Source organism: Pleurodeles waltl, chromosome 6 (assembly GCF_031143425.1).
Source record: "Pleurodeles waltl isolate 20211129_DDA chromosome 6, aPleWal1.hap1.20221129, whole genome shotgun sequence".
NCBI classification, from domain to species: Eukaryota; Metazoa; Chordata; class Amphibia; order Caudata; family Salamandridae; genus Pleurodeles; species Pleurodeles waltl.
In genome coordinates, this window is record NC_090445.1 from 235,255,862 (window position 1) to 235,327,950 (window position 72,089).

General features: G+C 46.5%; 1 long non-coding RNA gene across 1 annotated transcript; it reads right to left on the reverse strand.

Annotated features, from left to right (window-relative positions):
- Positions 1-36,585: 36,585 nt before the first annotated feature.
- On the reverse strand, positions 36,586-44,615 carry LOC138299593 (uncharacterized). The gene is made up of 2 exons (XR_011204791.1): positions 44,403-44,615; positions 36,586-37,974 (listed from the first exon to the last, which is right to left on the reverse strand). It is a non-coding gene; the product is annotated as an uncharacterized lncRNA (long non-coding RNA).
- Between the last annotated feature and the right edge of the window lie 27,474 nt (positions 44,616-72,089).

The following is a 72,089-nucleotide window of genomic DNA, read 5'->3' on the forward strand; positions in this document are numbered from 1 at the left end:
CTTACCGGTGACAAGGAATTCCTTCCCTGTCACTGGTAGGTGGCTCACCCACCCCCCTAACACTCCCCAGACACCCCCCTCCATCCACACTCCCCCTTTCCGATCCCCTCACCCCCCATAAATGCACACACCCGCAAACACGCACCGCGAATACACCCACTCGCTCACACTGGCATACACGAATTCATACATGCACACATCCAGTCATGCTTGCACACATTCATACACACATTCACACTGACATGCAGACACGCACTCAGATTACCACCCAAGCAAACAACACTACATACGCATTCACGCCCACACTCACACATTCATGCACACAACCCCCGCCCACACACACACACAACAACCCCCACCCCGTGTCGGAAGCCCAACTTACCTTCTTCCAGGTGGTTTTCTGGCAGGAAACAGGAAGGGGCGCTGCTACCGCCAGCAGCGCCCGCCAGCAGAACACTGACAGGCCATATCACAGGTCATGATACGGCTGGCGGCTGTCTACTGCTGTGGTGGTGCTGGTGGTAGCAGTGCCACCTTACCACCATCCACCACTATGATCACTTCCATATTTCCGCTCTTCTTGTGGCGGAGGTCCGGCAGTGATCATAGAATGGAGGACGGATGGCAGCCGCGGTGATGGTCTTTTGGCAGCTGTCACCATGGCAGTAGGCGGTTTTTACTGCCAATGACATAATTATCTACATTTATGAAGGCCCCCTTTCAATTTTGTATTGAAAAGCAAAACTAAATATCCTATTTCCATGCTCCTTCTGGATTAAGGGCAAACAATTGAAAAGGCTGTTATGGCAGCCAAAAGGGATGCCAACAGACACACAAAAGATAACCTAAAATCTTGACTTCAGGAGGTACAAAATGAATGAGCGAAAACTTTAGGCATGAAATGGAGAACAACATGATATCAGGCTTGAGGTAGGCTGTTGTTTCACAATACCAGGAGGTGGATCACTTAGGAACCAGAATCCTAGAGGAAGAGATGAAAAATATGGGGGGTAAAACCAAAAAAAAGATGGTAAGTTTGCATTGCTCCACCCTCAAGTGGAAACCCTCCACTTAAAAAGGCCGGACCAAGAAAACAGAATAAGAAATTACAACATTAGGATTAGTAATGCTTCTGGAGAGGCTGAACGAAATAATAACCAGGAATATGTGCAGAACCTTTTCAACCTTTTTTTATAAACACATTTTTATTGATAGTAATAATTTTATAGGAACAAAAGAAAAATGGAGCAAATTTTTTGGTTTAATTCCCCATTGTAGTAGGCAAGCTGTAATACTCCTACCACCTGCCCCAAATGTTGTTAAATTTCCTTGAGCATCCCCGCATTGTTCTTGCTTAGCACACCAGTTCATGCCAGATCTCTACAGTCTCAAGCTAGATAGCGTGGGTGATTTCCAATTAAGGTCTCTCTTAACTATCAGAACAACCGCCCCACCAATTTTTTTTCACCCCGCGTTCCCTCAGACTCATCCATAATTCCCAAGAGGGCAACTTTCAAGGTCAGGGTGAACAAGCTAATTAGACTTCTGAAGATGGCTGCACCTATTGCACCTAGGTCCAATATTGGGCAATCTCAGGACGTTGAGAGACCATATGGAAGAAATTGTCTTGGTGGGACTGAGTACTTCTGGGCTCAAGGAGAATACCCGCATGCCAGAGTTGTTGTGGTGTCATGTAGGTCAAGTGCAAGTAATGTAATTGAATTAATCTGAGCCTCACAGATATTGCAGTTTCCTGAGGAGCCATGCAGGCCTCATGCCGTTCCAACTCATCCATCCCCCCACCCACCCTTCTGATCTTCATTGTATTTGGGCCATAGGCTTGGGGGCATTTCAAACAAGGGTTAGATATAGCTAGGAGATACCCTCTCAATCCAATCTGCACATGCAGAACCTTTTCAGCCATGTAATGAAAATTAAGGAAAGAGAGATGGTAGCCATTAAAAAGGACACAGAGTAGGCCCCAGGAAAAGGGAGATGTTAGTTTCCCAAGAGACATCTGGTAAATCCCTTCTCAAACTCCCAAAAGGAGCTATTCTAAAGGAGACCTGGAAGATTTCACATGTGCTTTTGAGAGGATAGACTAATATGCTGCACGATTTTTTGGAGACTACTCTGGTGAAGAGAAAACTCCTTAAGCCAGCCACCAAAATCTTCAACAAGAATCATAACCACTTCAGATGCATATTCCTTGTGGAGTACAATTCCAAGTCAGATACCATTGCAATGGAATGATACAAGTGGGATTCGAAGTGCTGGACATGCTGCCAGGCAATGATGACAATGTCCAGAGATCGAGATCCTGTGAACTTGAACAAGGGTCTCTCACAAAGAACCAATAACATGCCCCAAGGAGGTAAGGCTGATCTAGTGGAAGGTATAAGAAGTAACATAACGAGCTGAGTAGTTGATGAAATGTCTGTTACCTAACAACTTCCACTCATTTAGTTAGACCAATACTTGGTTAAATTAGTTTCAAAGCATCATACCAGAGTGGCTTCTCAGCATGACAGAGTGATAAGTATGGCCTCGAAGAAGGTAGCTCAAAGTATACTTTGACAAGTGTTACACATGCCTCCAGTCTCTAATAGTATCAAACTACAGCAGATGAATAATAACTTGATACCTGGCTAACCAAGTCACTTGACTTAATAACAACCATTTATACCACTATGACAACATTGCGCGTGTTCCCCAGCACTTTGCTTTTCTGCCTAATTACCATAAGTGACATGTCAGAACAAAATATTATTGCGGAATGTGAGAAGTTACTATATGGGAGAAAATAAGTAAATGTAGCCAACTTGCTTTACAAAATTATAAAACACATGTAAAGATTAGAACAACCTTTCTTGAAAAGTACATTTCTTCATCTCTTAATTCACTAAGGATTTTTTTAAATATTCAAATAATTTCTACATTGCAGTTCTCCTGCCATATGTAGCTCGTATGAGCTATGTGAATAATAAGCTAATTTTTTCTCTGGAAGTGACTACAATATGCCCAATTTCTTCAGCTAAACTTTTTGGCTAATATTACTTTTGAATCATACTTGGCCACGTATCTGTTCCACATTACACGTCAAAGGTCCCATGTCTTGTGGAATTTAGCCCCCTCACTCCAGGAACTGTTAAGGAACTAGCTCAATTTATCAAATGAAGCTCTCCTCATGAAATGAAATCTGACCTGTTTGTGTCTTTCATCAAGGGCTGGATAGACTATGGCCCTCATTACAACCCTGGCGTTAAATCCCGCTTACCGGCGTGCTGACGGCCGTCAAGATACCGTGGCCGCGGCGGAAATCCGCTACAGGTATTATAAAACACATCTCATAATCCGGCACAATACAGACACCCACACAAGTCCGCCACACCAAAGGTCAGTGATAAACTGGCGATAGCAAAACCTACACCGTCACGCAAACAGAACTACGCCCACACTATCACAACCCACGAATCAACGCGGCGGTCATTCAACCACGGTAAACCACACCGCCGCGCTCAAAATACACACACATTTACAATACACAACTAACAACATGGGAGGAGCAAGTCTTGGCAATCATGCATTATGAGGGCCTCGCAGGAGTATCAGGAGGACAGCCCACAGATACCCCACTAGCACAATCCACACATCCCAATACCAAGCCCTGCATGTTATACCAATGCATGGACCCCCATCACCAAAGCATGTCCAGTAGAGATACTCACCCATGCCCCAAAATTAACAATCACCCAAGGCCAAAGACAATAAGCCAAGCACAGGAGTAGAGGGTAACTCACACATTGGACAAGATGGCACCCACAGATACAATAACTATGCATTACTCCCCCACAGGACCCCTACCTAATGTCACTGGACAGGAGGTACCAGACACATCCAGTCCCCCCACAGAAGAGGCCCACAGTGACAACAGCAGTTCTGCACACCTGGATCAAGATGACCAGCCCGGCCCGTCAGGGACCTCTGGACAGTCGGTTCCCCTGCCACTGTCACAAACCACCACTGAACCTCCCCCCTCAGGAAACACCACCACAGCACCCACCCAGCGGGCTCATCCGTCTGTCCCCAGGACATGTCAATCAGCAGTATGTCCAACACTACAGGGACCCCAGGCAAACCCACCAACCCAAGACAATCAGGGACCTGGGGTCAGTGGGCACACGGTTCAGGGGACAGAGGCACAGGATAACAGGGAAGCTGGGAGGACTGCTGTGTGACAGGGGGAGGACAGGCCCAGGGAACCCACCCTCCACGAGGCCCTCTCCAACATCATGGGAGCATACCATCATTCCCAGGAGACCATGGGCACTGTACTGGCCAAGTTTCAGGAGACCCAGCGGCTGCAGGAGGAACACTACCTGGGGATCAGGGAGGACTTGAAGTCCATTAACAGCACCCTGGTCACCATTGCAGGGGTGCTTGCAGACATGATCAACACCAAGAGGGACACAGTGGCACACCAACGGGCCCCTGACACTAACCTGAATGATGAACAGCCCTCCACCTCCGACAGCGCTAGTGGACAGGAGGTCCCGCCACGGGACCAATAGGCCACCAGCACCCCACCCCCTATAGAAGGAGAACCACCACGCAAACTGTCCCTGAGATCCAGGAACAAGACAGGGAACATTGCCAAGACCCCCGCCAGGAAATAAGACTCTCCTGATTGTCACCTATCTGTCCCACTCTGTTACCCTATCCACCTTGAACTGCCATTACTCCACTTCCTATGCCCCCTTGGACAATGCACCTGTGATACCAATAGACTGGACTACACCATGGACATCCCTCCACCATCACCCCAGCCCATTGCACAGCCCTTCCACTTATTAGCACAGAAATAAACACCCTTGAATCACAAATCAATCTGGAGTCAGTCTGTACATTCACAAATGTGTAATTGCAACCTATCTGAAAAATAGCAATGTCAATGTTCATTTTCACATACCAATGTAAGACAGTTGTTGAGCAGCAGTAAACATAGCAGAAGACAGAAAGTGGTACACAGATCTGTAAAATGGAAAGTGAACTGTCAGGGTCCATACACAGAGGTAAAAAGCCAGAATCATGCAAAGTCCTACAGTAGTATAATATGAGTGGAGCAGTGCCAGTCTCTTACCTGTGTCTCACTGGAAGTATTGCATGCTGATGTTGTTTCGGTTGTCTATATCTTCTTCTTCTGCCTCCTCTTCTTCGCTGTCCATAGGCTCCACAGCTGCCACAAGACCAACATCAGGCCCATCCTCCTGCAGAAAAGGCACCTGGCGTCGCAAAGCCAGGTTGTGCAATATACAGCATACGACGATTATCTGGCACACCTTCTTCGGTGAGTAGTACATGGAGCCACCTGTCAGATGGAGGCACCGGAACCTGGCCTTCAGGAGGCCGAAAGTTCGCTCAATTATTCTCCTAGTTCACCCATGTGCCTCATTGTAGCGTTCCTCTGCCCTTGTCCTGGGATTCCTCACTGGGGTCAGTAGCCATGACAGGTTGGGGTAACCAGAGTCACCTGCAAATATCGAAGGACAACTGTGAGACATACACCAACCCTTAGATACCTATGTAAAGTGTGTTGGGACCTTGGGCTCACCTTTAAGCCACACACGGTGCCTCTGGAAGTGCCCCATCACATAAGGGATGCTGATATTTCTCAAAATTTAAGCGTCATGCACTGAGCCAGGATACTTGGCATTCACATGGGAGATGTACTGGTCTGTCAAACACAGCATCTGCACATTCATAGAATGGTAGCTTTTGCAGTTTCTGTACACCTGTTCATTCCTGCGGGGGGGACAAATGCCACATGTGTACCATCAATTGCCCCAAAGATGTTGGGGATATGTCCCAGGGCATAGAAGTCACCTTTCTCTGTGGGCAAATCCTCCACCTGGGGGAAAACTATGTAGCTGCACGTGTATTTCAGCAGGGCAGACAAAACTCTGGACAACACGTTAAAGAACATTTGCTGTGACATCCCTGATGCCATGGCCACTGTTGTTTGAAAGAAACCACTGGCCAGGAAATGGAGTACTGACAGGACCTGCACTAGAGGGGGGATTCCTGTGGGATAGCGGATAGCTGACATCAGGTCGGGCTCCAATTGGGCACACAGTTCATGGATTGTGGCACGATCAACAGGTCCAACAGGGGTCTGTATACCGGAGGATGACGCCATCTCATCATCTGCCCCATCGGACAGGCCCTATGGAGGAGAAGGGTTAGCAGAGGGTCATACACCACATAGCTTGCAAAAGGGTATTTTGAACAAATGTGATGTAATCGGTGTTTTGCGCTGTATGTCAGTATTCCTGCTCAAAAGTGCTGTGACGCAGTTAGTTGCCCTGCCATGTGGCCCGCTGAAATGGCGGCTGCCTGACCTGTAAGGAGGGACAAGGGGAAATGAGGTAACTGTGCTGGCGTTGTGCAGCGTTGCGGTAGGTGGACCAAGACCGTGGCACAATAAAGCATTGGTTATCAGTGGGCCCTATGGGTTCCAGGAGCCAATGACAATGTTAGCCGGCGGTGACGATACGCACAGCCGCAGACGTGACTGCCATTTTCTATCTGTTCACTCACTTGATACCTAACCTTCAACAGGAGAGGACCTACACTGCAAGTGCTGCTGTGATCTGAGTCTGGAAGCGACAATGGCTACAGTGTCTGGGGAAAGGGCCGCTGCCTTCACTGTGGAGGAGTTGAAGAAACTGGTGGATGGGTTCCTCCCCAGTACACGCAACTCTATGGTCCACCAGACAAACAGGTGAGTACACTGTGAGCATGATGGATGGGACATGAATGTATGGAGTGGCGTCGATGGAAGATAGAGGTGGGGGGTGGGCAAAGGCCAGGATGTGAGGATGGTCAGTGTATGTGTCTGTGGGCCAGGGTGGGGGGTTGTGGCCAATGTGTAAGAAGAACCGGACGGGGGAGTTAAATCCATTCTTACTTCACTCTTCCTCTAGGTCAGCGCCCACCAGAAGAAGGGTATTGGGCGTGCCATCGCCAAAGAAGTGCGGACCTGGGGGTCTACCATAGACAGAGCACCCACTGCTGCAAAAGATGGGAGGACCTGCGCCGCTGGAGCAAGAAGACGGAGGAGGCCCAGCTGGGGATGGCCTCCCAACATGGAAGGGGTGCCCGTTGCACCATGACCCCCCTGATGTACCAGATCCTGGCAGTGGCATATCCTGAGTTGGATGGGCACTTGAGGGCATCACAGCAGCCACAAGGGGGTGAGTACAGTCTCATGCAGCTGATTCTGTGCGCTTTATGAAGTTTCTGGGTGGGGGAAGTGGGATGTGGGTTCCCCTAAGCCAGGGCAAACGTGCCAGGGTAGATCCATTGTTAGGCAGGCTCAGTGCCAGTCCAACCCCAAAAGTGGTAGTGGCCCTCTACACCTAGTCAGGCTCCTGTGGGTTCCAGGTGTGCATCAAGCGGGTCTAGGCACAGTCCCCCATGGGCATGTGATTTTCCCCTGAACTGTTAGTGCATGGCCTAGTGGATAGGGCTGCTCCCTGTGTGTTGTGTCCGCCAACGGTGGTGTTGTTGCAGGCATTGACCATGTGTCTCCTCTGTCTTCCCCCCCTTTTTGTTTTGTCACCCTGTCCTTGTGTGCATTAGCATCATCTGGCGGAGGAGCAGTGGCACCGAAGCAGGAGGGAGCTGCAGCCCGAATGGCCCAGGAGGCTGAATGTACGGAGTCTGAAGGCACCACTGTGCCCACCGCAACAACAGGTACAACTGCCAACCCCCCTACCAGCACCGCCCTCCCAGCAGCCCCTCATCGAGTTTCCCATGCCCGCTCACCCAGGAGGGTGGGCATCTCCTTCGCCCCAGGCACCTCAGGACCTGCCCCAGTCAGCCCTGCTGCCCTCAGTGAGAAGGCTATTGACCTCCTGAGATCCCTCACTGTTGGGAAATCAACCATTTTGAATGCCATCCAGGGTGTCGAGAGGCATTTGCAGCAATCAAATGCATACCTGGAGGGCAATCATTCTGGCGTGGCAGCCCAACAGAGAGCATTTCAGGCTCTGGCCTCAGCACTGATGGCAGCCATTGTCCCTGTGTCTAGCCTTCCCCCTCCAACTTCTACTACCCAGACCCAATCCCCTGTACCTCAGCCTATCCCAAGCACACCATCAGACCAGCATGCACACTCATCAACACACAAGAGTGGAAATGGCAAACAAAAGCACCACACATCCCACAGGCATTCACACAAGCACCATCCACATGCAGACACACCAACATCCACTGCCTCCACTGTGTCCCCCTCCTCCATGTCCTCCTCTTCCCTCCCAGTCTCGTCTCCACTCACACCTGCATGCACTACATCCTCAGCCACTACCTCCATCACCATCACGCCCATCACCACAGACCGCTCACATGCAATCACCACCCCGCTACCATGCACACGTCCCCTGTGTCCTCTCCCAGTGTGTCTGTGAGCCCTCCTCCCAAAGTACACAAACACCGGCACACACCCACTCAACAGCCATCCACCTCACAACAGCCTCCAGCCCATGCACCCTCACCCAAACTCAGCAGACATACACCTCCTACAACCACTACCTCTTCCTCCACTCCCAAACCCCCCCCCCATCTTCCCGTCCCAGTGTGTCTAAAAAGCTTTTCCTGGCTAACATTGACCTCTTCTCTACACCTCCCCCCCGTCCTTCTCCTAGGGCCAGGATGTCCAGATCCGAGCCCAGCACCACAGCCACAAAATCATTGTCCAGTTTGGTCCCTGCAAGTCCCGGAACATCGAAGGCTGCACCCATCAGGGCTACCAGTGTGCCACCTAGTGAGGCCAAGGATCACCCTATTCCGCCGCCTGCCAAGGTGAAGAAGGGGACAACAAGCTGTAGGGAAAAGCCACACCAACCACCCAGCAAGGCCTCTTCCAAGACAAAAGAGGACAGTGCCAAGGTCCCAGCAGTGACTTCCAAGGTGGGGAAGGGACACAAGGCTAAAGGGCACGGAGCCACTGGGTGAGGAACTGGTGACACCCCTTCTGCAAGACAGAACAGCAACCTGTACGGCGGTGGCCACCTCCGCAACCACCGCCACCTGTAAGCCCACCTCCATGCCCACCTGCACCGCCACCTGCACGCCCACCTGCACCGCCACCTGCACGCCCACCTGTACGTCTGCTGCCTCTGCTACAGTCCCCAGCATCATCCCCAGTGGGCAGCAGTCCGAGGCTGCAGGAGATGTCCTGATGTCTCCCTCCACAGGTGTTGCTGACACCGCCGCAACCACCGCCACCTGCCCAGCGACGTGCTCAGACAGTGCCACCACAGCCGACATGATCATCATCCCCAGAGCGCAGTCGTCAGAAGCTGCAGGAGATGTCCTGGACCCTGCACAGAGTACATGAAGCACCACAACCAGCACTGGCAGTACCAGCAGTTGGCTGGCTATGTCGCCGCAGGGTGGAGTGTGTCTCTGCCTCCATGGAGAATCATGCTACCTTTTCCCAGGATATCTCGTGGCTCTGACACCCAGGTGCTGGAATGGGAACTGCCACACACCATGTGCAGCAATCTGGGCGCAAAGCCCCCTCCAGAACCAGTGAAGAACAGCATCAACTACCCCAGTCCTTGGCAGGATGAAGCACTCTGGGCACAATGCCCCCTCCAGAACCAGTGGAGAGATACATCCACTACCCCAGTCCTTGGCAGGATGAAGCACTCTGGGCACAAAGCCCCCTCCAGAAGCAGTGGAGAGATACATCCACTACCCCAGTCCTTGGCAGGATGAAGCACTCTGGGCATAATGCCCCCTCCAGAACCAGTAGAGAACAGCATCCACTACCCCAGGCCTTGGCAGGATGAAGGACTCTGGGCACAATGCCCCTCCAGAACCAGTGGAGAACAGCATCCATTACTCCAGTCCTTGTCAGGATGAAGCACTCTGGGCACAAAGCCCCCTCCAGAACCAGTGGAGAGATACATCCACTACCCCAGTCCTTGGCAGGATGAAGCACTCTGGGCACAATGCCCCCTCCAGAACCAGTGGAGAGATACATCCACTGGAGAGACTGTGGCCTTGCACTCCCCAGGACAAATCAGTGGGCAAACCACCCACTTGAGAGACTTGTGAGACTTTGGCTTTGCACTCCCCAGGACCAATCAGTGGGCAAACCACCCACTTGAGAGACTTATGAGACTGTGACTTTGCACTCCCCAGGACCAATCAGTGGGCAAACCACCCACTTGAGAGACTTGTGAGACTGTGGCTTTGCACTCCCTAGGACCAATCCGTGGGCATGGAACCCACTCGTGGAGCAGTGGCCTCGTCCCATCATCCGGCTGAGGTGCCCCCCCTCCCCTTCCCCCTGAGGTGCCTGTGTTTTTTTCGACCTGATGCCCCAGCAGTGTTCTCTGTTTTGAGAAATGTGTGGGCTTCGCCCATGCATTTTGGGACCACTGGTCCACGGACAATGAATGAAACTCTATCCGGACTTGTGTAGTTGCTGCACAGATTTGTATATAATGATCTGTTACATACCTGTTTCCCTATCTGTATGTTCGATGATTACACTCGTTAAACTCATTTCATTTTGTTCTTGCGTTCTTCCAGAGGGTTACGGGGTGTATATGTAATGTTGCTGCATGTATTTGTGTGTATGGTGTTGGGGGTATTGCGTGTTGCATGTGTGTGTCACTCTCTTTTTCTTTCCCCCCTCCCCGTGTACTAGGTGCAGTACTCACCGTGGTCATCGCCGCCATCTTTGATGATCCTGGTAGAAGAGGAGGTAAACCAACATTGGTAGCACCTGTAACTCGGGCTCCATGGCGTCCCGGTTCCTCGTTGGGTGTCGAGAGGTGAGTGGCTTCCCTTCTGTGTACTGTTTCCACCGTGTTTTTGATGGCGTTGGTACCGCCCCGGAAAAGCGGGCAGATTGGTGCCTTGTAATGCAGTGGGTGGTACATTGTCTTCCGCCTGTCTGTTGGTGGTTACCGCAGTGGTGTTTGTTTCTACCGCCGTGCCAGTCGGAGTGTTAAAGTGGCTGTCTGTGTTGGCGGTTTCTACCATAGTACTGATTCCCTTTTTTTTTACCGCCGGCCTGTTGGCAGTATTACCGCTGCTTTAACCGCGACCGCCAGAGTTGTAATGAGGGCCTATGTCTTGCAGTTACCATTCATTGTAACGCCTATCCGTCTATACTGAATATTCTACCAGTCAGGTAGCATTTGTTTCTTCTGTATTGAAAAATCCCTTCACCAATCTTAGCATTCTAACTAGATATCAACCTACTTCACTATTCCCAGTACCCATAAAAATGTTTGATTCAGTTCAAGCAGGCCTTCAGCCACTACACAACACAACATTATAGTAGGCATGAATTAATTGTAGGGTGACTGCTCGCCTAAGTGCTGCATTGATTCTTCATGACCTTTCTGCTGCCTTCAATATACCATCTCGTACAACAACCTATTAATCTGACTTCATGAGGTTGGAATAATAAAGACTGCCCTTATGCGGAGCACCTCTCATTTACAGGAAATACTGCAAACTCTAAAATTTTCCTCTCATTATCCTGCGCCAATGGGAAGAGCTACAAAGAATACCCAAAGGCCCCTCTTTAAGTCCCACTGTGTTTAGCATTTATGTTTTCCCAATTGAGCGCATTATTTACCTCCTTGGCCTATGAAGATTGGAAATAATTCATTTTTTTCTTGGACAACGCGTCAGGTCAGATCAAAGAGAAATGTAAAAAACTATTACTTGGTATTAGCGCTTAGAATGAGAAACAATGCTTTAAACTGTAACACAAGACTGAGATACATATCTGATTTGCCACCGTTCTAATTCCTTCAGGTGAAAGCCTGGGTATTTGTTTTGGTAACTCTTTGACATTTAGAGCCCAAGTTAATAACCTTTCTTCAACATTTTTTCTGAGCTTAAAGATGATGTAGAAATCTGCTCACTATTACCTCATGATTGTTGAAAAATTGAGATTCAAGCAAGGACAATTTCGGGATTGGACTACTGAATGAATTACACATCGACTCTCCATAGGGACAAGGCTGCAGCTGGTTTAGAACGGCGCAGTTAAGATCACTTTTGGACTTGAGAGTGAAGTTCATGGTTCTCCCCAGAGACTACATTTTCACTGATTACCCATAGATAAATGAAGGCACTCTGTCTTACTCACCATGCGCTCCCTCAGATGGGCGGAGCTATCCTCAATCAACAATTCCACTCTGCCATCCCACCCGGCAGTTTTGTGCTGCCACAACTGCTAGATTGATTATCCCTTGCTAAACGAGAGCGCGAGCCAAGGGGCTCACATTTGCCCTACAAGCTGCCATGGAATGGAATTCCCTTCCTCCTCATTTAATACAGAACTCTAATGATCTAAGCTTCAGGAAAGCATTGACGACACTACTAAAGATTAACAAAACAGAACACAACAAAAGAATCACTGTTTGCTGATCAGGATTCTTCCACACTAAAGACACAATACACTGTAGTTGAGGACAGAATCTTCCTCCATAATATTACGTCCATGGACGCTCAACTCGAAATGACATTGAGAAATGCAGCGAGGCCACATCTCATATAGGTCTCTATGAATTCACTTACAAGCACCATTGGGGTACTTCTTCCTTTTTGCCGGTATAGGAGGATTCAAAGGACTTGGGGGTATTGATCCTGGAGACTAAGGGCCTAATTTAAAGTTTGGCAGGAAGACCACTCATTCACAGATGTCACGGATATCCTGTCCACCTAATAACAAGTGAAATCACGTATAATGCACTTGTAATGGGATGTACAGGATTTTGTCACGTTTCTGACAGAATAACCTGCCCGCCAAACTCTAAATCAGGCCCTACGTTATCCATGACTATATTAGTGGAACTTGTGTCCTTCTTGGGCTTTGCTGTGTAATATTTTACAGACACCTGTGTTTGCATTTGGATTTTACAATGTTTGACATTTTTGGAGGGAATGAGAGAACGTTCTAAGGAGGAAGTAGTGGAGAACAAAGATGCGACAGGCACCAGTAATCTGACCAGTACTTAGTACAGTCAGGCAATGTACTAGACAGCATTCTGTGTCATTTTTTTTAATGTGGAGGGGCTTCATTCCTGTTCTAAGAGAACTGAGGCCACATAAATAACTGCCATCTGAAAAGATGGGCATAATGGTCCTACAAGAAATCAGCTTAGGTGAGGGCGACACTGGGTGACTCAAATCACAAATAAATGGTGTTCAGATCCATGAATCTACACCAAAGAAACATGTGAAGAAGCCATAGGAATCTCTCACTCCCAAAACTTTGCAATAATAGAGACACTCACAGATTGCAAAGGGAGCTACGCCATAGTAAAGAGGAAGATTGGGGAAAAGGTCTTAACAGTGGTCACTTTGTATGTCCCTAATCGGTATCAGAACCTCTTTTTAGTTAAAATGTTATGTCAAATGATTTACTGAAGATGGGTTGATAATTGTAGGAAATGGAAGAGAAATGGGAATTGGAGCAGGTCAAACAAATCGCATAGCAGAAACTATCTCAGATGAAGTTAAGGAAGCTCTAGACGATTTAGGGCTGATTGTAGGGTGCTTGCACGTGATCTATGAAATACTCAGTTGATAGGGATATACTCTGCAGTGCATCCCTTCTTTTCAATGGCCAACATGATATGGCTATTCTAACAAATTATGGGATCAGTCAGCACAACAGAAAGAGGTTGGATTAATATCGCTCATCACGCTTCATTGTGGGCACAAATTAGGGGTTTACCTAAACCCACCTGAGAAAAGAGGTACAGGCTGTAAAGGTACCTGCCACAGGATGCTGTGAATGAGGCTAAGATGTCTAAAATGACAGACATGTATCTAGAATTCACCAACACAGCAGATAGCCCTAACAAAGTCATGTAAGCACACATAAGGGTAGTAATTCGAGAAAAAGTGATGGAATTGGAAGCTACACCAAAAAGGTCTCTATCCCAGACCCATCATGATACGGACTACAATATGAGGCCAACAAAGAGAGTAATTGATCACAACGCTGAAATGGCCCTTTTGGTTCTCAAGAAGAAAACTTGCAAGGCTCGAGATAAGACACAGTATATACGGTGAATAACCTTAACACTAAACTAACCTGCACTAAGCTGCATTGAGCATTAGGAATGGCAGGGGTGATCTGGTGTTTGAAGGGAAGGCAAAAGCAGACATGGTTAGGGCCTACATGGCACCATCTCCACAAAGAACAAGACATCACAAAAACATATTTTTAGATGGCCTAGAGTTCACGCATGAGATTCATACATAAGTGAAGGAGTTGGATTTAAGCTCCTTGAAAGAGGAAAGCAAAATTGTTACCACCATTAAGGGACTGTAACCAAACAAATCCTTAGGCCCAGACAGCTTTAGAAGAGAGTTTAATATTGCCTTTTCCGGTAAACTACCCCTAATAATGATAGAAATATTTCACTCTTTTTCAGACAAACAGCGGATAACTCCCTTAATGGAGGAAATTATCATAGTGGCCATCCTCAAACCTGGAAAAGATCACATGAAGTGTGCACTATATGAATATCTTAGTAAGGAGAGACTGTTGCAACGATTGCCCTCACTAATTCAGGAAGACAAATTGGGATTCATCCTGTGGAGATGGTCCATTGACATTATCAGCAGACTTGCTATTTTATTTTTTAAATTATATTTTGAAAAAATCCTGTTTGGTGTCAAATATTCAAAAACCGGTACTAGTGCCATTATCTAGTGCATTAGTTAAAGCAACACAATACAGTTTTTTAAATAATTTTAAAAAGCCCCGTTTGGTTTCATACCATGCCATGCAGTCTTGGTGTTAGAAAATCAAATACGATTGAAAAACAGGGTGTAGTATGAATATTCTAATACCCGGCCTGAGTCCATGCTCTTGCTTATATGACTACACTTCTGCAGTACTGTGGGATAACCTTTATCACATGTTTTCCAGGTACAGATTTTGCACTTAGTAATAAATATAACCATTATTTTTCCACAGGAAGAAGGTCTTATAGAAAACTAGGAATGCATTATTGTTCCTGAAAATAAACTCCTTATGACCCATGCATACATTACCAATTTGTGCATTTTGGGTTAGACCCGTTAACACTTGGTCCTTCCTCTCTTTCTTTCATGTGTGTTCCAATTACTACAATTGATGAAGTATGTGACTAGAGAGGATACCTTCTCCACCCAGACCTTGCAGCTTGGTACTCCCATAACTAGGGTGAGAACTAGTCAGGAACTGTTTGATCATGTAGGGCCTGATTTCGAGTGTGGCGGTCCTTGTACCGCCACACTCGCGGTGGCTGTCGGACTCCGCAGTTGTGGCGGTCCAATCGCCACATTCAGAAGTTGTCGGGCAGCCCCACCAACCTACTGCCGCCTCCGCTAAGATCTTTGATCCCGATTAGCTGACGGTGGGGGAGGTCATAATCAGCTGACCTCAGCTCTGCCCTGCTGATTTAGACCTGGTTCTCCACCAGCCTTTTCAAGACGGTTTTATCGCCATGAAAAGGCTGGAAGGAGAACAGGTGCAGGGGGCCACACGGGGCCCCTTCATTTCCCATGGACTTGGCATGGGTAGTTCATGGGTCCCCCTGCCCAGCACCATCGCAATGTTCACTACAGACAGTGAGCACTGCGAGGGTGCTGGGGCCCCCTGCGGGCGGCAGCATTGCCAAAGGCTCGGTTATGAGCTGGCAACAATGCTGAAGCCACTTTCCTGCTGGGCTGACGGGCGGAAACCTTGGTTTCCACCGGTCAGCCCAGCGGGACAGTCGCATGGGCTAAAGCGGGGAGGCAACCACGGTCGGGTCATCCCATCCACCGAACTCGTAATCAGACACTTAGTGCCACATAAGTATCCTTTTACTTGACCTGAGGTGAATGATTCCCACAGAGCAAGTTAAAAACATCTTCATGCCAGTTTGACTGTTGTGGATGAATTAATAAACAATGCCTGTTTTTCTTCTACCAGTATTTTATTGTAAAAACCCCTTTTTTCATGTGCCTCTTATCAAGATAGGAATCCCCCTTTATGACAATTGTGCGCTGTGCCTTTTGTAATTAGAATAAGAGATTGGGATCTGTTTTGCCCTGAAAAATGCCCCTGACTGACAATGGCACTAGAGTGGGCATAAACCTGTCAGTTTAATACAGGTACATGGACTATTAAAACCCAAGAAACATCCACCCCTAACCTGTATGGATGTTTAGTGCACCTGCGGTACCACTAATAAAAAGGGTATATTTGGGGCCTACCATAGTGCATTTTAAACTCTTACTGAATCCCTTGGTTATCTAGCTTTTATTACAACAAGAAATCCCTCCTATTGGGGTTGAGTCCATCCTTGTAGTACCATCTTATCAGGGTGGGATGATGTCGCCAAGGATGAAGCATGCCACGAAATGTGGATGAACTTTCCTCAACCAATATAACTAGTATGTTCAGACACTTTAACACTTGTGGGGGAGCCTGGCAAGGCACACATAGTCAGTAAGTTTAGAATAGGCTTTGGCCTAAATTAGGCATCCTGAGAACGATCATTGCATTGTTTTGTGATATGTGGTCTTTGTTGGAGTATATGCAATGCCATCACCTCTTCCCTCTCCATGTGTGATTGATGATCACTTCAACTAAGTAATTCAACCAATGAAATCCAAAATCTGGATACATTCAAATATTTTATTTTGCTTTTTTGTGTTTAATGCCCTGCAAGTGCTAGTTTACACTGAGACTCTTACTGGTTGCTATATGTTGTATCTCCTGTCTTCCGCACAAGCTCTGTGCTTTTCCCCTTTGGTATACGAGATTCATTAGGGCTGGGGTTAGCCAAGACTTATTGATTTCACTGAAATTATGTATCTAATATACTTACTAGTAAGCAAGCCCTCTATGGTGTCATTCATATTTTAATTCTGCCCACTAGAATAAAAAGCATGGAGCACTGACTTCAGCCCACTTTTACCTTTTGCTAACTTCACAGTGGGTGACGGAACTCTGCACTTTCCCAAGGAGCAAACCCAGTGTCAGGGACAATTATAGCTACTATACTGAGACCAAACTAAGGCCCTCATTATGAACTTTGCGATCGAAACCTCCATGCCGGTGGTGGCGGAATTTACCATCACCGGCATGGCGGTCTCGACCGCCACCTAATGAAGGCAGTGGGGACTGCCACAGGCGGCCTTCCACCACTGCCAGGCTACCGCCGACAGGCAGCCTGACGATGGCGGAATTCTTCATCCGACAGGGCAGAGCTGCAAGCAGCACTGCCCTACGGATAAAGAACCCTTTGCTGCATGGCCATGCACTTGGCATGGGCAGTGCAGGGGCCCCTTGTGCAGTGCCCCATTGCGCAGGTCACGGCCCGATTTATGGGCAGTGATCTGCGCGACAGGTGCTGGTGCACCCGCCTCACATTGGCATTGACGACAGCTCCATGTGGAGCCGTCGGCTATGTCCCGGCCCAGCAGAATATTTATTATTATGCCGGCAGCGTCTCAAGGGGAATGACGGTCTCTGATAAGACCGCCAGCACGAACCCCTAAGTTTGCATTTAGCCAATTTTATTTATTGATGAGGGCCAACAGTTTTTCCAAGAAAAGGTTTTGTAGAAACCACAACAAAACAAATAATGCATTGACAAAGCCAAAAGGCTGGCAGGCAATGCATGATTTTTCTGGCCCTTAAGTTTTGTTGCGAGTTTGTTGAACATTTTTACTTTACATGTTTCCTATATATAATTATTGGTTGGTTATTATTAACTTTTTCCTTAGTTAAGTTTGTTTTCTGTTTGTTCTTGTCAACTGATCCGTTGTAGTTGAGCTGTTAACCTGTTTGACTACTGATTATAATAAACTTAATTACACTACGTGGAGTCCGTCTTTGGTTATTATACCCCAATTTTCTTTTCAACACTGACACTGATGAGGACCACTTGCACCTCATCATTGAAACCAAAGGAAATCTACTTGCCAGCTTTAGCAGTTGGTAAATAGTTATTTTTATGTTAGATTAACGTGATAAATGCTATATTATCGCACAAACTCCTAGTACCAAGCATTCAAAATATGTTAATGCTTAATTCACTGTACCTTTAGCACGAGCAAGGTCCACAGAACCGAAACTATAGTGGGTGCTGCAGTTTCCAGAAAGAACTTTCAGTCCCTCTCAGAGCTGTCTAAGACCTGGCTAAGAAAAAGAGCTGCTCTTCTGCTCCCCTAAGGCAGGGTTAGGGCACCACCTCGTGGTGCGGTCAAAGCACTACAAAAGGCCAGGCACGTACCCTTTTATGTGTATGGGGAGCACTCAAGCATGGAAAAGGCACTGAGCACTGAAAATCTGCAAATGGTTCCTGACTATGTAGTCTTCTCTATACATCTTCCAAGCCACTTGCTACACTCTAAAAAACTAAGCCTCGCGTTTCTGATCCCGAAGCGCATTGCAGAATATTGAGTTATTTGCAAAACCGTAACGAAATGAGAAATAAAGTGGAAACACCCTGGGGAACAATTTATGGCTGTCTCTTTAATGAAATGATAAATGAGCAACCAGCGAGAAGCTTTTTACGGGCTGATGAATTATGGACAATGTTTCCTAATATAGTGCGCACGGAATTAAAATTAAATCAAGCCAATTAGAGGACTGTATGCAGCAATAGTTGCAAAAGAGGGGATACAAACCGCTTCTCGCATGGAATGGGTTCCGGGGCTATGTACAAGTCAAGCAACCAGCCCACATCTCGGAATTAAAGGCAAGAAAACGTCCCTTCCCTCGTACGCAAGCTTGGTCCAGCGCTAAGAAACCCACGCAAGTGGGAATGCGCTGTCGCCCATGCGTCAACAATCATATGGAAACGAGCCCTAATTGGGTGCAAATAAATGACACGCACATCTAATGCCTGCCCACGCACGAGATCGGGAGGCGTAGGTGGCTCGGAAGGACTTGTTGAGATATCTAAGCCAGTTACGCAGCCCAGCGCTTGTCCCCAGGTAGACTTCCAGGAACTCTAAGCCAAAAAAATAGATTCATGGCTGTAACATAATGGCAAACTGATGGAAGTACAAGCAGCTTGATGGGAACAAGTAAAACCAGACTCATTAACAAAAGTGCTCCCATACAGTTAGACCAATAGTTGAAGCAAATTTTCGAGTTTCTCTCAATTCGGAAAAAAATCAAACACTCCAGGGAACACCGGCAGATTCCACAGAATAACTACAAGTGTAAACATTTATACTTCGAGTCCATCTCTCGTTTAGATTCATTATTTGGTTGAGGCCTCCTGACACTCCTGAAAGCATAAAACTCTCTCCCCCTCCTCATTTCCTGTTTATTTTACTGTTAGACACCCTTGTCCAAGTAGAGACCACAATCCAAATCCGGGTAAATCACAAATAATCCAAATTGTCCTGTGCTCATTCTCTGGTAGCTTGGCACAGAGCAGGCAGGCTTAATTTATAAGGCAATGTGTGAAGTATTTTTGCAATAACTCGTAGAGTAACACAGTGAAAACACAACAAAAATACACCACACAGGTTTAGAAAAAAAGATAATATTTATCTGAATGAAATAAGTTTAAAACAACAAAAATCCAATGTGCACAAGTTGAGATATCACTTTTTAAAGATGTAAATGAGTCTCAATCCTTAAGATTCAATGGTTCTATCCTTGTAACATACAGTACCTGGAATGCATAAAAAATAACGACGAATGGGGCCACAGAGGAGGAGATGGGTTGAAAAATAAGTTGCTGCGTTGGATTTTCTGGCGCGGCACAGACGATGCTTCATTTCTTTCCACGCTGCAAGGTGATGCATCAATTTCCAGGAGCACAGCCTTGGCTCCTCACTGCGATGAGGGGATACTTTGAGGCCCAGGGACGATGCTTTGAAAATCCTGGACACGCTGGTAGAAAGGAGCAGGTGCTGCATCGATACGGTTGGTGCTGTGGTGATTTTTCAGCTGCAAGGCAGGCACTACGTCAGATTTCTAGTTGTGGGTCCTGCTTTGCATCGTTCTGATCGGCGGTGTGGCAATTTTCCAGCCGCGATGCAGGTGCTACGTCAATTTCGGCAGGCATTGCTTCGATTTTCCAATGTACAAGGATTTCCTGCATCAGTGAATTCCTTGTTGGCCCTGATACTTCAGAAGCAGGAGGCAAGCTCAATCCAGGCCCTTAGAGAGCACTTTAGTAGGAAGGCAGAGTCCTTCCAGCAGAGCCAGGAGCGCCAGGCAGCAGGTCAACAAACAGGAAAGCAGTCCTTTAGCAAATCAGTCCAGATTAGACCTTTGGGCAGCCAGGCAGTTCCTCTTGACAGGTTGAAGGTTCAGTTCCAGAAGTGTCTAACTTGGTGGGGTCAGAGACCCAGTTTATATACTCAAGAATGCCTTTGAAGTGGGGGAAACTTCAAAGAGTGGTTTTGAAGTGCACACCTTCCCCTTTCAGCCCAGTCCTGTCTGCTAGGATTCCTGTGGAGGGTTATCAGTCCTTTGTGTGAGGGCAGGCCACTGGCCTCTGAAATGTAAGAGAGAGCCCCTCCACCCTTCCTGCCCCAGGAGACCCAGTCAGTACGCAGGTGAATGCAGATGGGAATGTGTTTATGGCTGTCTGGGTGGAATGCACAAGGAGAGCTGTCAACTAGCACTGACCAGATGTGGATTGGAGACAGGCTGTAAGGCACATATGACAGCAAGTGCAGAGAAATGCCCACTTTCTGTAAGTGGCATTTCTAAAATAGTAATATTATATCCAACTTCACCAATAAGCAGGATTTTTTATTACCATTCTGGCCATACTAAACATGATAGGGCTACTCCTTTCAGATCAGAATCTACCATTTAAAAGTATATGAGGGCAGTTCTAATGCTTGTCCATGAGAGGAGCAGGCCTCACAGTACTGGTAAATGAATTTGTGAATTTTCACTACCAGGACATGTAAAATACATTAATACATGTCCTGCCTTTTACTCACATAGCATCCTGCCCTATGGGTTACCCAGGGCTTACCTAAGGGGTGACGTATATGTAGAAAAAGTGGAGTTTAAGGCTTGACAAGTAGTTTTAAATGCCAAATCGAAGTAGCAGTGAACCTGCACACCCAGCCCTTGCAATGGCAGTCCTGAGACATGGGGCTACTTAGGTGGGTGGCACAATCAGTGCTGCAGGCCTACTAGTAGCATTTAATTTACAAACTCTGGGCACATGTAGTGCACTTTACTAGGGACTTGCAGGTACATTAAATATGCCAATTGGGTAAGAACTAATGTTACTATGTTTAGTGGAGAGAGCACATGCACTTTAGCACTGGGCAGCAGTTGTAAAGCGCACAGAGTCCTAAAACCAGCAAAAGCAGGGTCAGAAAAATGAAGGGAGGCAAGGCAAAAAGTTGCGGGATGACCACCCTAAGGCTGTCAAGTTTAATATGTCTCCCATTCAGCTGAAAGTAGCAAGAGCTCCCCAACTCCTTGGGAGCTCTCATCACTATTGCGGAAGAATCTGGAGAGACCATCAGCATTGGCGTGGTCAGTGTTCGGGCGATGCTCCACCTTAAAGTCCATTCCCTGTAAGGAGATAGACCACCTCAAGAATTTAGGATTTTCACCCCTCATCTGCATGAGCCATCCAAGGGGTCTGCGGTCTGTCTGAACCCGAAAATTAGCCCCAAACAGGTATGGTCTCAGCTTCTTAAGTGCTCAGACCACAGCAGATGCTTCTCTTTCTATGACACTCCACTTCTGTTCCCGTAGAAGTAACCTCCTGCTAATGAAGGCTACTGGTTGGTCTAGGCACTCCTCATTTAGCTGTGCTAAGACTGTCCCTATGCCATGCCCTGAAGTGTCTGCCAGCACTATGAATTCCTTTTTAGTAATCAGGGGACCTTAGCACAGGTGTTGTGCATTAGGCTTCCTTGAGGGAGTCAAATGATTTCTGACAAGCCTCTGTCCAGATCACCAACCTGGGTTGCTTCTTAGAAGTCAGCTCAGTTAAGGGGGCCACAATGGTGCCATATGCCTTAGCAAATCTCCTGCAGTAACCGTGAGGCATAGGAAGGATTCACTTCAGTTTGGGTTTTAGGTAGTTGCCACCCATGATTGTTTCAGTCTTGGCCTGTAAGGGCAGCATCTTGGCACCACCTACCATGTTTCCCAAATACCCAGGGAACCTGCACCCAATCTGGCACTTACTGGCCTTGATTGTCAGTCCTGTCTGTTGCAGGACCTGAAGCACCTCTTGGAGGTGAAGCAGGTGTTCCTCCCAGCTGGCACAATAGATGGCAACGTCATCTAAGTAGGCATCACAGAACGCATCTTTACCAGCCAGAACCCTTTTAACCAACTGCTGGAAGGTAGCAGGGGCATTCTTCAAGCCAAAGGGCATCTCCCAGAATTGGTAATGTCCCTCAGGGTTTGTGAATGCTTACCTGGCTTTTTCCCCCTCTGCCAGTACCATGATGTCAAATCAAAAGTAATGAAGAATTTGGCAGTGCCTAGCCTGTTAATGAGCTCATCAGCTCTGGGGATAGGGACCTTGGTAGTCCACACAGAACCGAAGTTATGGTTTGGCGCCCGGTGGGGCAGCCTGTGGTACCAATACCAGTGGGCTGGTCCAGGGACTGTTAGAGATTTCAATCACCCCCTAAAGCCAGCATTTTGGCAATTTCCTCCTTGATGCTGGTCTTCACCCTGTCTGACAACCTGTACATTTTGTTCTTTACAGGGGGACTGTCTCCCCTGTCAATGACATGGACGCACAGATGTATGAGGGAAAACAGGGAGGAAAACTGTCTCAGTAATTGGTAACAGTCACCTTCTTGGTCTATGGTCAGGGAGTCAAAGAATCTGTAGTGTCCAACCTAACTGCATGATGAAACCCAGTTGAATTTGTCCATGGTGTAAAAAGGACATGTCATTCTGAATGATGTCTATCGCAGATGACATTATATTGTTAACAGAGTATATTCTGCTGGACAGCGTATTCATGCCATTATCCACAACAGCTAAAGTCTTTTCCAAATTTTCCTTATCAATCTGCCTTAAACGTGTAGCTGCTTCCATTTGAGAAAGCTTCCAGATCTCATTGATATAGCATAGAGATAATCTTTTAGAGCGTGGCTATCTTGGACCTAACAAGAAGTCTTGCAAGTCTATGTCTTCAGATAGCGTATTAAGATGTTCTTTAACTGCTGTTAAGTTGTTAGTTTGTAACCATTGTTGGCAGAGTTTACCCACACTGTTTCTGGTAACTATACCTGAGTGTTGACCCGAGACAAAGAGAGGGTCCGCCAGCTAATCTTTAAACCGCCTGAAGAATTAACAAACTGCGGCTAATAGCCATTTATGTCTATTGGCCACAATAACCACCCTTCAGTGTGCCTTGTGTTCCTCCAGTGCCTGCTGTGGAATAGGAACTGCTAATGTTCCCAATGAGGGTTCATTCACGGTCGTCTCCCATGAGACTGAGGCTGATTCACGAGGCCACTTATGAGCCATCCTTGGTGAACTATATGGCTCTTCCAGGCACTTTGGATGGTGCTGCTCTCGCGGGTGCTCCTGTGCGGGAGGTTGCTGTGCACTACTGCTCCGTGGATCCGTCTGCCAATCCTGTCATCGATCTGACGATGTGGATTCATTACTGGATGCCCTTCCTACTGATGACTTCCGAGACATTCTTCAATGTCATGACTATTATTAGATTAATTTGACCAATGGCTTTATTCTAAAATTCAAAAATTATGCCAAAATATGCCTTTTTTGACCGAATTGACTTTGCCCTGCTGTGCTTGTCATGGTCGGCATTTTGCCTCTTTGTATGTTTTAGTTATTTTTACTGGTTTTTTATTAGATTTTAATAGAATTTTTATAATATTTTAGTTTGTTTTTAGTTCAGAGAATTTTAGCTTGGATTCGTGCTCCTTCTCTGGCGTCATCTTTATGGCGTCATACTTGTTCTGGCACTGGGGAGGGTGAACTGGATCCTATTTAGTTTTAATGATAATCAGGAGTTTGGCTTAGCTTCCTGGCTTGCAGACCTGTGCCCCTGTCACCTAGCGACTTTTAACGTACTTAGCCTCCTCTGTTTTAGCGTATTTATTTAATTATATGTTCCAAGATGGCTGCTATGTTTATAGTTAGGAAGATGTTTTGATTTCAGGTTATCATTGCCACTCTGTGAAGGCCTCACTATCAGCGTCAAAGGCAATTGATACACGTAGGCATTCACATCATGTCCCTTTCCCACTTACGTGTGACAGGAACATAATGTACTTTGGAGGGAATTATTTATGTGATTGCCACCCAAAGCATGCCTTCTTATCTATTGTTTGGAAACATAACTGTGTCAGGGATCCTATAAGATCTGTATAAATACATCTCACACAGACAAGGTTATCAGAGGGATTCCTAGCAGATGCCATCAATGCTGTCTATGCTACACGCCACTGGGATGCAGACCCAGCCTTCGTGTCCCCATGGAGTCTGATCTAGATACCTCATTTCAAGGTAACAAGGGTTGGGGGCTCTTCTCATGGACATGGTACTGGCAGATTAGGTTTATCACACCTAGCTCTCTTTAGGTTAGAGATTAGGTACTCCATGCTAGGGTATTAGGGCCTATTTCACATCTCATGTTGTTGCAAGATGATGGCGGTCTTTATATTCACAACTCTCGTTTTTACAATTCTGTTTCTTGCATTATTCATCCTAATCATTGCAGCCCACGCATTTTACAGTAGATTGCAGTCTTGTTAATAAACCTATTAAAACCATTACTGCATATACTTCATTGCTTGCATGTAAATTAGACTTATTGCTCATGTGAGAAAAGAGTAATCTCCGTTTAACCACGACTCCCCTGAGATGTCACACTCTTGAGCCCATGCATAAAGGCTGCCAGAAATCACCTTTTACTATTTCGGTTTTTGGTGAGGTACTGCTTGTGAGCCGGGAGGGTTAAGCAGACAGTTGTGACTAGTTGTGGGATTTGTCTAGTCGCCTACAAACAAAAGTGCTTCTATCCCTACACCAGCAGTCTTGCCTAAAGTGTCCAACTACGACAGTTGACACCCTCCACTGACCCATTACTTTCATGTGCAGAGAGGAGGTCAGGGAGAGATTCACTCTCCTCCTCCACACCCTCATCTGTCACCAGGAGCATACTGATTTCAGACCTCTCAAAGTGAGGCTTTAGTCTGTTTATAAGGGGCACCCTTAGGGTGTTTCCAGGGGTCTGGATGTCCACTAAGTGAGTGGCATTCCCCTTACGCTCCTTTATTTCATATGGGCCAGTCCTGCAATCCCAGAGAGCTTGAGGCTCTACCGGTGCCATGACTCATACTGTGTCACCAGGTTGAAACACCATCAAAGTGACCTTCTGGTCATACAATCATTTCATCACCTCTTGACTGGCTTCAAGGTTGCTTTAGGCCTTTTTCCAGAAGTGGTGCATCTGATTGCAGAGGGCTAACATGTAGATTACCACATCCTGGGGGGGGTGGTTCCTGGGAGATTTCTCCCACCCCTCCTTGACAGTGCTTAGAGGCCCCCTAACAGGGTAGCCATGGAAACATTCAATGGGACTGAATCCTACCCCTTTCTGGGGCACCTCTCTGTAAGCAAAGAGAAGGCATGGCAAGAGGATGTCCCACTTATGCCTTATTGCGTCAGGTAGGCCTGCAATCAAGTCCTTCAAGGTCTTGTTGAATCTCTCAACTAGACCATGGGATTGAGGTTGATAGGCTGGGGTGAACTTGTAAGTTACACCACATGCATCCCACATGGACTTCATGCATGCAGACATGAAGTTAGTGCCTCTGTCTACCACTGTCTCACTGTCACACGTGTAAAGATCACCATCAAAGTTCTTGTCACCACGGGTGAAGTCACCTTCCTCAGAGGGATTGCCTCTGGGTAACGTGTGACATGGTCTACCAAGACCAGCATGAACCTGTTGCCTAGTGTTGTCTTGGTGTCCAACAGACCAATGACGTCAATACCCACCCTTTGAAAGGGGATGCCAACGACAGGTATTGGGATCAGGGAAGCCTTCAGCTTTTTCCCTGACTTTCCGCTGGCCAGGCAGATGGGACAGGAACTGCAGAATTTATATTCAGCTGTCTTTGGCCGGGGCCAATAGAAGTGGGCGACAAGCAAAGGTCTTGTCTTGCCCTAAATGCCCCGCCAGGGGTATGTCATGAGCCAAACCCAGTAGGAAGGCCCAGTAACACTGAGGGACCACCAGCACAGTGCTGCCCTAGTACCCAGAGACTTAGGCTCACTATGTAGGAGATCATTTTCCCAGTAAATCAAGTGATCCCTGAGGCTTCACCAGCTGCATGAGCTGAGGCCTGTTGCCTCAAGCCCTCAAGACTGGGACATTCTTTCTGCACTTTGCAGAATTCCTCCCTGGTGGTCTCACCCTCAACTTGCCAGTCAGAAAGCTCAGGTAGGTCACCTAAGGTGGCAATGTCCTCCCCCGTTGGCTCAGGGACCTCCTCCTCAGGGACCCCATCAACCTCTGCCATAGGAACTTCTGGGATGGTTTTGTGTGCCCCTTGCCCTTCTCCTTGGCAGCTGTCTGGGCTATTGGCCAGACACCCTTGACTCCCCTCCCGGGCATCCATGGACCATGTGGTCATGCAGTCCAAGTGAGACATGAGCTATAACTCCCTCCAGGTAGTAAGCTCTAGGTCATTGCCTAACAGACAATCTACAGGCATGACAAGACTCACAGCTACTTTCAGAGTATCAGAGATCCACCCCACCCCTCAAAGGGAACCAGATCCACTGCTGGTGGTTCTCACGATTGTCAGTGACTAGGACTTGGTGGAATGTGTTTGGTAGGACCTGCTCTGCTGACATCAGCTGACCCTTGAAAGTAGCCATGTTGGCTCCTGTGTCACACAGAGCCTCCAGTCGCTGTCCCTTAATGGTGACCCACTGCCTATACTTAGAAGTATTGACAGGTATGTGGCTTTGGCACCATTTCTGCATCCACCAGGGGCACTGGGGTTACCTCTGTCTGCTCCCCAAAGCTATCTGGGACTACCTCTCCCTGAGCTCTACACTAGAGAAACCAGGTGTCTGCCCACCAGTGGGGGGCTGTGTCCTCTTTGGACATTTGGAGTCGCCCTTAGAGTGGCCATACTTGGAGCACTCTGCACTTTGGGATATAAACCTCCCAGTCTTATGATCAAAGAATCCTTGCTTCTTAATCTCTGACTTGGACAGGTTACCACTATTCCCTTGGGAATTATTCTGGGGGCTTTAGAGAACTCCTTATTTTTTTTTTTTTCTCCCCACTCCTTTTTCTGTTGGAACACTGACCACCTTTGTGGTTGTCTCCCCCAGATACTAGTTAGGATACTTTGGTGCTGACCCACAGTTCCACCTCCTCAGCAAGCTTCCTGGGATCAGTCAGCTTACTGTCAACTAGGTGCTGGAGCAACTCTGTAAAACAAATACTGAGCATGTGCTCTCTCAGGATTAAATTGTACAACCCAACGTAATCACTGGCTCTGCTGCCCCCAATGAAGTCTACCCAGGATTGGTTGGGGAGCTTGTTACTGTCCCTGAATATTTGGTGAAACTTCTCAGGGGTCAGTCCAAATTTGGCAATCAAAATGGTTTTCATGGGAGTGTACTTGTTCTGGTCCAAACCTCTTTAAAAAAAAAATAATCTTTATTGCCATTTTATTTGAAATCAGAGGTTAATATACACACAGGAGCAATGTAGAGGCATTGTATATTGGGGAGGGGTAGTCGCACTGGGGGGATACAGGACCACAGTGTATCCAAATAATCACAGGGTAAGCCACTAGATATTAAAATGTGACAGAATTGGTGGCAAGAGCATCGAAAGCGGAGCTCTTCCGTCACCGTTGGTGGTCCCCCTCACTGCAGACTCACACTCTGGTGACTTATTGTCTCTCTCACGGCGGGGCGGACTGGAGTGGGGGGCATCCCATGCAGTAGTTGCCCGTGATACTGCATCCTCACTGGTCATGACGCCCAGGCCAGTGCTGCTCCGGCCAAGCTCATCACCAAAGTATCACCTGGCCAAATTCCCTCTGTGGCGCCTCGGGCCAGGAAAGAGACCCCGATGTCCAGAGGAGGAGATCTCACATGCCCTCAACCATGGCGTGGCGGGTGCCAGCTCCGTGGCCCCGAACAAAGCCAGGCCGAGCAGCGCTGCACTCCAGAGCGTCCACAGCCCAGCTTCTTCACTTGCTGTCACTCCCTGAGCCCCTGCGGAGCGACAGGATTCAGCCTGCTCGGTCTGGCAGAATCTCCGCTGTGCGGAAACGATAAATGCTGGGCACCCAGGAGGTGGATATTACCCTTTTCCACAGGATAATTACAGGCCGCCCTCAGAGCTCCGATATCAGGCATCTAGCGTGGTCGCCATCTTGGCCATGCCACCCTGGTCCCCATCCTTTAATGGCAGAAGTGTGTCCCTCCCAAGTGTAGGCATGTGACTCCACAGATCCATCCCCCAGTGCTCTTCAAGAACTCCATGTGCCCTCAGTGCAACTTCATTAGCAGAAAACCACTTGTCAGTGTTGCTCCAGCACCGAGAAATCCCAGCTATTATCTCAGACCAAAATAGTGGATCTCGCGCCTTAGGCCGATGGACCGACACAACATTGATTATAGAGGTTGTCAATAGTACATGTCATAATCATCCCAATAAACATCAATAAACAAGAAATCGACAATCTGATTACACTGCAATGTCCACACCAGTTTATTAAGAAGGTTTGTAAATGTATTTCCCCATATTAATAATGCTAAAGTAACACAAATAATTCTCAAACACAAATGATACATATAAAAAATCATCAATGGCTGGTTAAAACACCTTGTATATCTAAGTTTGATCAAATCAAGTAAACAAATTAACTCAAGAGTTATAACACAACTTAATAGCACTGAAATCTGTGTCAGTGAGATGATATACATTGAAGCACTAGATCAAAGAACGTCAAAATGAATTATGAGCATGTAAAGACAAACTCCCTCATTAACCACTAATTAGCATTAACATGTTGGGCTTCATGTAAAAGTTTTAGAAACACGAATTTAGAAAAACAAACTAACTTGGGTTATAACAAAAATAATTTTATTATTATGCAGCAATTAATTCACGAGTTGCAGCTGGTACCTGCAAAACAAAAGACACATATAACAATTCGCAATTTATACATTACCCATAAGATCTATGAATAACAACAGGAGTCTCTTCAGCAAGGGGACATCATCAGTAGGAACGATCTGACAATCCCCCCAAGTCTACATAACTGCAAAACTCCATCATTAATCGAAATCTGAAAATATCTCTGGTAAGTCTGACAATACGTCTCTCCCCTAAAATCTCTCAAGACTCACAATGAATAAGTGACAGAACGTTATATTCATTTTCACAAAGCTCATGACTGGTCAGGACGTGGGTGTTGCACATTCAGCCAATAAATCTACTGTTAGATAACTAAAAGTTACACATTCATAGTACACTAAGGCCCTCATTACAACCCTGGCGGTAAATCCCGCTTTCCGCCGTGCTGAAGACCGCCAACATACCGTTGCGGTGGCGGAATTTCGCTACAGGCATTGCGAGCCACAGCTCGGAATCCGCCACAGTACAGACACCCACACAAGTCTGCCACACCAAAGGTCAGTGATAAACTGGCGATACCAAAACCTACACCGTCACGCCAACAAGAATACGCCCACACTATCACGACCCACGAATCAACACAGCGGTTTTACAACCGCGGTAATCCATTGGCGGTACACACCGCCGCGCTCAAAATACCCACACACTTACAAAACAACACCACATTGGAAAAATCAAAATGCACACACCTGATACACATACACACACCACACCCACACACCCAATCCAATATAAAGCACACATCCACATTACCCACAAACCCTCACAACCAAAAATTTGAAAGAAGGCCAGAGAGAGAGATTAGCTAACCCAACACCAGCATCCACAGACACACAACACCATCACTTCTACAACATCCACGCACCTCAAACAACACACACCAACACATCCCCTCACACATCACAACAGACAGCACCTCATACATCAGCCACACCACATCATGGCACCTCTAAGACACCCCAGGTTTTCTGAGGAAGAGCTCATGGTCATGGTGGAGGAAATCATCCGGGTAGAGCCACTGCTATTCGGATCACAGGTGCAGCAGACATTCGTTGCAAGGAAGATGGAGCTATGGTGGAGAATTGTCGACAGGGTCAACGCAGTGGGACAGCATCCAAGAACACGGGAAGACATCAGGAAGAGGTGGAACAACCTACGGGAGAAGGTACGTTCCATGGTATCCAGACACCAGATTGCTGTACAGAGGACTGGCAGTGGACCCCCACTTCCTCCCCCACAACTAACAACATGGGAGGAGCAAGTCTTGGCAATAATGCATCCTGAGGGCCTCGCAGGAGTAGCAGGAGGACTGGACTCTGGTAAGTCCTATCTTTACTACCATATCCCCCCAACCCCACCTGCATGCCATCACATACTCCCACTCTTACCCTCACCCCATCACACCATCAACTCCATGTGTCCCACTATTACAACCCACACATCTCAAATCCGAGGCCCTGCATGCAACACCAAAGCATGTCCAGTACAGAAACCCACACAGACCCCAAACCAACTATCACAAAAGGGCTAACACAATGACCCAATGCACAAGATGGCACACACAGATACTAAAATTATACGTTTACACCCCAACAGGACCCATACCCAACGTCACCGGACAGGAGGTGCCAGACATATCCAGTCCCCCCACAGAAGAGGCCCACAGTGATGACAGCAGCTCTGCACGCCTGGATCAAGATGACCAGCCCGGCCCATCAGGGACCTCGGGACAGTCGGTTTCCCTGACACAGTCCCAAACCACCACATAGCCTCCCCCCCTCAGGAAACACCAGCACAGCACCCACCGAGGGGCCCATCCCTCTGTCACCAGGACACTTCAATCAGCAGTGTGTCCACCACTACAGGGAACCCAGGCAAACCCACCAACCCAAGACAATCAGGGAACAGAGGCACAGGATAACAGGGAAGCTGGAGGACTGCTGTGCGACAAGGGGAGGACAGGCCCAGGGAACCCACTCTCCACGAGGCACTCTCCAACAACATGGGAGCATACCACCATTCTCAGGAGACCATGGGCACGGTACTGGCCAAGTTTCAGGAGACCCAGCGGCTACAGGAGGAACACTACCTTGGGATCAGGGAGGACTTGAAGTCCATTAACACCACCCTGGTCACCATTGCAGGGGTGCTGGCAGACCTTGTCAACACCATGAGGGACACAGTGGCACACAAACGGGCCCCTGACATTAGCCTGGACGATGAACAGCCTTCCAACTCCGCCGGCGCTAGTGGACAGAGGCACTGCCACAGGACCAACAGGCCACTAGCACCCCACCCCCTGCAGAAGGAGAGCCACCCCACAAACGGTCCCTGAGATCCAGGAACAAGACAAAGAACATTGCCAAGACCCCCGCCAGGAAATAAGACCCTCCTGAATGTCACCCTTCTGTCCCACTTTGTCATCCTGTCCACCTTAAACTGCCATTGCTCCACTTCCTATGCCCCATTGGACAATGCACCTGTGAGACCAAGAGAATGGACTCTGCCGGGGACATTCCTCCACCATCACCCCAGCCCATTTCACACCCCCTCCACTTATTTGCACAGAAATAAACACCCTTGAATCACAAAACAATCTGGAGTCAGTTTGTGCTTTCACAAATGTGTAATTGCAAAATCTCTGGAATAAAGCATGTCAATGTACTTGTTCACATACCAATGTTACACAGCTGTATGTCAGGAGTAAACATAGCAGAGGGCACAAATTGGGACCCAGATCTGTGAAATGGAAAGCCAAAGTGACAAGTCAGGGTCCATACACAGAGTGAAAAAGGCAGACTTATGCTACTTCAATACAATAGTATGAGATGTGGGAAGCAGTTCCATCTTCTTACTTGTGTCTCACTGGAAGTATTGCATGATGATGTTGTTTCGGTTGTCTATATCTTCTTCTTCTGCCTCCTCTTCTTTACTGTCCACAGGCTCCACAGCTGCCACAAGATCAACATCAGGCCCATCCTCCTGCAGAAAAGGCACCTGGTGTCGCAAAGCCAGGTTGTGCAGCATACAGCAGGCCACGATGATCTGGCACACCTTCTTCGGTGAGTAGTATAGGGATCCACCGGTAAGATGAAGGCACCGGAATCTGGCCTTCAGGAGGCCGAAGGTGCGCTTGATTATCCTCCTAGTTCACCCATGTGCCTCATTGTAACGTTCCTCTGCCCTTGTCCTGGGATTCCTCACTGGGGTCAGTAGCTATGAAAGGTTGGGGTAACCATAGTCACTTGCAAATATCGAGGGACAACTGTTAGACATCCTCCAAACATTAGAGAATCTCCCATACCCATACACCAAATGAAACTGTGTGGGGACTTTAGGCTCACCTATTAGCCATACACAGTGCCTCTGGAGTTGCCCCATCACATAAGGGATGCTGCTATTTCTCAAAATGTAAGCGTCATGCACTGAGCCAGGATACTTGGCATTCACATGGAAGACGTACTGGTCTGCCAAACACACCATCTGCACATTCGTAGAAAGGTAGCTTTTCCGGTTTCTATACACCTGTTCATTCCTGCGGGGAGGGCAAATGCCACATGTGTACCATCAATGGCACCAATAATGTTGGGGATATGTCCCAGGGCATAAAAGTCACCATTCACTGTGGGCAAATCCTCCACTTGAGGGAAAACAATGTAGCTGCGCATGTGTTTCAGCAGGGCAGACAACACTCTGGACAACACGTTAGAGAACATTGGCTGGGACATCCCTGATGTCATGGCGACTGTTGTTTGAAAAGACCCACTGGCCAGGAAATGGAGTACAGACAGGACCTGCACTAGAGAGGGTATTCCTGTGGGATGGCGGACAGCTGAAATCAGGTCTGGCTTCAACTGGGCACACAGTTCCTGGATTGTTGCACGATCAAGTCTGTAAGTGATAATTATGTGTCTCTCTTCCATTGTCGACGGGTCCACCAGGGGTTTGTACACCGGAGGATGCCGCCATCTCATCACCTGCTCCAGCGGACGTGCCCTATGGAGGAGAACGGTGAGCAGAGGGTCATACAACACTTAGGTATCACAAAGTTTTTTTGCAAAAACTTTACAATTTCTCCATGTGCCTTTGTCTGTCCGTATTCCTGGCCTAAATAGGTGTGATGCAGTTATTTGGCCTGCTATGTTGCCCCCTGAAATGGCGGCTGCCTGACTTGTAAGGTGGGACAAGGGGAAATTAGGTAACTGCGCTGGCGTTCTACACCGTTGCGGTAGGCGGTCAAAGACCGCAGCGCAATTTAGCATTGGTTAACATTGGGCCCTATGGGTTCCAGGAGCCAATGACGATGTACGCCGGTGGTGACGGTACGCACCGCTGCGGATGTGGCCGCCATTTTCTAACTGTTCCCTCACTTGATACCTGACCTTCACCAGGAGAGGACCTACACTGCAAGTGCTGCTGTGACCTGTGTCTGGAAGCGACGATGGCTACAGTGTCTGGGGAAAGGGCCCCTGCCTTCACTTCGGAGGAGTTGGAGAAAGTAGTGGATGGGGTCCTCCCCCAGTACACGCAACTGTACGGTCCTCCAGGCAAACAGATGAGTACACTGTGAGCATGGTGGATGGCACATGATTGTATGGCGTGTCGTGGATAGGAGAGGGAGGGGAGGGGGACAGGCCAGCATGTGAGGATAGTGTGTGTGTGTATGTATGTCTGGCCCAGGGTGGGAGGTTTTTAGGCAATGCGTGAGAAGAACTGTACGGGATAGTAACATCCATTCTTACTTCACTTTTCCTCTAGGTCAGCGCCCACTAGAAGAAGGGTATTTGGTGTGCCATTGCCAAGGAAGTGTGGACCCTGGGGGTCTACCATAGACGGAGCACCCACTGCCGGAAAAGATGGGAGGACCTGCACCGCTGAACCAAGAAGATGGCGGAGGTCCAGCTGGGGATAGCCTCCCAATGTGTAAGGGGTGCCCGTCGCACCATGACCCCCCTGATGTACCAGATCCTGGCGCTGGTGGATGGGCGCTTGAGGGCATCACAGCAGCCACAAGGGGGTGAGTACACTCTCACTCGCGTTTTGCTAGGTGTCTGGGTGGAGTTGGTGGCCTGTGGGTTCCCCTAGGCATGGGCATACGTGCAAAGGTAGATCCATTGTTTTGCAGCCTCATTCCCAGTCCAACCCCAAAGGTGGTATTTGTCCTCTACAACTAGTCAGGCTCCCATGGCTGCCAGCTGTGCATGAAATGGATCTAGACAGAGTCCCCCTTGGGCATGTGCTTTTCCCCTGCACTGGTAGTGCATGGATAAGTGCATAGGGCTGCTCCCTGTGTGTTGTGTCCGCCAACGGTAGTGGTGTTGCATGCACTGACCATGTGTCTCTTCTGTCTTTACCCCCCTTTTTGTTTTGTCACCCTGTTCTTGCATGCATTAGCATCATCTGGCAGAGGAGCAGTGGCACCGGAGCAGGAGGGAGCTGCATCCCACATGGCCTGGAGGGTGAAGTAACGGAGTCTGAAGGCAACAGTGGGATGGAGGGCGAGGGGAGCTCCACGACGGGGACAGGAGCATACACCAGCGACAGTGACTCCTCCTCTGATGGGAGTTCCCTTGCAGTGGCGGGCACCTCTGTGCCCACCGCATCAACAGGTACAGCCACCACCCCCCCTACCAGCACCGCCCTCCCAGCAGCCCCTCAGCGTGTGTCCCGTGCCCGCTCACCCAGGAGGGTGGGCATCTCCTTCGCCCCCGGCACCTCAGCCCCAGCCCCTGTCACCTCTGCTGCCCTCAGTGAGGAGGCCATTGACCTCAGGTTACTCACTGTTGGGAGGTCTACCATTTTGAATGCCATCCAGGGTGTAGAAAGGGAATTGCAACACACAAATGCATTCCTGGAGGGCATTCATTCTGGTCACGCTGCCCTTCATCGAACCCTGCAAATTCTAGCCTCAGCACTGATGGCAGCTATTGTCCCTGTGTCTAGCCTCCCCCCTCCAACTTCCTCCACCCAGACCCAATCCCCTGTACTCCAGCCTATCCCAAGCACACCATCAGACCAGCCTGCATACACCTCACCACAGAAGGTAAGCTCAGGCAAACATAAGCACCACACATCCCACAGCCACTCACGCAAGCATCACACACATACAGACACACCAACATCCACTGCCTCCACAGTGTCCCCCTCCTCCTCGTCTCCCTCCTCCCTCCCAGTCTCGTCTACACTCACACCTGCATGCACTACCACTACAGCCACTATGTCCCTCACCAGCACACCCACCACCACACCCCGCTCATGTGCACTCACCACCCCCACTACCGTTTCCACGTCCCCTGTGTCCTCTCCCAGTGTGTCTGTGACGCCCCCTCCGAAGATACATAAACGCAGGCACACACCCACCCAACAGCCATCCACCTCACGACAGCCTCCAGCCCATGCACCTGCACCCAAATCCACAAAACTTCCACCTCCTACAACCACCACCTCTTCCTCCACTCCCAAACCCCCTCTAGCTACCTGTCCCAGTGTGTCCAAACAACTTTTCCTGCCCCCCCTTAACCTATTTCCCACCACCCCCCCCTCCAACTCATAGGTCCCGTACTAGCACCTCAACCAAGATATCTCCGGGACCAGTGGTGCCTGTTGTTACAGGTATGTGGAGTGCACCGGCCACCAGGCCAGCCAGTGTGGCACGGAGCCAGAGCACAGCCAGTCCCCACCCTGTGAAGCACCAGAAGTTGGACAGTGCCAGGCGGGAGAGGGGGAAGACTCCAGCCAGCAAAGCCACTCACAAGGGTCCCGGGGAGAGTGTCGACTCAGCTGTGACTCCTCCCAAGGTGGGGAAGGGCCAGAAGAAATCTCCAAAGTCTGGGAGGAGCAGCACGGCGGAGAAGACCGCCACCTTCCCCGCTGCCTAGGAGGCTACCGCCAGCCCCATCGCCACTGGCCAGGAGGCCACCGCCAGAGTCACTGCCTAGGAGGGCAGCCCCATTGTCACTGGCCAGGAGGCCACCGCCAGATTCCTGGCCACCACCAGAGTCACTGCCCAGGAGGCCAGCCCCATCGTCACTGGCCAGGAGGCCACCGCCTGAGTCACTGCCCAGGAGGCCAGCCCCATCGTCACCGGCCAGGAGGCCACCGCCAGAGTCACTGCCCAGGAGGGCAGCCCCATCGCCACTGGCCAGGAGGCCACCGCCAGAGTCACTGCCCAGGAGGCCAGCCCCATCGTCACTGGCCAGGAGGCCACCGCAGAGTCACTGCCCAGGAGGCCAGCCCCATCGTCACTGGCCAGGAGGCCACCGCCAGCCACAGCCCAGCTGGCCAGGAGGGCCCCGCAAGCCACAGCCCTGCTTGTTAGGAAACTATTTTTCAACCCTCCCCAGAGTGGCACAAAGAAAACACAAACACCAGGCAAGGCTCCGGAACAGATGAAATGTGTCTTGAGGTACCAAGGTTTATTGGCGTGCCAAGGCAGAAGGCAAACGCACATCCCAGTGTTACGTCTTACAAGCTGGCATCTTCTGCCCTGAAGCATATAAGTCAGGCACTTATATATGTTAATAAGTGCTGTCACAGCACAACCCCAAAAGGGGACACAGTCCAAACATGGGCACGCACATACAAAAGAAATGCTCCATACACAACTTAAAGTCCATAGTGTAAAAATATACATAATGCAGTGTGAGCATGAACACGTGAACAGAAAACAGTTGGTCCCTAAAGGAAAGGGGGCTGGGTTGCTGACTAGCTGAACTAAAAGTGCGAGACCGAGCTAAACTTAACAACGTGGCTTGGAGAGGTTTGTTTGTACAACTGGCATAGGTGTCAGAGAAGTCAGTAGGGAAGTCTTACTGGAATTCAGATAATGATGGAGAGAATTGGAACTAAAGTATCATATCTATAGGTACATACATGTGAATATATATTTTTCCCGACAATCTCTCCTTTTTGATAGTAATATACTTGATTGCAAAAATATATATATACATTGCAGAAGCATAGTAATAACGTATCAATAAAATACATATCTTCGGATGGCATTACACATTTTGTTTAGATGAAACACATATATTGTCATCTAGGTATACACCTATGAGGTATTCATTATTTAAACATAGACAAAATGATATGCTAGTATCCAATGCATTCATGTGTTCTGGGTCTATAGCCATAAAATCAAACATTTCTTTATGTGCTTCCTCTACATCTTGTTGTATTCTAAGATATCTGTGGGCTAGCTCCTGCTCTGTAGGAGGAAGATCTTTAACTGCAGAAATCAAATAGCTGCTTTTAATACAGAATTGCTGGAGCACGGCAAAAGTTCTAGATATAGATATGAAGTCTTTCTGTTACTCCGTTCTAAGCTACTTTCTCTAATTGTCAGTGAAGCAATGGCACGCAGTGTGCTGTCCTCTGCTTCTCCTACTGGTCTGCAGTCATTTTGTTCAGGGGCCACTTCATGAACCTGCGGTGTCTTCTTCAGTCTATTTTTCTGCAAGTGTGACTATCACCTTTCTTTGAGACTACGTTGTGTGCTTCCCTCATCTGCATCAGTTGGTGTCACCTGACACTTGATGAGGAGCTCTCAGTGTGGTTCTTAGGAATGGTCTGGTCTGTCTCCCCCTTTCCTGGTATGTTGCACTGCTGCACAGGTTGCAAGTGCTCATCTGTTGCATGCACGCCGGTCTTGGTTGTTGTTGATGGTGCAGATCTGCACCTAGTGCCGTGAATCCACTCAGGACGTCCCTGTACCTTCACCGCCGTCCGCGTCACCAGGAACACAAGGTGTGGTCCAGTCCACCTAGAACTAAGAGAAACATCTTTTATTTTTCTCACCATGACTATGTCTCCAGCTTTAAAAGGATGTGTGGGCTCTGAGGACGGATGGGGCAAGGCTTCCTTCACCTGGAGATGGTGATGCCTCAAGACTGATGACAATTTTATAGCATAGTCAGAAATGTTTTCATCTGTCCACAGCAGTGCTGCTTGAGATGCTGGGAGAGGCAATCTCAACCCCACAGACATAGGCCGCCCCATCAGTACCTCATGGGGGGACAAAAGGGTTGTCCTAGATGGAGTTGCCCCTATGGCATGCAGCACTAAAGGCAAAGCATCAGGCCATTTTAGGCCTGTTGCATCAGTTGTTTTTGCTAATCTTTTTTTATAGTGGAGTTCATCCTCTCCACCTGTCCTGAACTTTGGGGGTGGTAAGGGGCATGCAGTTTCCACTCTATTCCCAAACATTCACACATCTTTTGCACCACTGCAGCCACAAATTCACCCCCTCTGTCGCTATTAATGCCTTGGGGGACCCCAAATCGGGGTATGATATCTTTCATCAAGCATCGCACCACAGTTGCCGCATCATTCTTCCTTGTGGGAAACGCCTCCACCCATTTTGAAAATCGATCCACACACACCAGTAAATATTTGAATCCATTCATTGGGGGCATATAGGCAAAGTCTATTTGGACATTGGTAAACAGCCCCTGTGGTACCGGTAAGTGTTCATGTGTAGCAGGGGACCGGCCTTTAGCATGTTGGGCACAGACAAGACATTGGGAGCAGAATTGAGCAGTGAAGGCTGTTATCCCTGGTGCAAACCATTCCTGTCTAATTAGCTCATTCATCCCCCCTTGTGCCATGTGAGTGGGGCCATAAGCAAACCTTGTAAGGGGAAGGAACATACTACGTGGAGCCACAGGTCTCCCATCCTGGTGGACCCATAATCCCTCATCATTTTGCAAATACCCAGCATCCGTCCACACTCTTTCATAGGCTAGTGTTGCAGACCATTGTGCTTCCTTTACATCAGCTAGCAACAATTGTCTCTGAATAAGCTGAATTTTTGGAATGCTTTTTGCCATTAGGGGCACCATTTGTACTGGCTGTAACATGCTTTCTCTTGCTGCTGTGTCAGCCTTGGCGTTTCCTCTGGCTATTTTGGTGGTATGTGCCTCACATTTTATGACTGCTATTCTGTTGGGTAGTAGTATTCCTTTTAACAAGTTCTTAACTAAAAGGCCATTTTGGATGGGGCGCCCTGCTGCTGTTATGAAACCACAATACTACCACAGCTGGCCAAAATCGTGGACAACTCCAAAGGCATACCGTGAGTCAGTATAAATGTTAACAGTTTTCCCCTCGGCTTAGGATGCATGCTCTTGTTACAGCATACAGCTCAGCTTGGTGGGCAGATGTGCCAGGGGGCAGAGCTGCACTTTCAATTATGGTGTCTACTGTTGTTATTGCATGCCCTGCTCTGTAATCGGTGTCTGTTAGTCTACTGGAGGAACCATCAGTGTACCACTCATAGTCTGCCTTTTCTAAAGGTGTCTGTTGTAAATCTTGTCTGGGCGTGGTGCATGTTTCTACAACGTCAACACAATCATGGTCATGGGTCTCATCAGAATCACCTACAGCAGATAATAATGTTGCCAAATTAACAGGCTGCATTTTTTAATGGTAATATTAGTGTTAGACAACAACGTGACCTCATAACCTGTGTGCCTGGCTGCCGAAAAATGCTGTGTTGCTGCTGATGACAACAACAACTGTACCGAATGTGGCACATAAACAAAATAAGGGTAGTCCATCACAATGGAAGCCGCCCTCTCTACCATCTCAGCGGCTGCCCCCACTGCTCTCAAACAGGCTGGATGCCCAGTCACTGCCGAAGGCAAAGTCACAGAGTAATACGCCACAGGCCTTTTTCCAGAGCCATGCTGCTGTGTCAGTACACCATTTGCAATGCCGTCTTGCTCTGACACATAGAGATGGAAGGGTAGTTTGTAATCAGGGAGCCCAAATGCTGGCGCAGTACACAATGTCCCTTTCAGTTTCTTGAAACATTCTGCAAGTTCATTAGTCCATACAATGTTGTTGGGTGCATCTTGAAGCGTGCATTTCCTCAAGAATGCATCATAGGATCTGTACTCAGGAATCCACTGGCGCAGTAGTTCATCATCCCCAGGAAGGACATCATTCTGCCATTCATGCTTTGAATCATTTTTTATCCTGTCAGGTGATACGCAGCGTGTACCTTTGGATACCACATAACCAAGGTAAGTCACTTCTTTTTGGCTGCACTGAAATTTTGACAATGAGACTTTGTGTCCTCTCTCCTGGAGGTGGTTCAGCAGAGCTAGTGTCTGTTTCACAAGCCTCAAGTGATGGAGATGCTACAAGGAGATCACCAGGGTACTGCAAGATTACACTGCTGCCTTCCGGGTGTAGGCTGTCCAGGTCTCTCTTTACTGCCTGTGCATAGACTCTCTGTGAAGCCTTGGGCCAGTCTTGTGAAAGCACACTGGGTATCATTTACTGTGAAGGCAAAGAGGTACTCACTCTCTGGATGGACCGTAATACTGAAAAACACACTTGCAAGACTTAACTGAAACGTACTCTGCTTCTGCAAGTATAGAAGATAATAAAGTATTGATGTCAGGCACAACAGTTGCTAAGAGAACCACGATGTTGTTAATCTGGTGTAAATCCTGTATGAATCTATATTGCCCACTGTTGCCCTTGGGCAATGGAATTATTGGACTATTACACGGGCTACGCACATAAGGTAGTTCTGCATTTTCCTTAAGCGTTACTTTATGGGGAGGGTGTGTTTTTAATTATCTTGCCTCATTTTTGTCTTTGCCCAAACCTCTGAGTTCAGTTGTTCTAGGACCTAGTTTTCAGTCAGCTGTAAAGTCATATTCCTTTCAAGCTTGTCAAAAACTACAGCCCTGTCGTTTCTGAGCATACACAACATTCAACACCATCCTTCTCCATCTCCCAACACAGTCACAACTCCCAAAGGAAATGTAAAATTCTTAGTTACCATGGGGCCCAAATTTGTAGGGTAGAATCCTGGTGCTACAGCTATAGACGTGTTGTTCTGAAGTTGGCCCTATAAGAATTTCTCTTCCTGTGGCCCTAGGTCAATGCTCACTGCTGCAGTTTGCGCTATGTTAATCAATTCTAACCTGCGCTCAGGTGCTTGTAAGTAAATCCCATTTCTTGAAAGCATATACTGTTGCAGAAATTGTGGCAGAAGAGGTATACCCCCAGCTAATTGGTGGGGCACATCCATATTGGAATTAAGAAATCAACCATTTTATCTCCTACCTTAGTTGGAAACATTGTATTCTCTTCAGATGGGTCAGATACCTCCATCATAAAGCACCGGGTTCATCGGTTTTCCGCTGCACGGGTCATGTCTCTCTCTGCGTCATCCTATGTTCCTACTTGTTTTCTCTGGAAAGCGTTCCTCATGTAGTGCTTTTTCTTCTGTAAGCCTCTTGGCATGGGCAAGAATAACACTGATCCCTACTCTTGTCTCCTTGCTGGTATCCTTGCCCTCCATCTTATCTATAATGTGCCCCTTGATAATGTTATTCAATAATGTAAGTCCTACCTTGCATATCTCCTACAAAGGTACTATTCCTCAAGAAAACAGCAAAAACTCTGCCCTGTCCTTAATAGAATCTGCAATTCTTCCTTTATCCAGTCTTGCTAGTTGCATAGTGATGGTCCCTTAAGGAAGTTACAATTCAGTGAGACACTGGGTCCTTCTTTTAGTTATGTTTTATTGACACTGAAAAATGCATCATAAGGGGGTCAATCAGTTTCATTCTAGGACCTAGAATGGACCTATGGTGTTCAATTTAGTTTCAAGAGGGCTGAATCAAAGCCAGAAATGTATTGCTACCACTCTGCAAAATTCTTCCATTTATTAAATGTATTTAAATGACTAATGATGATATTCTAAAACAATTTACATGTATTCAGCATCAATTTGACCCTCTTTTTACTAAGCAGAAGGACTTTCTTTCATATATTAGCTCTTTTTACCTAGTGTGTTCTGGTTTGTATATTACTCGAAGTGGGATCTCCTACCATGGAATAGTTAGAAAAAGTAGGAAATTCAGTTATTCTTAACCTACTCTTCAAAATTACAAGCATACATTTTATATTTTTTCTTTGGTCTGTACTACCTATTTAGAACAAGTTGCACTCCAGTGTGGCTTTTTTTTTTTTTTACTTTTAGGAAATTCTGCTCATTCAGTTTGTTGACGTCTAACATGTCACTGCACTGTTTGCACGTGTGTGGAAGAGAGCCGTCTCAAATGAGGACAAAGCTGCAAGCCTCCCTACACAAAGCATCTGTTGCAAACCATAAGAAATAGAAGCAAAACTGCTGAAAATAAGTAGCCAGTCCTCCAAACTAGCTCACCCTTTTCATTTTTTTAAATATTATTACAAGTGGTATATACTAAATGTACAAATTGCATTAGTACAATTAAAAATGTACATGTGTATATATACATATATATCTATCTCATATTTAAAATATGGTGATGACATGCAGTCATGCTTTCACAGTCTAATGTAGACCCTTCATCAGTTTGCCAAGCTACGCGTGTGCATTTGTCCCTTTCAAATCATTTAGATAAAACCAGTTTAATCAGTGTACTGCTAAAAATCTGGTGTAAAATAGGACTGCCACAGTTGCCATTACTTATTTGCATAACTTTGAGGAACTAAAGCTACCCTTGAGTTTTTTTTTGTTTTATTTTGGTAACAGCAGTGCAAGTCAGGGCTAATTACAGAAGCTTAGCATCTGACACTTAAACCTGCTGTCGTAAATTCACACCCCTGTCCCAGCACAGTTAACAACTGCTGTTTAGTGTTTTAGTGTTTGTCCTCTGTGAGAGTCCCATCAGAGCTCTGCACAGCCAGAAGCATGACTGCTTAACATCCACATTTTCAGTCTTTGGAAAGGTAGGATTTAAACTATGCTGTTTTTGTATTTCTGTGCCATGCACTCTCTATCACCAATTAACATCAGTAGGGAAAGGTAACCTTCCAAAGAACTGGCTCAAGAAAATTTACAATGCCAGTATGCGCATAGAAATCCTGTGCAAAAAGCAGGCCAGGAGCTGGGGTACTTGAGAAACAGTGCAGCCATGAGGCCACATTGAAACTAAAGCTCACATTTTAATTTTGTCTCTAAGATACAGAAATATTGGCATTGTTAGAGCTCACAATTATCCTATTTTGTACGCAAGATATTTACATATTTAGACCCAGAAATATGAGTGTATAATGTGAGAAAAATGACACAGAAAAGTAGGAGCACCTTAAAAGTGTGCTTGAAATGCAAAACATTAACTGCTTCTTAATAAGATGTTATAACAGAATACTTATGAAAAAGACTATTTAAAATCATTATGTGGACAGAATAATGCAATTGTAATGATGTGCCTCAACCTTTCTGTTGCGTTACATTGTAGTACACCATGAGAAGAAAGGGGTGCAAAAATGTATGGGAATTAGTTACATAGCTCATATTTACTGTAGTGATATTAGACATAATAAACATTATGAAAATGCAAAAACGATTTTAGTAAAATTAATTTTAAGAATAATTTACATGTGTGTATGTTGAGCAAACATTGTGGTAGTTGGCCATATTCAGCCTTGGTCATTACTGAATAATGTTTTAAGGTCTTCAAGCTGTAGCTTCACACTGTAATAAGTGTTTATTCAGAATTTACATTTTAGGTTGATCTCTTTATTGCTGCGAACATGATCCCATACTGAATCCTAGAAATGTTTATTTTATCCTTTAGAAATAAGTAATTGTTTCCCATCCAACCACAAATATATTTGAAAGGTCTTTTCTTTTTTCTTTTCTTTTTTTTAAAGTAGTTTACCAAGTGCCCAAGGCCAGTAAATTAATTGCTACTAGTGGGTGGTAGTACTGGTTGTGCCACCCACAGATGTAGCCTTTCAAAACCTGTCTCAGGCCTGTCACTGCAGCCTGTGGGCGCAGTTCACTGCTACTTTGACCTAGCATTTAAAACTGTTTGCCAATCCGTAAAAATCCCTTTTTGCTACATATAAGTCTCCCCTAAGGTAGGCGCTAGGTAGGTGGGGCAGGTACCTTTAAGTTTACATGTCCTGGTGGTGTCACGCACAAATTCTTTTTTTTCACTACTGTAAGGTTTACTCCTCTTAAATTGAGTGCGCTTTTACCATTAAAGTTAGTTTTATCATCACTATGTTATAAATGTTACTCCTAAAATGTAGATATTTGTCTGCTGTTACAGTTTTGTGTGCATGCAACCTGTCTTTAATACCCAGGCTTTGTCACAGCTGCACTCTGCTTTCCCTCTCTCTGTCCACATTAGCACGTAAACTAGTTTATATTTGTTACACAGTCTGTGTCCTTCTTACCTTGCTCTATGGGGCTATCTGGTCAAAACATTTCTCTCCTGTCATCTCTTTAAACAACTTTTTAGTCTTTTTCAGCATTCTAGGGCTTACCACTATTACGTTTCCTTTAGACTTGCCGCTGCCCATTGTGCCCTTCCCTCTCAATTTTACAATCTGGAAAAAATAAACACAATGGTTGTATCCTGCAAAAAAAATTGTTAAACAGGGAAAAAATTGTTATGCAGTGGTGGATAGACAGAGAGATAGAGAAAACAGGAGCTGTTGACAATTTAGAGGCACAACATAAAACATTTTTCTTGTCCAATGCAGTGCTGCACTACTTTACATGGAATTCAAAAACATTGCAATGAAACATAGTGGCACATTTACACTTAAACAACACGTAATTCAAATACAGCCATTGATCAATGACAGACTATTTGTTTGTGCACATTTTAAAATCATTTCCTGTGTTCCGGTGCCAGCTGATCAAATGCTTCCCAAGCTACACTCCAGGAGGGTTTTAATTAATTAATTAATTTATTTTCTCTCTGGGATTCCCGTTAAACAAAAACAAAATTCTCTTCTTTCTGTTCAGGATCTCCTGCGTGGAATTACAATTCGCCGTACGAATTTGCCACTATCATTTAACGCAATGATACGGATAACTTTGTTACTCCTCAGTCACCTATTTAAGAAAAAAAATATCTTCCGTCTGGCCAGGTTCTCCTGCGTGGAATTACAATTCGCCGTACGAATTTGCCACTATCATTTCACGTAATGATACGGGTAACTTAGTTACTCCTCAGTCACCTATTAAATAGCCAGCTATAATTTTATTTACATCAATCCCCAGTTTAACTCTTAGCTAAGCGTTGAAAGGCCACAACAACAGGCATTTAATTAACTTACCCGTAGTGGCATTTCACACGTCCCACTTCTGACGCCATTTGTTAGGAAACTATTTTTCAACCCTCCCCAGAGTGGCGCAAAGAAAACACAAACACCAGGCAAGGCTCCGGAACAGATGAAATGTGTCTTGAGGTACCAAGGTTTATTGGCATGCCAAGGCAGACGCACATCCCAGTGTTACGTCTTACAAGCTGGCATCTTCTGCCCTGAAGCATATCAGTCAGGCACTTATATATGTTAATAAGTGCTGTCACAGCACAACCCCAAAAGGGGACGCAGTCCAAACATGGGCACGCACATACAAAAGAAATGCTCCATACACAACTTAAAGTCCATAGTGTAAAAATATACATAATGCAGTGTGAGCATGAACACGTGAACAGAAAACAGGTGGTCCCTAAAGGAAAGGGGGCTGGGTTGCTGACTAGCTGAACTAAAAGTGCGAGACCGAGCTAAACTTAACAACGTGGCTTGGAGAGGTTTGTTTGTAAAACTGGCAGAGGTGTCAGAGAAGTCAGTAGGGAAGACTTACTGGGATTCAGATAATGATGGAGAGAATTGGAACTAAAGTATCATATCTATAGGTACATACATGTGAATATATATTTTTCCCGACACTGCTGACCCATGAAGGACTGCCAGCCACAGTCCTGCTGGGCAATGAAGGACCGCCCTGGCAAGCACTGCTGAACAGGCCAAGGACCGCTGAACAGGGCAAAGACCGCCATGGAATGCACCGCTGAACAGGTCTGACACTGGCAACTCAAGCACCGCTGAACAGGGCAAAGACCGCCATGGAATGCACCGCTGAACAGGTCTGACACTGGCAACTCAAGTACCGCTGAACAGGCCAGGGACCGCTGAACAGGGCAAAGACCGCCATGGAATGCACCGCTGAACAGGTCTGACACTGGCAACTCAAGAACCGCTGAACAGGCCAGGGACCGCTGAACAGGGCAAAGACCGCCATGGAATGCACCGCTAGCCCATTTGCGGCAGGGGCAGTGACGCAACTGGGACTGTCACGGGGTGTGTGCTGCACTCTGGGCACCAGTCCCCCTCCAGAACCAGTGGAGAACAGCATCCACTCCGTCTATCCGTGGCAGGATGAAGCACTCTGGGCACAAAACCCCCTCCAGAACCAGTGGAGACTGTTATCCACTTGAGAGACTGTGGCTTTGCACTCCCCAGGATGGTACAGTGGGCAAGCCACCCACTGGAGAGACTTAAGAGACTGTGGGCCAGATGTAGCAAAATTCTAAATTGCGACTTGCAATTTGCGAGTCCATCCGACTCGGGCAAATTGCAAGTCGCAATTTGCTATGCAGTACGGTGTCTCAGACACCGACTGCGACTCGCAATGGGGTCGCGATGACCCACCTCATCAATATTCATGAGGTGGGTCGCAATTTGCGGCCCCATTGCGAGTATAGGCACTCGCTAACATGGAGGCATGCTGACGTCAGCAGACCTCCATGTTCGTGACCTGCTTTTAAATAAAGCAGTTTTTTTTTTTTAAGTGTAGCCCGTTTTCCTTACTGGAAAACGAGCTGCACTTAAAAAAAATCCGAAACCTTTAGTTTCGGTATTTTTTCAGGGCAGGGAGTGGTCCCTTGGACCACTCCCTGCCCTGAAAAAATATTTTTGGGTCCAGTCACAAACTGGAAGGGGTCCCATGGGGACCCCTTCCAATTTGCGAGTGGGTTACCATCCACTTGAAGTGGATGGTAACTGCGATGCCATTTGCGACCGCGTACGCGGTCGCAAATGGTATTGCATCCCACAGCGACTCGCAAATAGGAAGGGAACACCCCTTCCTATTTGCGAGTCGGAAATGCATATTGCGAGTCGGTAACGACTCGCAATATGCATTTCTGCATGGCAAACCCACGTTTGCGACTCGCAAACGGCGATTTTCGCCGTTTGCGACTCGCAAACGGTTTGCTACATCTGGCCCTGTGACTTTGCACTCCCCAGGATGGTACAGTGGGCAACCCACCCACTAGAGAGACTTGAGAGACTGTGGCTTTGCACTCCCCAGGATGGTACAGTGGGCAACCCATCCACTGCAGAGACTTGAGAGACTGTGGCTTTGCACTCCCCAGGATGGTACAGTGGGCAACCCACCCACTGGAGAGACTTGAGAGACTGTGGCTTTGCCCTCCCCAGGATGGTAGAGTGGTCAACCCACCTACTGCAGAGACTTGAGAAACTGTGGCTTTGCACTCCCCAGGATGGTACAGTGGGCAACCCACCCACTGCAGAGACTTGAGAGACTGTGGCTTTGCACTCCCCAGGATGGTACAGTGGGCAACCCACCCACTGCAGAGACTTGAGAGACTGTGGCTTTGCACTCTCCAGGATGGTACAGTGGGCAACCCACCCACTGCAGAGACTTGAGAGACTGTGGCTTTGCCCTCCTCAGGATGGTACAGTGGGCAACCCACCCACTGCAGAGACTTGAGAGACTGTGGCTTTGCACTCCCCAGGATACATCAATGGGCATGGAGCCCCCTCATGGATCTGGCGTTGTGCACTCATCCGGCTGAGGTGCCCCCCCTTCCCTTCCCCCTGAGGTGCCTGTTGTATTTCTATCTGATGCCCCTGCAGTGTTCTCTCCATTTTGATCAGGTATCTTGTGTGGGCCTCGCCCATGTATTTTGGGCCCAGTGGTCCACGGACTATGAATGGTGCAATACCTGCACAACTAATCGTGGTGTATATTTTGTTTATTGTGTATATATATCTGTATATATTTGCTTAAGGTATTTTGATATATTACAATGGTTCAACTCATTTCCTTTTGTCTTTGCATTCTTCCGGGGGGGTTGGGGGGTGTTACTGTAATGTGCAGATATGCATTGGTGTGTGTGTTGTAGTGGGTGAGGGTCGGGGTGGGGGTTGGGATGTTGGTTGTGTGTGTCCCTGTGTTTTTGCTTCTCCCCTATGTCGTAGGTGCAGTACTCACCGTAGTCTTCGCCGCCGGCGTTGATGATCCTCGTATAGGAGCAGGAAGACTATCGCAGGGAGAATATGGAGTTCCGGCTCCATGGTGCCCTCTTTCCTCGTGGAGTGTGTAGAGGTGAGCGTTTTCCCTTAGAAATTCCTGTTTCCGCCGTGTTTTTATCCGTGGTGAATCCGCCCCGGAAAAGGTGGCGGATTGGTAGGTTGTGATACTCTGGGCGGTACATTGTCCTCCGCCTTTCTGTTGGCGGTGACCGCCGCGCTGTTTGTCTGTACCGCCGTGGTGGTCGGAGTGTTAAAGTGGCAGTCTTTGTTGGCGGTTTCCGCCACGGTCATGATTCCAATTTCTTTACCGCCGGCCTGTTGGCAGTCTTACCGTCGCTTTAACACCGTCCGCCAGGGTTGTAATGACCACCTCAGTCTAAACCTATCTCTTGTTAATGATGTGGTAGTAGTAGTTTCTAAAGAATTGTCAATCTCTACAATATGGTTGGCTCCACTCATCTTATAAAGAATCAAACCTACAAATAACAATAAGCATATTAACACACTTGCTACCGCCAAACCAATACCTACACATTTGCAATGACTCTTTCTATTGTTTTGGTTACTAAAGTTTCTCATGGTCTTTAAAGAATCAGAAAAAAAAAATTAAAAAACGAAATAAATTCAAACATTTTCAAAAATTTAAAATTTTCTGCAAACCCCTCCTATTTTTTATTTCAAATTTTCATTCACACAGGACAGTCTTCTTGTCAAATCCGGTATAGCAGCTTGTCAATATCAGTATATCAAAGTCAAAAATCAGCTATCAATGTTTCTTTTAGGCACCACTTTTCAAGTCTTCTTTCTATTTTAGCTCTTTCCAACCATGTACTGTTGATCTTCACGAGCCAAAATGAAAATTTGAAATGTCTCTATCAAAACAATAACTCAAAAATTCTGCTTGCCATTCATTGGTAGTTACATATGCCCATTCTGGACCAGAATATCTTCTGCTTACAACTCTCTTCCTTTTTGGTCTTTTACTAGTCTCACCTTCTTCTCCACTAGTATTTTCTCTTTCATTCAATTGGTAGAACTACATTTATCTTCTCTCCTTTTAAACTTTTCTCTGGCACATTATCACCTTTCAGTGTCTTTCTTGTTTGCAACTTTTTCAAAATGTAATTTGAATTCGAACTTAAACCCTTTTCTTCCGACATTCCCGCAACTGGTTCAGGAAGAGTCAAATCCACTTGGGCAGGATCTGTCTCAGTTCCTTTTCAGGCAGTCTCTTATTCAGTTTAGTATGTCAAACCACCTGCTGCTGAGGATGCAGATTTTTTCTCATTCGTACTCTCTGATCACTCTCTTCTGAGGACACCCTCCTCTGATCAGAACTTATCTCAACTGGTATTTCTCTTTCCTCTTGTACCGATTTTCCCACTACTCCACTTGTAAAAGATTCACTTTCCTCCTAGCTTCTCTCTTTTTCATCTGTCATAGGAGTTGGCACATCTCAAACATTCTCAGGAATTTTCTCCAGTTCCTCTCTTTCTTGTTTTTGACCTTGAATGCTGTTAGCTGTGATAATCTCAACAGTTCCTCTTCTTGTTCTGTCGGATTATTCACCTTCCTCGCATGGCTGCCATGCACCCAGTTCGTCAAACCTGCACACTTCACAGCTGTCATTGTTAAGAGGATAATCTGATAGGGTCCCTTCCACCGTGGTTCCGAACTCAACTTCCTGAGGTGCTTTTGTATGATGACCCAATCACCAGCTCCCAAGTTATGACCTTGACCTTGAGTTTGTTGAACTGTTGTGGCTTCTACCTGATGAGAAAAAGATTGGACCACATCAGCCAAGCCTTTGCAATAATCTAACACCATGTCATCTGTAATATTTACAAGAACATTTGCAGGTATTGCTGCCAATCTCATTGCTCTGCCCATCAGGATCTTGTGAGGAGACAAGCCAGTCTTCTTGTCAGGAGTATTTCTCATTGACATTAAAACGAAAGGCAAAGCATCTGGCCATTTCAAATACGCTGATGCACACACCTTTGCAAGTCGGGACTTTAGAGTTCCATTCATCTGCTCTACAAGTTCTGAAGCTTCTAGGCGGTAACTACAATGTAGCTTCTGCTGAATGCTTAAAGCTGAAAATAATAACTTTATCACCTTATTGTTGAAAGGACTTCCTCTATCTGATTCTAAAGAGACCGAGAAACCGAAACGTGGAATCAACTCTCTGAGAAGTAACTTAGCTATTGGAGGGCTACCATTTCTCCTTGTATGGTAAGCCTCAATCCAGTGACTAAAAATGCCCACAATTACCAACACATATTTCAAACAAGCACACGCAGGCATCCCAATAAAATCCATTAGCATCCTGCTTAATGGATCTCCGGCCATGCCTATGTGTCCCATGATGACCACTGTTCCTTTACCAACATTCATCTGCTGGCAGACAATGCATCTGTGGCAAACTACTTCGGCAGCTTGTCTAAATTTTGGATTGTACCAAAACTGTTTAAAACTCCTAATCATTGCATCTCTCCCTATGTGTGCATGCCCATGATAGTATCTGGCCATTTGAGTCAGTAAACTGTTTGGCAGAACTGCCTTTCCTTCCACTGTCACCCAAATGTCATCTTCCCTTTGGATACAATTTTGTTCCACCCAATCTCTGTGCTCTTCTTCTGGAACATTGTTTTGTAAAGTTTTCAATTCTTCCAAAGTCTCATCAATTTGCATCATAAAATGTGTATACACTTAATCATTTTCAGGCATCAGTTCCCACTTTCCCTTGAATGACATACCATTTAAGGCACAGAATTGTGCAACCTGGTCTGCATAAGCATTTCCCAAAGTCACATAATCCAGTCCTCTTTGATGTGCACTGCATTTAACCACAGGCATTTTCTCAGGTTTCTGAACAGCTTGTAATAATTCATGTATTCTCTCACCATTTCTTACAGGTGAGCCAGACAAAGTTAAAAAAACATCTGTGACCAAATTTGCCCACAATCATGCACAATGCCGAATCCATATTGGCTAGCTGGGAAAAGTGTTACTTTCATCTGGTCTGAAATTTGGCATGCTCTAGTAAGAACCACCAATTCTGCTATCTGAGCAGAAAACACTCCTCAAAGCCATGAAGCTTCTAGTATGCTAGTAATTGTGCATACCGCATATCCTGCTCTCAGTGTACCCACGTTATCTCTCAAGCAGGAACTATCAACAAGGATAATTCGATCATTGTCTTCTAGGCAGGTGTCTTTAATATCTGCTCTTGGATTTGTGCACAATTCTGTAACCTCCAAACTATCATGTTCAGTATCATCCATTTTATCTGAATCAATTCTTTCAACTGGTATTAAAGTTGCTGGGTTGAGCACTGTGCGTCTCGTAATTGTTACATTAGGTGCTCCCAGTATCACTGTTTCATAATGTGTCAGTCTTGCATTGGTCAAGTATTGCGACTTTGATCATGTCAACAGAATCTCTATTGAATGAGGTACCAGTACTGTCAGAGGATAGCCCATCACAATATTCTTGCTCTGGGTCATACTCTGCTTAACTGCTGCAACTGCTCACAAACATCCCGGCAAGGCTGCTGCGACTGGATCCAAAGAAGCTGAATAATATGCTACTGGTCGATTGACACCACCATGTGTCTGTGTCAAAACAGATAAAGAACATCCATCCCGTTCATGGCAAAACAACAGAAAACATTTTGTGTAATCAGGCATACCTAAAGCTGGAGCTTGGCACAAACTCTCTTTCAACTCAGTAAATGCTTTCATACAGTCTTCATCCATCATTATAGGATCTGAAACATCCTTATGTGTCAGCTTTTGTAAAGGTCTCGAAATAGCTGAAAAATTCGGAATCCATTAACGACAATATCCTACCATTCCCAGAAACATCCTCATTTCTTTCTGAGCACTTGGTATTTTCATTTGAACAATTGTCGCAACTCTTTCCCTTGATATTTTCCTGGTCCCTTTCTCAATCAAATGACCCAAGTATTTCACCTCCTTTTGACAATACTGCAATTTTATAGGGAATACCTTGTGACCATTGTCTCTCAGAAAATTCAACAATGCAATCGTATCCTCCTTGCAACCTTTTTTTGTCTTTGATGCAATCAATAGATCATCAATGTACTGCACTAATGTCGATTGGTAAGGCATTACCAATGACTCTAGGTTCTTTTTCAAAATTTGATTAAAAATCGATGGTAACTCTGAAAAACCATGAGGAATTCTACACCAGCAATGGACTCTGGTCAGAAATTTAAAACAAAAGAGATATCCATTGTCCTTAGGAAGAGGCACAGAGAAAAATGCTTGGCATAAAACTATCACAGTAACCCATTCAGCATCATATGGAATCTGGAACATAATCACAGCTGGATGTGGCACAACTGGGCAACATTTAACCACAATGTCATTTATTTTTCTCTAATCCTGGACAAGATGAATTTTCCCACTTGGCTTTCTCAAACCCAATATTGGTGAATTACACGGACTACTCATCACTTCTTTCAGAACTCCTTGTTCTAAAAACTGATCTATCAAATGTCTTATTCCTTCTATTGCTTCATTTGTCATTGGGTATTGTGCAGTCTGTGGAAATACCACATTCTCTTTCACTGCCACTTTGACTCCTTCAACTCCCTTAATCAAATCAATGTCTTTCCCCGAAAGATCACAAACTTTAGACTCAACCATTTCCTGCAAATCGACTGGAAGATCATTCATTTAAAAAAATGGAAATAAATTAATCAAATCAACCGAATTATTCTCCTCATTTTCTTGTTTATCGAAATTAATCAGAGGAAACTCTTTGGACACTTGTTCATTGTCAGCAGTAAACACTGAGGGGGTCATTCTGACCCCGGCGGTCATGGACCGCCGGGGCCAGGGTTGGCGGGAGCACCGCCAACAGGCTGGCGGTGCCCCGCAGGGCATTCTGACCGCGGCGGTTTGGCCGCAGTCAGAAGTGGAAAACCAGCGGTCTCCCGCCGGTTTTCCGCTGCCCAAAAGAATCCTCCATGGCGGCGCAGCTCACTGCGCCGCCATGGGGATTCTGAAACCCCATACCGCCATCCTGTTCCTGGTGGCTCTGCCCGGTATGGGGTGTCGTGGGGCCCCTGGGGGCCCCTGCAGTGCCCATGCCAATGGCATGGGCACTGCAGGGGCCCCCGTAAGAGGGCCCCACAAAGAATTTCAGTGTCTGCTCAGCATTCGGAGCCGGCGTCCTCGTGGGAAGGTTGTTTTCCACTGGGCTGGCGGGCGGCCTTTTGGCGGTCGGCCGCCAGCCCAGTGGAAAACCCAGAATCACCGCAGCGGTCTGACGACCGCGGTGCGGTGTTCTGGCGGGGGTACTGTGGCGGGCGGCCTCCGCCGCCCGCCAAGGTAAGAATCACCCCCTGAATCTTCCTCATTGCTGTTTGTCTCAATCTCAATTCCCTGAATTGAACAGGTAATTGAAAAATTTATTTTACACCACAGATTTCTTCCCAGAAATGACACTGGACTGGAATCGCAAACAACAAATCTGTGCAAACCTTCAAAATTACGAATTTTAAAAATAACTGGTTCTGTAAGAGCATTAATCAAATGCTTGTTCACAACTCCTACGATCTAAAATGTCCACTCTGATAAAGGTAAATCTGGAACTTCTACAGATCTTACTGTTGAGCGTGTAGCTCCTGTATCAACCAGAAAACATACTTCATGACCATGTACTTCACCCTTTACATAAAAATCTTTCTGATCCACTTCTAATGATGCTGCCATCACATACTCCACCTCATATGAACTATCCAATGGTCATTCATCGTTTATTTCATTCTCACTGTGTAAAGGAAATTGATCAAGTGTTTTTTCACTTTTGTTTGATTTCTGATTTGTGACCACCTGCGAAAGCATCACCTGTTGTTGATCCATAGGGACCTGTGTCATTTGAATTTGTCTTGGCATCATCTGCATTTGCACTTGTGGCTGCAATTGCTGTACCTGTGGCATCTGTACTTGTTGTACCAGTGGTTGTACATTTTGCATCTGCTGCATTGGCTGCAAAGGTTGAAAACCCTGCATAGTATTTCAAATATTCTGGAAATTCTGATTTTGACCTCTCACTCTAGGTCCTATCATGCTCTGATAAGAATTGACACCCTTTTTCTGTTGCACAACATCACCTTGATTTAACAACGAACACTGTCTTTTCCAGTGTCCAATTTCTTAGCAATTATGACAAGGTAACACTCTTCTTTTTTGCTGCTCATCCTTCATCACCACTGAATTCAAATCCACATTTCTTTTGACAACCGGAAGCATCATTCCACCTCGACCTCTACCTCTTACTTGATTCTGAAACATTCCATTTCCTTGCGAGTGCTGCTGAAAATTACCCTGCATTCCTGTCTGTGCAGCCTTGATCTGCATCACCATTGCTTTCTCCTTCACCTTTTTCTGCTTCATTTCAATCTTGTCGCTACAATATTTTGTATACTGCAATACCTCATCAATCGGTTTGGCTTGCCAACAGATCAAATGATACTTAATCATTTGACTGATCTCTGGTCTCAGTCCTTCAACAAGCCTTAACACGAAATGATACATGACCTGTTTCTCGATTGTCTCTGCACCACTGAAATGTTTAAATGTCTTCAACAACCTTTCATAATATGCATGATTCTTTTACCTCCTGTGCTGTTCTATCTATGCGTTGCCAAGCAATATTTTTCAGTGAAACTTTTATTTTCAGGAACTCAACAACTTACAGTAATATTTCATTACTTCTGGAGATGGTGCACCTGTTTTCAAATCTCTCTGCAGCTCACTTGTCAGCCAATCAACACTCCTTTTGCACTCAATCCATAAATCTGCTGGAACAACAATATCAAAGAGTGTATTCAGGTCTTCCCACAGACATTTCACAAGCTTCACAAACCTATCTGTCTACTGATGCCATTCTATATACCTCAGGTAATCATTCGTAAAACTTAAGATATCACACATACTCCAGGGTACATGAACAAAATTCCATCCTGGTGTTTCTCTCATCGGTAACATCTTCACTGATTCTCCTGTCTGGGTCACATCTCCTTTTCGATCTGCCTTCCCATTTGTTTAAGGCTCTTCAAACTTGTACTCTTTTAAGTAATTCCCTAAGATGTGTTTTCATCCCTGCAGACCTCATGTGTGCGAAATCTTCTTCTTCAAGATTGAATCTAAAACTTCTGTTCAAGCTTTTCAATTTTGTGAGGTTGATATCATACTCATCAGCTATTTCTTGTAACTGCAGATGTACCTTTCCTGCTCCCTTTGTAATGATCTTACACAAGTATCTCAATTGCGCTTCAGTATACGTCTCGAGTCTGTTCACAGCCATTGTCCCTTCAAGAAGCATGTTTCCTTCCATCGACAATCTTACTCTGTCTATTAAGTCTTCCTCCCTATTCTGCCTCTCTAAAGTCTTTTAACTACTTAGGTCTTCTAACCATTTAGTTATTTCTTGTCTAGATAGACCCTTCAAAGAAATCTCATTTGATTGTGCACTCGAGCCTTGCTGTTGTACTGTTCTCGCACATTGCTGTGGAGAAAATAATCTCTCTTCCTGATTATTACAGGATCTGATCCCAGAATTCTCAACAGGAGACAAATCCATTAAAGACCTGTCTCATTCAGGTTTCATTCTTGCCTTGGAGTTGTTTTTGCCAAAACTCCATTCTGAAACTGGACTAAAGAACTCACTCCACTATTATTATTACTCTGGACATATAATGGCATAAGCGGACCCATTTTAGTAGGTACTGAAATCACATCTGGACTAGCAAGAGATCCAGCATTCTGAGTCTGCATTGTTTTCATGCTCTGCATTTGAGAAATCTGTATCTGAACAGGATCTTTTTGAATTAAACTCAGCCTTTGTTAACTTGGAGACAACACTAAATTAGTAGTCGTCCTTACAATCCGAACTTTGGATAAGTCTCTAGAATGTTTATCTCTAACTGCTATCCATTGTTCAATTAATCATTAGAACTAGTCTGCATCTGAACTCGTTCAATGTTCAGGATATTCTGTGATACTCACGATGTGGATGGTGCAATAGGACTTATATTACCAATCCCACTTCCACTTATTCCACTCTCACTAGTTCTACTCTCACTCGTTCCCTGACCTCCTTGAGCACCATATGATGGTGGATGATTTCTCAAAATCTCAGAAACTAATTCATCCTCATCCAGTTCATCATCATCATCATTAAACACAACTCTTTTCAGATCTTTTAATTTTCGTTCTTTATTTACTAAAGAACTCTGTTTCTTTTTCTTCTCAACTTTTTACTCGTCCTCATCATCTTTTGTTCTTGCAGAAAATAACCTAATTCCCTGTAGGGTAGCTAATCTCCACTCTTTCTGCTCCTCATCCCATCTAGCTTCTGCTACTGTCTTTTCTACTCTCCTCATCCTCCTCTCGAATTTCAAAGCTTGTTGCTGTTAAGCTACTAGCTCCCAAATCACTAAAGCTTCATACTGAGCTGGTCTCGGAGGAGGTGTCTTAGATACTCCAAAATCCTCAAATTAAAAGTACAATTTTCTGGAAAAGCCAGACAACCTTCTTTCTTTGTGATATTGATCCAATGTTTCAACCAAAGGCATGTTCCCGTACCCTTCTCCTCAATCACAATATATGCTGGAGTATTTTCTGGCGGACAAATTTCTCCCTCTCTTGACGGAATATACTCATCACCTCTAAAGGCACTTCTTAAAGCTTTGAAAAATTTCAATTTCCATAAAATCTGTTAAAAAAAATGTAATCAAAAAGTGATTTTCAAAATGTATTCCAAATAAAACAAAACAACAAAATCTGTTCAAAAATAACCAATCAGAAAGAGTGACTACAATCCCACAATCCTCTTTGACGCTCTTGCCTTCCCATCGCACTACACAAGTGTCGGACTGATGAACGAATCTGTACTTGACCCTTCTCGCTAACCAACCTATCCCAGTGCAGCACAATTTACGTCACACTAATACACACACACACCCCCTCTCAGCGCGATCACTGAGATGCTGACAAAGTATTTCGGCTTGACTTTCACACAACTAACACACCAAACCAATGCAATATTAGTTCACAAGCAAAACCTTAAACCAAAAAAATAAAATAAGAATACAAATTTGTCTATTTACTACAGGGAGGATAACACAATCGCTTCAGGAAGCTTCCAAATTTCGTCTTCCACTTTTCGGATCTACAGTTACTCTTCTTCACAGTTCCCCACGTTCATAAGCAAATATCGGCCTGCAAATTTCACTTCTCAACTGGTCAATTGGATTATTCTCCTAGTGCACTTAGTACTCACCAAACCCCAGTTATAATTTCAACCACACAAATTATCTCACAAACTCGATTTGTCTCACTACACTTGTCAATATACTCAGGAGTCTTAGACCTCTCTTATTAGGTCCGTCTTATCAACAACCACGTGGACAATTTTTCTTGCACTAAGCGCCACACTCAAATGAATAACGCCGCTTCCCTACTCTCATACCTGTTGGAGTACGCCACTCCCTATAAACTCTATTGGTGTAAAGATCCAAACACACACGTTTTGGATAGAATAAAGTGTGTTTATTTTTTGACAGCATAGTACTGCTCTCCCTTCCAAGTCCTCTTCCTCATGACCTTCTCTGTCTTTCTTCTCCAGAATCCTCCCGCATTCTTTCTCCCCATTCTATTTCCTACCACACTGTAAATTCTACATATATTAGAATATAACACATTTCCCCTCCTTAGACAATCAACCCCAACAATAAAAAATACAAGAAAAAACTAAACTATAAAATACATTAACAATCCTAAACAAAGTCCTCAAATTCGGCTGCCAGCCAGCCTCTTGTTCTAGCATTGTATTTCACCTGTGATGCTATAGAACTATTATTTATTGTATTACAATCATCGTTGACAATTTCTATGATTTCCCCTTCATTCTCACCTTCATTCGCCATAATCGTCTGCTCTTGATTCACCATTTCAACATCACGTTCAACCGACGGCAAACCCCTCACACCAACATCAGTTCCTACTTTTTCAACAGAACTACCACCTCTTCCAACACCAAAGTACTCACCACCACTACACTTCGCCAATCTCTTCACATTTCACACTTTCCTATCCTGTGCAACAACACTCTTGTTATATACGTTGATCACCTTCAAAACTCTCCCAAACTTGGACGAACCTTTCTTCACAAACCCTGGCTTACGTACTCTGACCCAATCTTGAACTGCAACTCCAGATTCCTTCACCCTCCATTTGTTATCATACGCTTCCTTGAATTTCTCTTGTTTCCTCTTCACTCTTTCTCTGACCTCTTCCACATAGACATTCTCAAAATCTTTTCCTTGTTTCTTCTTGAATCACCATGGACACAATTTAGACACAGGATGTCTTCCTTTCAATAATTTAAAAGGACTCACTTCAGTTGTACTCTGTGGTGTTATACGGTAATACCATCATTTTTCCCTTAACTTCTCCTTCCACTGTCCACCAAATCCTCGTGCCCAGCAAATAATTTCTTTAAGAACTCAGTTGAATATCTCAACTTGACCATTGCCTTGCGGTTCATAAAGTGGAGTGATAACATGTATTATATTGCTGTACTTAAAAAAACATTGTATCTCTTTTGCCATCAATTGAACACCATTGTCAGATATCAACACCTCAGGATATCCTTCCCTGGCAAACACTTCTTTAAAGAACTCAATAATAGTACACGATGTCACTTGGGAAACTAACTTCACCTCCGGCCATTTAGAGTAATAATCAATCAAAACTAGCGCATAACGAGCCTCAGCAGGAAGAGAATAGTATGGACCAGAAATATCAAACCCTAACTTCTGCCAGTGTGAATCCGGCCAGGATACTGGTAAAAGAGGAGCTGGCACTGTTAACATCTTTTCTGCATTGACACACACATTGCACTCCCTCACCACTCTGTCTGCTATCTTATCTAACCCTGGCCACCAAAATCACGTAAGTATCAACCTTTTCATAGAAGACATTCCCGGATGACCCTCATGTGCAAGATACAAAATAATTTCTTGCATACCTTTAGGAGGAATACATTTCACTTTTTTAAACAGAAGTTAATTTTCTATTTCCAACTCATTCTTAACTTTTTGGATTGGTGCAATCTCAGGCGAAACACTCTTCTCATCAGGCCAACCTCATTGCAAACATTTTTTCACTTCTTGCTAATAAAATCTTCCTCATCACATTTTATCCACTTATCCTCTTCTATACTACTAAATTCACTAGACATGTACCCAGACACTACAGATACCACCTCATTTTCCAATTCATTCTGAAGTACATCCACTTTCTTTGCCTCATCTTGAGGAAGTCACGACAAACAATCTGCCACAGCATTACTCCTTCCAGGTACATACTCGACCTTGAAACAATACTCCTGCAGTCTAGAAACAAGTCTGGCAATACGCGCAGTAGCATTCCATCCACCACCTGGAGAAAGAATTCCTACCAATGGCTTATGATCCATCTACAGAATAAATTTTGAACCCCAAATGTAGTTCCGAAAATGTTTAACAGCCCAAATACATGGCAACAGTTCCTTCTCTATCACAGCATACCTCCTCTCCGCATCCGTTAACGTACGCGAAGCAAAAGAAACATTCCACTTGTCCTTACCATAACTCTGAGCTAATGCTCCTCCTCCTACCGTACATACTTGCATCCACAGTCACAACCCACTGCGCTCCTACGCTAAAAGGTTTCAAGGTAGGAGCTTCTACAATCTCTCTCTTAATTCTTTCAAACGCACACTTCTGTTTTTCTGTCCATACGTACTGGACCCCTTTACGTGTAAGTTCTCTCAGTGGCTCCATTTTAGCCACAAAACTTTCAATAATTTTACTGTAATATTCACAGAGACCTGTAAACGACAACAGCTTATCCCGATTATCAGGAGCTGGAGCATTAACAATAGCCTCCACCAAAGACCGTTTTGGTATTACTCCTTCTCCCGATATAGTATGACCCAAATGTTCCACAGATTTAGAGAAAAACTTACATTTCGTTTCCTTTAAAGTCAACCCACTCTTCCTCAATACTTCACAGACATTTTCAACATGGTTTTGTGTTCACTTTCATCTTTTGAAAATATCAAAACATAGGGGCTCATTCCGACCCCGGCGGTCAAGGACAGCCGGGGCCGGGGATGCGGGAGCACCGCCAACAGGCTGGCGGTGCCCCGCAGGGCATTCTGACCGCGGCGGTTTGGCCGCGGTCAGACCAGGAAAACCGGCGGTCTCCCGCCGGTTTTCCGCTGCCCTGGGAATCCCCCATGGCGGCGCAGCTTGCTGCGCCGCCATGGGGGATTCCGACCCCCTCACCGCCATCCTGTTCCTGCCGGTTCCGACCGCCAGGAACAGGATGACGGTGAGGGGTGTCGTGGGGCCCTGGGGGCCCCTGCAGTGCCCATGCCAATGGCATGGGCACTGCAGGGGCCCCCATAAGAGGGCCCCACTTTGAATTCCAGTGTCTGCTCAGCAGACACTGGAATTCGCGACGGGTGCAACTGCACCCGTCGCACCTTCCCACTCCGCTGGCTCCATTCGGAGCCGGCTTCCTCGTGGGAAGGGGTTTCCCGCTGGGCTGGCGGGCGGCCTGCTGGTGGTCGCCTGCCAGCCCAGCGGGAAAGCCAGAATGGCCTCCGCGGTCTTTTGACCGCGGAGCGGCCATATGGCGGTTCCCTCCAGGCGGGCGGCTACCGCCGCCCGCCGGGGTCTGAATGACCCCCATAGTCATGAAAAAACTTCACATATTTATCTATATCTTTGAACAGATGAAACATTGCCCTTTGAAACACCGATGCTGCAGAGGCTAACCTAAACAGCATTCTTTTAAATTGGTACAATCGCTGTGGTGTGATAAATGCTGTGAGATGCCTTGAGTCTTCAGTCAGTTCAATCTGATGATATGCTGATCTTAAATCTAGAGTGGAGAAAATGTTTGCCCCTTCCAACATACTGATTACCTTATTTATATTGGGCAAAGGAAGACAATTCACAATAATACTAGCATTTACAGCCCTCAGGTCCACACACAATCTCAAAGATTTGTCAGCCTTCCGGGCCAACACAATCGGAGATACCCATTGAAAAAGATTCAATTTCTTTTATTACATTGTCTTTAACCATTTCAAAATCTGTTTCAATTCTTCTCTGACACTAATGAGAACATTCCTAGGTTTCTGTACCACCATTTTGCACTAGCCTTAACTCTGATTTTATGCTTGTAATTTTCCAACTTTCCCACTTTACTAGTAAAAACTTGCAGAAACTTAGATGTAACCCACCCCCTGGTCCTGCAATTCTCCATCATTAGCACAAGTTCACTACTTCTGGGATTCAATATAATTCAATATAATTCCCAATTTGCCTTCGTCTCTCCACCCCAGGACATTGACTCCTTTATCTGCAATATACAACTTAATAGCAGCACATCTTCCCTTAAAAACTATTTCTGTCTCAACAAAACCCATAATGTCAATATTTGTACCATAAAAACTCTCAGCTATTATGTCAGGTGCCTTCAAATCAGACATTTCCCAAACTCCTTCAAATTTCTGTTTGAAGTATTCCTGTGTAACAAATGTCCAAGGTGACCCCGAGTCTGCCACCAGTTCTAAATTTTTTCCTAACACCTGCACTTCACACTTGGGTTGCCTAACACCAATACCCACTACCTCATCACACTTTTTGAGTGACAAGACCGTACCGCTATGTTCTTCCTCCTGTCCGTCACACCTTTGCCACTCTTCCTCATATTTACCACCATTCATATAAGCCACTTTACCTTTCGTACACTGCTATTTTTTTTAACATCTTTACATACTCGAGCAAAATGACCAGTTCTAATACATTTCTGACACTTCTTTCCAACCGCGGGACATTGAGGTGAAGTTGCAAGATGATTCATATTACCACAGTGATAGCATGATAATCTTTCCATCCTATCATGCCTGCCACTTCTTATTGAACATGTTACTTCTAGTACTTAAATTACTACCCGAACTACTACCTCCTACTGCACCCACTACTTCAGATTCCATATTTTTAATTTTGTCAGAATCCTGTACTGACTTTATCCATTTCTCTGACTGTTCTAGTGCTTTAGCTGGAGTAATTACATCTTGTAATTTGGGGTCCCCCATCACCCACAATTGTTCTTGAATCTTCCTGCTTTTAACGTGCACTATAATCTGATCCCTTATCATTTCATCTGTCATATTTCCAAATTACATTGCATAGACAACCCACGTAAAGCTGTTTAAAAACTCATCAAAAGTCTCCTCAGATTGCTGCGTTCTACTATAGAATTTGAACCTATTCAATGCTATGCTTGGTGTAGGTTTGAACCTATTCTCAAGTCTCATTAACACTTCATTGGATTTGTCTATTTCTCCATCAGTTTGTCCTTGTATGACAACTTGAGGTAAAGTTCTGAACACCATTACTCCTTCCGAACCTAAACAATGTTATAAAATATTTTTCTTCCTTTCTTGTGACATCTGATCACCATCAATCACCTTCATATAAGTCAAAAACTCTTCTTTCCACCTAGTCCAAGGTTTGTTCTGCAAAAATTTCACAGGAGCTTCAAATTGCATTCTTTATTTTTTTTTTTATTTTTTATAGAATATTAGTCTGCACGAGGTGTAACTATGCCAATTACTGTAAAATTGTTCTTTCCTCCACTGTCACTATGCCTGTAACATTTTGCTTAATGAAGGTTAAATGCAAAATACAGATCTGCACAGCAGTGTAAATGAGCAAATCATTGTAAATTGTTACTGATTTCCAAATGCTACTGTGAAGATTTTCACTTCCTTGTTCCTTTCACCTCCTCTATTCTTTATTTTTAAAGTCCTTTGTCTGTGTTTACAACAGGAAGGACACAGACTCAATGCCGGAAGAGTTTATTTCCTGTACGATGCAGAGACCAGCAAGCAGAAATCCAATAAGGTATGTGGTCTCCTTTAACTTAAGAATAGAAAGTGATCATAATAAGTGAAGTCCACTATATTTAACACGTCTAGTAAAACAAGTATGAAACAAAAGACGTTGCGTCCTTTGAAATTCAATCACGTGCAACAGCTTCCAGTTCCTTCACACGCGCTTTCTTGAATACACACGCGACTACATAGCACTTAGTCAACAAAGGACATCACGCAACACACCGTTAAAAAAACAATGTTGCGCGACAGCCAAAAGGAAACTGGCGATGCGCAATATAGTTTCTTCAATAAAATTTTACATATCCAGTAAAAATCGGCAAAAACATTACGCGTTATGCGGAGCGTTACGCAAATACATCACCAGAGTGTCCACATCTGAATGTGTTGTATTATTGCTCCAACGAATATAGACAGCCTCCACCAGGTTCGAAGGAGCCGATGCTGTTCCCTAGAATGACACCACTCCTGTGCTGTAAATATAGTAACAGGTGTCGCCCCTCGTCGCCACTTGTAAAGATCCAAACACACACGTTTTGGATAGAATAAAGTGTGTTTATTTTTTGACAGCATAGTACTGCTCTCCCTTCCAAGTCCTCTTCCTCATGACCTTCTCTGTCTTTCCTCTCCAGAATCCTCTCACATTCTTTCTCCCCATTCTATTTCGTACCACACTCTAAATTCAACATGCATTAGAATATAACACCCCAGTTATAATTTCAACTGCACAAATTATATTGCAAACTCGATTTGTCTCACTGCACTTGTCAATATACTCCGGAGTCTTAGACCTCTCTCATTAGGTCCGTCTTATCAACAACCACGAGGACAATTGTTCTTGCACTAAGCGCCACACTCAAATGAAAAAAGCCGCTTCCCTACTCAGACCTGTTGGAGTACGCCCACTCCCTATAAACTCTATTGGTGTACGCCCACTCCTTCTAAACTCATGAACACCTCAGTCATCTGCAAATTAGCTCAAGCTGTGCAAGCGCAAAACAATCTCACCACACTCAATTCAATCAAACACCGCTAAGAACATACCCTTCAACCTAGAGCTTCTCCAAGGACTAGGGAAAGTCACTTAAGGCAACTAGCAACTCATTTTCTCAAATCTGTAAAACATTTCAGAAAAATTAGTAAAAACAACACTTCAAGAAAATTCTTTCACAAATTATGACATCACCATGACATCATGCAATAATGACATAACCGTAGCTCTGCTACCAAAACTGCTTCAGCACAGAGAAATCCTAACTATTAACTCAGACCAAAATAGTGGATCTCGCGCCTTAGGCCGTTAGACAGACACAACATTGATTATAGAGGATGTCAATAGTACATGTCATAATCATACAATAAACATCAATAAACAAGAAATCGACAATCTGATTACACTGCAATGTCCACACAAGTATCTTAAGAAGGTTTGTAAATGTATTTCCCTATATTAACAATGCAAAAGTAATTAAAATAATTCTCAAACACAAATGATACATATAAAAAATCATCAATGGCTGGTTAGAACTCCTTATATATCTAAGTTTAATCAAAGTAAGTAAAAATATTAACTCAATAGTTATAACACAACTCTGCATCACTGAGATAATATACATTGAAGCAATAGATCAAAGAATGTCAATATGAATCATGAACATATAAAGACAAACTCCCTCCCTAACCACTAATTAGCATGAACATGTTGGACTTCATGTAAAAGTTTTAGAAACACAAATTTAGAAAAACATACTAACTCGGCTTATAACAAAAATAATATTATTTTTATGCAGCAATTAATTGACGAGTTGCAGCGGGTACTTGCAAAATAAAAGACACATATAACAATTTGCAATTTATACATTACCCATGAGATCTATGAATAACAACAGGAGTCTCTTCAGCAAGGGAAAATCATCAGTAGGAACAATCTGACACTCCCCCCTAAGTCTACATAACTGCAAAACTCCCTCATTAATTTAAATCTGAAAATATCTCTGGTAAGTCTGACAATAGCTCTCTCCCCTAAACTCTCTCAAGACTCCCAAAGAAAAAGTGACAGAACGTTATATTAATTTTCACAAAGCTCATGATTGGTCAGGACATGGGGTGTTGCACATTCAGCCAACAAAACTACTGTTAGATAATTAAAAGTTACACATTCATAGTACACTAAGGGGGTCATTACAACATTGGCGGTAAAAGCCGCTTACCGCCGTGCAGAAGACCACCAACACACCTCGGCGGCCGCGGAATTCTGCCACAGCTATTATGACCCACATCTCGAAATCCGACAAAATCCAGACACCCACACAAGACCGCCACACCAAAGGTCAGTGATAAACTGGTGAAAACAAAACCTCCACCGTCACGCCAACAGAAATACGCCCACACTATCACGACCCACGAATCCACGCAGCGGTCTTTCAACTGCGGTATTCCATTGGTGGTACACACAGCCACGCTCAAAATACACACACTCTTACAAAACACAGCCACATTGGACAATTCAAAATACACACACCTGATACACATACACACACCACTCCCACCCACACAATACAATATAAAAAACACATCACCGACAAACCCCTCCGACCACCATTACAGAGAGAAGGCCAGAGAGAGACACCACCATCCACAAACTAGCAGCCACAGGCACTCAACACCATCACCCACACTACTTCCACGCACAAAACACCACACACCACTACACATCACCACACTTATCACAACATACACCACCCCACACATCACCTACACCACCCCATGGCACGGCAAAGACACCCCAGGTTCTCGGAGGAGGAGCTCAGGGTCATGGTGGAGGAAATCGTCCGGGTAGAGCCACAGCTATTTGGAGCACAGGTGCAGCACACCTCAATTGCAAGGAAGATGGAGCTATGGAGAAGAATAGTCAACAGGGTCAACGCAGTGGGACAGCACCCAAGAAATCGGGACGACATCAGGAAGAGGTGGAACGACCTACGGGGAAGGTACGTTCCGTGATCTCAAGACACCACATTGCGGTACAGCGAACTGGCAGCGGACCCCCACCTCCTCCCCCACAACTAACAGCATGGGAGGAGCAGGTTTTGGACATTCTGCATCCTGAGGGCCTCGCAGGAGTCGGTGGAGGAATGGACTCTGGTAAGTCAAATCTTAACTTTCATATCCCCCACCCTACCTGCATGCTATCACAGATCCCCACCCTTGCCCACTCCCCTATCACTCCAACTCCTCACAAATGTCCCAACATCACAAACCACACATCCCAACACCAAGTCCTGCATGACACAACAAAGCATGGACACCCATCACTAAAGCATGCCCACTGCACATACCCATAACACCCCCCTCAACCATCATCACACAAGCCCCCACACAGGAATGCTATCACTGGGGTACACAGTCACCCATCCATTGCACACCATGACACACACAGATACAATAATCATGCTTTTACACCCCTGCAGGACCACTACCCAACGTCACAAGACAGGAGGGTCCAGACATCTCCACCTCACCCACTGAAGAGGCCCACAGTGATGACAGCAGCTCTGTCCAACTGGATCCAGATGACCAGCCCGGACCATCGTGGGCCTCGGGACAGTCGGTTCCCCACACCCAGTTACAGGCCACCACAGAGCTTCCACCCTCTGGTAACACCAGCACAGCACCCACCCAGTGGGCCCATACCTCCGCCCCCAGGACACATCAATCAGCTCTGTGTCCACCACTACAGGGAACCCAGGATAACCCACCACCCCAACAACAACAGGGACCTGGGGGCAGTGGTAGTGGGCACACGGTCCAGGGGACGGAGGCCCAGGAACACAGGGGAACTGGGAGGGCTGCTGTGTGACAGGGGGCGGACAGGCCTAGGGAACCCACTCTCCACGAGGCCCTCTCCTCCATCATGGGAGCATACCACCACTCCCAGGAGACGGTACTGGCCAAGTTTCAGGAGACCCAGCGCATGCAGGAGGAACAGTATTTGGGATTCAGGGAAGAATTCAGAACCATCAGCTCCGCCTTGGGCACCATCGTCGGGGTGCTGAAGGAAATACTTAACACCAGGAGGGACACTGTGGCACTACAAGGGGCCCCTGACACTAGCATGGACGATGAACTGCCCACCACCTCCGCCGGCGCTAGTGGACAGGAGGCACCGCCACAGGACCACCACACCAGCACCCCATCCCCTGCAGATGGAGAACCACCCCGCAAACGGTCCCTGAGATCCAGGAACAGGACAGAGCACGATGCCAAGACCCACGCCAAGAAATGAGACCACCCTGATTGTCATCCCACTGTCCCACTTTGTCACCCTGTCCATATTGGAACTGCCCCAGCTCCACTTCCTATGCCCATATGGGCAATGCACCTGTGAGACTAATAGACTGGACTCTGCCATGGACATTCCTCCGCCATCACCCCTTACCATTTAACTTCCCCCTCCAATATTTTGTATTTAAATAAACACCCTTGAATCACAAAACAATCTGGAGTCAGTCTGTGATTTTGAAAATGTGTATTAGCAATTACAGTGTCAAAATGCTCTTTCAAATGTAATGCCAACATACCTATGTCACACATCTAAAGTCCATGAGGAATCTAAGCAGATGGCACACTTTGGAAACCACACCTGTGGAACCGTAAGGGAAATGTACAACTCAGTTACCATATACTGGTAGAAATCGATAGACAGGATAGAGGTAGAAGTGTGAAAGTACTTGTAGTAGGCAGGAATGTGTTCTCACCTGTGTGTCACTGGAAATATTGCTGGATAACTGAGTCCCTGTTGTCAATGTCTTCTTCCTCTGCTTCCTCCTCATCACTGTCCACAGGCTCCACAGCTGCCACAACACCGTCATCTGGACCATCCTCCTGCAGAAAAGGCACCTGTCGTCGCTAAGCCAAGTTGTGAAGCATACAGCAGGCCACGATGATCTGGCACACCTTCTTTGGTGAGTAGAATAGGGAACCACCTGTCATATGGAGGCAACTGAACCTGGCCTTCAGGAGGCCAAAGGTTTGTTCGATCACCCTCCTAGTCCGCCCATATGCCTCATTGTAGCGTTCCTCTGCCCTTGTCCTGGGATTCCTCACTGGGGTCAGTAGCCATGACAGGTTGGGGTAACCAGAGTCCCCTAATAGCCACACCCGGTGCCTCTGGAGTTGACCCATCACATAAGGGATGCTGCTATTCCGCAGGATGTAGGCGTCATGCACTGAACCAGGGAACATAGCATTTACCTGAGAGATGTACTGGTCTGCCAAACATACCATCTGTACATTCATTGAATAACTCTTACGGTTCCTGTATACCTGTTCACTCCTGTGGGGGGGACCAGAGCTACATGGTTCCCATCAATGGCACCGATGATGTTGGGGATATGTCCAAGGACATAGAATTCACCTTTAACTGTAGGCAAATCCTCCACCTGAGGGAAAACGATGTAGCTCTGCATGTGTTTCAGAAGGGCAGACAACACTCTGGACAACACGTTGGAAAACATAGGCTGGGACATCCCTGATGCCATGGCCACTGTTGTTTGAAATGACCCACTTGCAAGGAAATGGAGCACTGATAGCACCTGCACTTGAGGGGGGATCCCTGTGGGATGGCGGATTGCTGACATCAGGTCAGGCTCCAACTGGGCACACAGTTCCTGGATTGTGGCATGGTCAAACCTGTAGGTGATGATCAAATGTCTTGCCTCCATTGTCGACAGGTCCACCAGCGGTCGGTACACCGGAGGATTCCGCCATCTCCTCACATGTCCCAGCAGACGGTGCCTATGAATGACAACAGTGACCACAGAGTCAAACAACTCAGAGGTATGTACCCACAGTCTACACAGAACACCATTCATACAGAAAATGTGGCCTGTATTTGTGTTGTGCGACAAGGCCTAGGTCTGTGTGACGCAGTTGGTAATTAGGGCATGTGGGCCCCTGAAATGGCAGCTGCCTGACCTCTAAAGTGGGACGATGGGATGTGAGGTAACTGCGCTGGCGTTGTACACCGTCGTGGTAGGCGGTCGAAGACCGCAGCGCTATGCTGCATTGGTTAACATTGGACCCTATGGGTCCCAGGAGCCAATGACGAAGTACGCCGGCAGTGATGTTACGCACCGCCGCGGACGTGACCGCCATTTTCCATCTGTTGAATCACTCGATACCTGATCTTCGACAGGAGAGGACCTACACTGCAAGTGATGCTGTGACCTCGGTCTGGAAGAGACAATGGCTCGTGTGTCTGGGGAAAGGGCCCCGGCCTTCACTGCAGAGGAGTTGGAGAAGCTCGTGGACGGGATCCTCCCCCAGTACACGCTACTCTACGGTCCTCCAGACCAACAGGTAAGTACACAGGGAGCATGTTGTATGGGCTATGCCTGTGTGGAGAGGGCTGGTTGTAAGAATGAAGGGGGCACAGTTCTGCATGCATGATGGAATGTGAATGCATGTGCCACATGGCAAGGCTAGGGATGTGGGCCACTCACTTAGACGGTGCAGTTGTTAATGACTTCTCTTCTTCCCCTGTACATGTCATGTAGGTCAGCGCCCACCAGAAGAAGGATATTTGGCGTGCCATCGCCAAGGACGTCCGGACCCTGGGTGTCTACCACAGATGGAGCACCCACTGCTGGAAGAGATGGGAGGACACTCGCCGCTGGAGCAAGAAGATGGCGGAGGCTCAGCTGGGGATGGCCTCCCAACGTGGGAGGGGTGCCAGTTGAACCATGACCCCCCTGATGTTCCGGATCCTGGCGGTGGCCTACCCTGAGTTGGATGGGCGCTTGAGGGCATCACAGCAGACACAAGGGGGTGAGTACAACATCATTCAGCGGACTTTGCACGCAGTGAAGGTGTCTGGGTGGGGGAGGAGGGCTGTGGGTTTCCCTAGGCCAGGGCGAGTTCCGTAGGCTAGGCCCCTCTGTAATGCAGGCCATGTGGCACCCGACCCCACCTCTGTAGAGTGCCAAGTACAGCTATTCATGCCCCTGTGTCATCTATGTGTGCAGATGTCGTCCATAGCGTTGTAGGCCATATCCCAGGAATTGCATCTGTAGAGCCCAACAGCGCGACGTAGTGCAGGGGGCTGCTGTGTCTGTATTGTCCGCCAACGGTAGTGGTAAGCCATGCACTCAACCTGTCTTTCTTCTGTCGTCCCCCCCTTTTTGTGGTCTCCCTGTTCTTGTGTGCATCAGCATCATCAGGCGGAGGTACAGTGGCACCGGAGCACGAGGGAGCTGCATCCCACATGGCCATGGAGGGCCACACCACGGACTCAGAATACACCAGTGGGACGGAGGGCAAGGGGAGCACCACGGCGGTCACAGGATCTGAAACCAGCGACACGGACTCGTCCTCCGATGGGAGCTCCCTTGTGGTGGCGGCAAAATCTGTGCCCCCCACTTCTCCCGGAACAGCCGCCACCCCCCCTACCAGCACCGCCCTCCCAGCAGCCCCTCAGCGTGTGTCCCGTGCCCGCTCACCCAGGAGGGTGGGCATCACCTTCGCCCCAGGCACCTCAGCCCCTGCCCCAGTCACCTCTGCTGCCCTCAGTGAGGAGGCCATTGACCTCCTCAGGTCCCTCACTGTTGGGCAGTCTACCATTTTGAATGCCATCCAGGGTGTAGAAAGGGAATTGCAACATACTAATGCATTCCTGGAGGGCATTCATTCTGGTCAGGCTGCCCTTCATCGAACCCTGCAAACTCTTACCTCAGCACTGATGGCAGCCATTGTCCCTGTGTCTAGCCTTCCCCCTCCAACTTCCTCTACCCCGACCCAATCCCCTGTACCTCTGCCTATCCCAAGCACACCATCAGACCAGCCTGCACACACCTCACCACACAAGGGAAGCTCAGGCAAACATAAGCACCACACACAGCCACTCACGCAAGCATCACACACATACAGACACACCAACATCCACTGCCTCCACTGTGTCCCCCTCCTCGTCGTCTCCCTCCTCCATCCCAGTCTCGTCTACACTCACACCTGCATGCACTACCACTACAGCCACTACGTCCCGCACCAGCACACCCACCACCACACCCTGCTCACATGCACTCACCACCCCCACTACCATTTACACGTCCCCTGTGTCCTCTCCCAGTGTGTCTGTGACGCCCCCTCCGAAGATACACAAATGCAGGCACACACCCACCCAACAGCCATCCACCTCACGACAGCCTCCAGCCCAGCCCATGCACCTGCACCCAAATCCACAAAACTTACACCTCCTACAACCACCACCTCTTTCTCCACTCCCAAACCCCCTCCATCTACCCGTCCCAGTGTCTCCAAAAAACATTTCCTGGCCCCCCTTAACCTATTTCCCACCACCACCCCCCCTCCAACTCATAGGTCTCGTACTAGCACCTCAGCCAAAAAATCTCCGGGACCAGTGGTGCCTGTTGTTACAGGTAAGTGGAGTGCACCGGCCAACAGGCCAGCCAGTGTGGCACAGAGCCACAGCACAGCCAGTCCCCCCCCTGTGAAGCACCAGAAGTTGGACAGTGCCCGGTGGGAGAGGGGGAAGACTCCAGCCACCAAAGCCGCTCACAAGGGTTCCGGGGGGAGTGTCGACTCAGCTATGACTCCTCCCAAGGTGGGGAAGGGGCAGAAGAAATCTCCAAAGTCTGGGAGGAGCAGCACGGCGGAGAGGAGCGCCATCATCCCCGCTGCCCAGGAGGCCACCGCCAGCCCATCGTCACTGGCCAGGAGGCCACCGCCAGAGTCACTGACCAGGAGGCCAGTTCCATCGTCACTGGCCAGGAG